Below are 58,369 nucleotides of genomic sequence, written 5' to 3'. Positions count from 1 at the left end.
CTGAGTAAGCGGAGAGGTACACCAGACCCGAAAACCCAAGCCGGGAGGATTAGAGGTAGCTGTGTAGGGGAGGATAAGGAGGAGGAGGTGAGACAGGTGTCCCCCCCTTTGGTTAGGTATGAAGCTTCAAGGATACAGAACCGGAGTTGGAGCACTGAGAACCCACTCATCATAGCACAAAGGAACATCAGGTAGGGGAACATAAACACACACGAATCCCAATATGAGTGAGTCAATTTAATGTTAATGCACTCTTTAGAAAGAGGTGTTTGGTTTTTGCTTCTCCTCCCACCCACATCAACATCAAAACGAGGTACTAAATCACATATTAAAAAAACAAAACAAATACAAATCAGTAAACTGAAGTTTTTTCCCCTCATGTGGAAGGGTATTTTTTTTGTGCAACGTACAATGTCTTCAAGACAATCAAAACAGAAAAAGCTAACAAAACAAACAATCCAATTACAGACTGAATTAAGTATTGAACACCTTCGCACGTTAGCCCTCCTAAACAAATAAATATTGTCCAACCTCCTGAAGTAGTTGGAAGGTTTACAAAAACACAAACAAGAAAAATAGATGCTCTTTAACCTCATAAGACACACACACACACACACACAGGGATAAATGCTCGGGGCTTATAAGCAAATTCTGTCAGGCAATATCTCTAAATAGAATTTCTCAACGAGTGCAGCAATAGGTATTCTTTAATTATGAACTATATGTGGGGGTAGGGACTTCTGGTTTTAGCTCAATTCCAAAAATAAAGGAGTGGATTGGAGTTTGAAGAGGATCCGACCGGTGATGAAAATCCTGTAATATGTTTTGTGTTCGCTCACAAGGGTTCGCAAACAGAAAAGATTGTGTTAGTTGTATCGCAGAACACATGCATTATTAAACTGGGCAGTGTTTGTGTGGGTGGGTTGGGGGTAAACTTGTTAAGGGGAAGGGGGGAGGAAAACGGAATCTTGTTGGGATTTACATAAGCGACTGTACTCCTTTATTTGTACTAATGATACAATTTTTGAAGCAGTAATTCTGTATCTAGCATTTTGTCCTCTGGAACTGGTGGATTGTTGATGTTGGCGGTCCCTGTTCATGATCAGCGCCTCCCCAGGTCCTTCGGGCAGCTAGCCCTCTCTCTCCAGTGCGTCTGTGGTGACGGCACATCTCATCCTTCGTAAGGATGAGGAGGAACTCTGCCTGCGTGTGCTCTGTCCTCCCGGACTAGGGGAGGAGAAGTCCAACCTCCTTAGCTTGCGTCCCACAGCGCCCTCTCCCCCCGGTCCTCACTCGTCCTCCTCCTCCTCGTCTTCCTCGCCGTCGGAGAGTGAGGCACAGGGGCGGATCTGCCGGTATCCATCCAGCCACTTCTCAACCATTTGAGTGACCAGGGGGTGGTTGCGGCGGCGGGAGCTCTTCTGCATGGCGGCCAGCACTCCTCCCTCTGTCACGCAGCAATCCAGCCACTCTCTCAGCAGCCTCTCCTGCTGCTCCTCGTTGCCCATCTGGCAGGAGGGAGGAGAAGAGGGTGAGAGGGAGGAAGAGAGGGTGAGGGGCTCACAATAATGGATAGAATCCCCACAGCCCCACAGAAAAGACAAAGAACGAGCTCAGTCACACTCAAAGAACACACCTCCAGCACCTCATATTAATAAAATAAAAACACCCCACCCAAAAAAACTGTCAAACCTGAGTGCTATACACCAAAACAGTTAGGCTTAGACACCAGCGGCCAAACGTACCTCTTGCGCGGACAGGAAGTGGATGTGCAGCAGCTTCCTCTCACTGTCCACCAGCGGCAGAAAAGTGACGGTGACGTCGTCATCGGTGTTCAGGTTTGCGCCAGCGCCACGATTGTCATAGCCGTCGTTCTCCATGGCAACCAGGGCAGAGAAGTGGCCCCGTGTGTAACCCAGGGCGATGGGGCTCTTCCAGCAGAAACTCTGCTCCCAAAGGAGGGGCAGGTACACACCTGCGGACACACACATGGGTCAGTCCAGCAAGAAAGACAACTAAATAGGCCTAAAAATGTTTTAATCCACATCCCACAAGCCCCGCAAGGAACACAGCCCAGACCTCAGATTACACCGGGGGGGGGGGGGGGGCGCGCGCGCATGTGGAGAACTGGCCCATTGTGAATGGGCCAGTTACATGGTGGCGGAGGCGGTGGAGAGCTGCTGTGTGTTCTCTCCGTCTGGCGCAGCCTGGTGCCCTGGTTAATATGGCCTCCCTCCCTCCTGCCTATTCCAGGGGGTTGCTGGATGATTCTGGGCCTAAATTCCTGCCTGCTCTGTTAGGATAAGTGGATAGGAAGCTCATTTCCGAACATAGCACACACTGCCTTCCAAAACGTTGCAAATGATTGCGGTATTAACCCCTCACATTTGAAACAACTTCGACTCAATGGCTGAGGGTTTAGGTCTCTGTTCTACCTCCCATACAAATTTGGATAGATGGGTTTGGTCACAGCATTTCTGGATGCTCTGCCTCCCACTTGAAACTCCAGAACATACCTAGGATGAGTCCATCAAACTGTCCCACTAATCCACCCTGTGCCTGCTTCTAGACTCAAAACCACATGCTGTGGACAAGCAGACTGAACAAGCTCTTTTCAGGCCCTGAGCCCAATACTACTTAGCGAGGTAACTTCAGATTTAACTCTGGATTTTCAGTGCCACAACAGTGGTTCACTTCTTACCAGGATAGATCACCATGGTAACTCATGCTGCACACCTAACCTGCTCCATAGCAGGTTGTTTGAGATAACAGATAAACATCAGTGTTTCCAACACAGACTTATTTGTGGCGGTGCGCAGCAGAATCAACACCGGCTGACACATATTGCGTTTAGTTATTTTTAAGCTATTTAAAACACGCAGCGTATTCGTTCAGCTGCATTTCCTTTCCCTGCTCTTCCTCCGTCTCTCTGTCACTCACGCATCTCTCTCACATACATACAGTACCAGTCAAAAGTTTGGACAATGTGTCCAAACTTTTGACTGGTACTGTACACACACACACAAACACAGATACACATACACACACGCACACATACAGGTACACACACACACACATATACACACACACAGATACACACACACACACATTCACATACACACACACACACAAGCAAAACATAGGTTGGCATAGTATCACGTTCACATCACGCACAGTACCAGTCAAAAGTTTGGACACACCTTCCCATTCCATGTGTCCAATCTTGACTGGTACTGTACATACACACACATCCCCTCCCCTCCGTGCACACCGTGTCTGTCCATGAAAACGAGATCATCCCTGGAAGCGTGAAAGCTTGGCCTATTTGGTGCAGAGAAGACGGCTGGCGAAATTCACAAGTTCACGAAAGGTTGGTATCTCATGAACACCTTTACACAATCACATTAAAAAGTGCTATTAAAAATATTTTATATTCTGAATACAATATTGTCAGTGTGTTAATGTTGGACACCCGACCCAACCCTTAGTAAACAAGCGCTTTCTTTAGAAAGTTAACTAGTCGCAAGTTTGCGGTAAAATGCAGTTGGGTTGTCGAGGTCAAAAAACGATATGCTCTGAACTATTAACTGTGCTAAACTGTGAGTCAAATAAACATATAAATATTAATGTTAAATGTTAATAAATAATGTTATGTCAATTTTTTCACTTTTACACTGAATGTTTGCTGCTTCAATCCAGAGTATTGCAAAGTATTTTTTGCGACTGAAAAAAGCACATGTTGAGGATGAGGACCATGTCTCCCTCTCTTATAGGGTGTTAAATGTGTGGATTTTGGGTTGGGCCTGTGATAGGCAGATTTTCTGTGTACAGAGAAGCTTGAGTCTCTTGCTGTGGTCAAGAGGTCACGCAGCAGGTCTCGGACAATACACATATAGATAGGAGAATGTGCACTTTAACCTTTGGACAGAGCAACATGCAGAAAAATAGTATAAACAATGAGTGATTGCTGCACCACCTGTGCGTTGTTCTTCCTATGCCTTAAGTTGTGGAATGTCTACCATTTAAGGACATGTTTTGGTGGTTACTATATTTGTATGGTCCAGCTCATATATAATGTCTATCTGAGAGACATGTTTCTCACTCATGCCTATCACTCTGTTGTGGACTGATGGTGTGATCCGAGCAGCTCGATTAATAAACGAAGTCAACTCTTTTTCATTGTGGTGCGTTCCTTGGCCCATCCTCCGACAGAATATCATCATAACAGCCTGTGGATTTTTTGGTAAGCTGTAAATCATTTTTGATTAATATTTAATATAATAAAGTTCTGTGTAACGAATTCTTAACAAGTACATTATTTTGACCCCCCCCCCCCCACCACCACCACCACAAATTGCTTTCTAATCTGTGGGAAATACTGAACATATAAAAAAGAACCGCCGACTGACCAACCAAAATCATCTTGGAAAATGGCACTACCATTTGTCGAAGATCATGTGGATCTAATATTGAGAAAGCCATTAATTTACACATTCACAGTCGTAAATTTTCTCCCAACATTCCTTTTTGGAAGCAGCAACAGTGTTGCTTTTCGCTTGAATTATGCTCTTAAAATCTTCATACTTGTTGAATGAATGTTCTCTTCTTGTGTGAAGTACGGCGAGCTAACTTGCCCATGTTTGTAATTGGTCATATTTGGCAAACACACCCCTTTTTATGTGAACGCGCTCATCGCTCAATTGTAATCCTGGGTTGAATTAAGGACGTGATAACCACCGCTGTGATACTACTTAGCGTGATTGCGGTTGTTAAGCTTAGTGAAGCAAGATAACGAGAATTTATCCCGGGCGTGTTGAACTTGCTTCGTAGTACAGGGCCCTGATTTCTGGGAATCCAAAGCTCTGTTTTTAGATTTGTACTCGGCCTGCAGACAGCGCGGAGTCCTAGAGGGAACACAGAGTGTTTTGGACACTTGCATTTGGGAGTGAACCTGTGGTTCATGGTGTTTATATGTGCAAGGTTAAGATTCACTGTCCAGACTACTCTTGTATAGGTGCAGTATTGTTCTATGACAGGGGAATAAGGGTGAACAAGCTGTTATAAGGTGCCACAATGGATTTATGAGCTTTTACAGGTCTAGGTGTTGCAACGTTGCCAAGCCGTATAGAAATATCTATTATTGCTCCAATTACAAAGCCTTGGCATATGTCCAGCATATCCAGCCCTCTATATTTACTGCCCGCTGGCGTCAAACTATAACCTTTTCATTTAGGTGGTATTTTTGAATAGAGCTTACCTTGAAAACGAGTGTAGCCTAACGTTTCTCCTCGGAAACTCTTGTAGTATTTCACTCCATAGACGATGATTGGTCTGCGAAGGATGTGTGCAAGGACGAATATATGGGTCTGCTCCAGGCTGGCTCCTGGCTGTTGGGGGAGGGGGAGGTAGCCAGGGGTCAATGGAAAACACACCATACCCATCAGATCCACTAATAAGCAAATAACGTGTTCAAAAGGGGAGGAGAGCCAATAATGAACAGAGTTCTCGTATTGTGGATACTCAACCTAAACACTGGGTGAATTGAGTGACAACATTTCAGTTATTTGATGAGAAGAGACGAGCCCCTTGTGGCAATCCAAACAGGACGGGAGGGTTGGATTGAGCCCTGGCTCAGTGTGGCAGTTGCAGACAGTCTAGAGACTGCTGTGGGGGAGGGAGAGCTCCGGAATAGACACTAGTGTCTAAAGTCATCTTGTGATGTAATAACATAAGAGCAGTACAGTGTGGTCTAGTGTATATTATAGCGCAATACAATGACATTTAGTTTAGTGTTCAGTGTGGCCTAGTATAGTGTAATACAGTACAATGTAGTGTAATGTGGAACAGCGTAGTCTATTGGTCTACAGTACAGTTCTGTGTGGTCTAGTGCAAAATAAGACTGTGTAGTACAATGTAGTCAAATAAAGGGTACAGTACAGAATAGTCTTCCGTAGTGTGTCACCCAACTGGCTAGTGAGAGGGTGCGTGTGTGTTCCTGACTGGCCAGTGAGAGGATGTGTGTGTGTGTACACCTTACTGGCCAGTGAGAGGATGTGTGTGTGTACACCTTACTGGCCAGTGAGAGGATGTGTGTGTACCTGACTGGCCAGTGAGAGGATGTGTGTGTACCTGACTGGCCAGTGAGAGGATGAAGGCCCAGTCCTCCTGCCACTGCTCCTCCCTCAGGGAGAAGTGTAGACCAAAGCTCTGAGAGTACCATGACTCCCACTCCTTCCAACGAGAGTAGAACCTGCGCACACAGATTTTAGATGGGTTGTGGAGGTCATCACTAAGGTTGGGTACCAAAACCCGGTGCTAATATGGCACCGGTACCTATATGACCAGTATGTACTGGACCAAATCAGAATGCAGATTTTGGTGCCTCATTTCAGTGCCACTGCCACTTAAATACCTGAGCTGTCGATTGAAATATTAGCCTTGTGTGCTCCGAAACGGATGTAATAAGCATCATAACAGCACGTCATCCACTGTCATTTTGTGGCAAAACCTATTTTTTTAAAGTATCGGTTCAGGTACCATTTAGGCAGTCTTAAAAGTATCAATTTGGCACGGGAATTGTAAAAACCCAAACGATACCCAACCCTAGTCATCACTGAACAGGATATTTCTGAATCTCCTGTGAGACTGCTCACCAGTGGGAGCAGTCGTGCAGGCTGTCGTGGAGCGTCTTGCGCAGAACCGAGTCCTTGTCATAGATCCCCCATGTGGCCTGGAGGACTGAGTCCAGCAGACAGTCCCCGGCCGTACGGTTCCACAACGCGTACAGCCGGCTGTCCAGACGAGTCCCTAGCTCCAAGGACCAGTTGATGACCGGGGACTCCTCCTCCAGCTCTGCTCACGTCAGGTAGACAGAGGGAGAAGAGGAGAGAGGACAATGGGAGGAAAAGAGGAAACAGCGTTAGGAGGGAGAATGGCGTGAGTGTGTGTATGCGGGTGGGGGGGCGAGGGGTGCAAAGGACACAGTCGAGTTCACTTAATGACTACTCTCTGGTTCTGCAGCAACCGACTGGAGCATCTGTCCTGTAAACCAATTACAGTAGATTAAATAGGTCACAAGACACCTCAGAGAGCTGCACCAGTAATGACCAGTCCAGGCAGGCACGTAGCGTTCAAGGGACCAGCCATTGGGTAAGTGCATGGAAGGGGAAATGAGAAAGCTCAATTAGCGTAATTAGAGGGGGGATTGAGGAGATGGGAGGGGCTGGTAAGGTTGGTAGCTGGCCAGTGAATGGCAGATTTAAGCCCTGTAGCTCTCCCTTCTCCTCACCAGCCCACCTAATGATTGCGTGAGAAATCTTTACCTTTCTGTACATCTCGGTCCAAAATTTCATCAAACAGCTTTTCCTGGACAGCTGGGGGCAGGTCTTCGATGTCTGCAAAACAAAACAAAACTCAGAAAGCAGTCAAACAAATAACATTTAAAGCAGTGCCAATCTGAAACTGAGGCAAAATATTATCAACTGGTCAACTGTAAACATGAACTTTGCTGTGGTAGGGTCATTTGACTGTGCGGTACTGAACTACGCGCATACACACATCAGAACACAGGTGGCCTTTTTCTGACTTGACAGTGAATGCTTTGACATTGTCATGGGCCTCGTGGTGTTCCAGGGCCAAGTCTTGCCTCCTGAAATACTTGTCATGATAAAAAGATTTTTTTACTACATAATCTGTCACCCCACAGTGGCCATAAACAGAGTACCACCAGGGACTCACTGAGGCACAAATGCTGTCATGGTTACACCACAGGGCAAGACACGCCCTCCTGAGACGAGCTGACCTACTGCGCTCCCCACCCGGGGGAGACTCGCGTTTTGGTGAGAACACACATATGTATTAATTTCTTGTCTCTCAAAATATTATAGCTGCACAATGTTCAATTCAATAGATGTGTGTGTGTTTGCGTGCGTGCAGACCGGCAGGCAACGTGAAGGTGACTAGGTCAGTTAGGAAGTAGCAGGCAAAATCTCCCTTGCGCTGGTGCAGCGAGGCGGCAATTTCCCTGCGGATCTGCTCCGTCAGCTCAGGGCATGCCATGGCCGGGATGCACTTGGCTGCCTGCTGGCTCACCTGGGGGGAACAGAGACAACCAGGTTACCAGAAGAGCACTCGCAAGTCAGCACGTAATGCTGGGGCATAGCCCAACAACTGGGCCTCAACTCTGACCCTATATGATTACACACAAAAACACATTCTGAATTGCGTTTCCTGTGGAACTTGTTGTGCATACAAAAGACCTTTATCATACAATATCCCTTAAAAAAAAGACATGCGGAAAATGGCTTTGGCTAGCGCGTCAGCATAACACCCCATTGTCCCCATTTACCATCCTCCCATCACATCCCATCCTTTCGGCTTCACTCCTGTCATTGGGTGTGTGGCCTTTCTGGGCATCAGTTAATAAGGGCTCTGTATGGCACCACCTCACAGCAGCTTTGTGGCATCAGTGGACCAATGACAGGGTAGCATTCTGGGCTAATCCTCAACGTAATCCTGAGGGAGCGTTTCTCCCACATTTAGTCATCATTCTGTCTGTCAAGTCTCTAAAGCACAGCATCTAAAAACTTAAACGATTGAAGCAAGACTTAATGTCTATGAGATCAGTTTTAGAAAGTCTCACTTGGGAGACCACTTATTTGCATGTAAGTAACAAGGATAACATGAAAGACTGCGTTAGTTTCTCTATTCTACCGAGCAAACATTAGTCAACTTTATTTTAAGTCTGGTGGGTCTTAATTTCCTTACAGCGTCGTTCTGCTGATCTGGGGTCTTATTTATAAACGTTGCATACGCACAAAACGGGGCTGAAAATGTGTGTACGCCACTTCCCACGCAAAGGTTGTGATTTACACACCACACCTGGAGGGAGAGAGAGAGAGGGCAGAGAGAGAGAGAGAGGGCAGAGAGAGAGAGAGAGAGGGCAGAGAGAGAGAGGGCAGAGAGAGAGAGAGAGAGGGCAGAGAGAGAGAGAGAGGGCAGAGAGAGAGAGAGAGAGAGAGAGAGAGAGAGAGAGAGAGAGAGAGAGAGAGAGAGAGAGAGAGAGAGAGAGAGAGAGAGAGATATTAGAGTGATAGGGGGTGGCCTGCTTCAAGGACTGTGTTTGGAATTCTTGCATGCATAGAACACAGGGTATCTGTTTAATATGACTAAGTTAGACAAATCCAATAACAATCTTCTCAGTACTATATTCATGGGCTTCAGTACCTCAGAGGAGATGGTATTACCGGATATTATATGGGGCCCTGCGCATTCGAGATTTGACGCCACTTAATCCCCTCTCAGTCTAGTGCTGAGAGCCCTACTCTGCTCCAGTCCCCCCTCCTCCCTCCCTGCCTGATGGAGAACACTCGCCTCTGTCAGCAAGATGGCCAGCATGTCCTGCCTCTGGAAGCGGATGGCCAGATGGACCAGGGTGAAGCTGTCGTCGAAGGCTGAGGGTCGGTTGAGGAGGCGCACCTCATCGGCGTTGAGCTGGCGGGCAATGTCGCCACCAGACGACTTGTAGGCCTCCACCGCTGTCAGGTCTCCCTCCACCACACCTGGAGGGCAGAGAGAGAGTGTGCATAGAGAGAGAGAGAGTGTGCATAGAGAGAGAGAGAGAGAGAGAGAGAGAGAGAGAGAGAGAGAGAGAGCGCCAGCAAGTTTGGATAAGAGCCTTAGTGTTTGGAAAAGCTCCAGAGAAAAATCCTAGTCAGTAATTAAATGCAAGATATAATTGACAGCCTGTCATGTTCATTAAAGCCACTCAATGAATCTGAATTTGGCGACAGAGGCAGAGTAAAATATCTAAACATGGCAGGTGCATGAAGCCAGTGGATTCTCCTCAGGCCCCTGACATCAAAGAGTAATTCAAATATGACCTCTAGTCCACACAGCCCCTCTTGTGGACTTAGATGCAAGTGCGCTTCCACTTAGCTTCTTCTACAATGCAGAACATGATCTGGGGAGAGGCATAACACAAGCTCCAGTTTAGGAGCTAACTCCTGCTGTTAACCAGTCTCATTTTCTGTTGTTGTGGAAATGAGAGCCAAGATAGTACTTCAGCGACCACCGGAAAAATTGGGATCATTTTAACAGGCTGACTCCATGACGGAGGAAGAACATGCTTTTGTGGGGAAGAAGCCACGAGTTACTTCTTCAGAGTGCTGGGATGTCTCAGGACATCCTATCATGCCCTAGACCAGGGGTAGGCAACCCTGGTCCTCAAGGCATGTTTTAGATGTTTTCCCTGCTCCAACACACCTGATTCTAATGAATGGTCATTACCCGGCTTCCACAGAGCTTGTTGTTGAATGTTTTGCAGCACAACAAATCACTGAAACACAAGCGCGCGAGTGAGTCAGCTAGGCACACAACATCTTTCTCACTCCTACCCCCAACATTAAGCTAAAACACGTTGTAGCAAATGAGTAAGTAATGTTTACTTTGTTCATAAATAAAGCACTTTAAACATATCCATTGGTCTGTCATTCTTTAATATATATTGTGTAGTTATAAACTCTTTAGATTGTTAATGATTAGTGCTTTGGGGGGGGGGGGGGGGGGGGTAATAATCATGTAAAAAAAATAAAAATAATCTCACTTATTTTCAGTGTTCAATGTTGACAATCAGAATCAGAATTGGTGTTTATTCGCCATGAAAGTTTGCACAGACAAATAATTTACTTTGGCAGGAGAGCCTACCTAGGCAGCCATTTTTTTTTTCAGAATCAGAATTGGTGTTTATTCGAACTATGCTCTTTAGCCGGCTCCAAGCCCAAACAAGTGTTCGGCGTGCTTGTTGTTTTGTTTCCGGTCTAGCTAGATCCGGTGTGGTGTTGTAGTTTTCCCCACGTCAGTAGTTGTTGCAACAGCATGTGAAAAAAACGACAACGTTTGCTAGGCCAAGAAGAATGTTAATCTTGCGATAAAAAAATTGACGCCGTTAAAATGGTTTGCGTTAATGCCTTTAGGAACGCGTTAAACTGACAGCACTAATTAAGGCGACACGCCCCCCTAGTCTCAAGCAGAGAAGGTTGCTGATTCTCACAATTTCAAAGCCCCAATTTAACATACTTGTCTATTTTTTTCCATTCGAACTTGGATGGGTAGTTAAGAACACTTTTATTTTTCTGTGGTGTGATGAACTTAAAACTCATTTTCAAATCCACCTTACAGCAGCTTTAATAGGCTGCTTGGCTCACATATATACTCCATGGACAAACACTAATGTCATTAAGGAAGACTCCAATGGGCGGTTTATCACACAACCAACAGGATCTCAAGACCCCATATTGGAATTCAGTGTCAAGGTTAGAAGGTTTTATATGCTGCAAGTAAAGCTTTCTAATAATCGTTGAAGGGTTGAAATGTCGGCTAATTTAACACACTGGCAATAGCAATTCTAACTGTAGCATCAAGTTACACTCACTGCTGGTGTCACAAGGCCTATTCTGTTACTCAACCAGTGTACAAACTCTCCATGGTCAGACAGACACACCAGACGCTGGGAGGGTAGTCCGTACGAAGGTCAGGTTTGTGGTCATGTGTTGTTGTTTTTTGCCTGTTGCTTCCATGAGTTGTCAAGTCTATTTTTACAGCTGTGTGCTGCCTGGCTTAAACTCACTCTAAGCAGCAGTGTTTACAGGCCCTTTTGACTGGGAGCCAGTCAGGGGAGTATTCGCAGCTTTGTCCCTCTCTGCTGAGTCTTGCCAGGCCCATGCATATTCAAGGTCTATGTGCTCCCATTAGTCCCATCTACTTGGCAAAGCTTTTTACACAAAAAACACCAAAACTACTTCTAGTAGTTTCCCAAGTCTCAAAGGAACTTGATTCCAATATGGTAGTCTGGGCCACAAATTCCATCTCACTGATTTGTCCTTATATTGCAATCCATCTATCGTGTCAAAATAAAATATCATGCCATTAGTGCACTCTAGTCTTGTAATAAACTCTGTGCATAACACATTTCTCGAGAATGCTCCATTGCCCAGACTATGCCACAAGCTCGGCCCATTTATTTAGCTTACAGATCAAGCGCACTATTCCGTTTGTGCATTCAGCGACAGCAAAGAGAACTGGAAAACGCTGGCAGGGCACAGAAATGCTCTCTTTCAATACCAAAACATGGCTTAGAAAAGCCAGGCTACAGTAGGCCAGGGACACTGACAGGAGTGAGGTCATCCTCAATGTAACAAAAGCACTGAGGGGAAATTGAACCCAGTGCTATCAGGACAATGACCATAGAAATTATTGCCTCTGGAGCCTCCCTTCTCCGTCACCACTGAGCATGACATCACAGAGGGCCAGAAAAGGCAACGTTACTATACCACTGTTGTTGTTGTTGTTATGTTGAGGAAGGGACAAGGGATGTGGGGGCTGTAACTACAGTTCAACTATTCAGGTGAAGGGCTAACGGAGAGTAATTATAGTGAAGTATCCAAACACAATCAGATCTCAAACTCTCAATCATGTACTATTCTAGAATATCTGTGTTGGCAGAATCAGGGTCATGAACTAACAGCTGATATGGTGCTTGAGAGTTTTTGGTGGCAGAGCGAAAGGGAACATGCAAGAGTCCCTCCTGTCCTCCCAAAACCAACTCACCAGCACAAGCATTTAGGAACAACCAATCCGTTTTCCTCATGCGGTTTTTAATCTGCTTCATCTTTTTGAAATCCACCTCCTGATCCTCTCTGCTGCTCATGGCTCCAGCTGCAAGCTCAATCCTCTGGAAGTCCATTTTCACATCTGATTCTCTTTTGGAGGTAGGGGGGGACCTTCTCTGGCCCTGGTCCCCACTACAGCCTCCCCGCCACCTGGCCCGGTCCTGCTCATTGACAATGGAGGTGATGGAAGAGGGATTCTCAGATTCAGCCAGTTCTATAGCCTCCAAGTTGTTGGGCTTTGGGTGGTCGCACACCACACACTTCTTGGTCTTAGGCCAGTTCTGATAAGTGCAGGCTGAGCATGTCCAGTGCTGTGTGTGGGTGTTGAGTCTGTTCCTGTCATTGTACTCCTCACAGGGGTCTACGGGGGAGGAGGGTGCAAGACGGCAGCCGCCATTGGAGCCTGAAGTCTGAGGGGACTCTGTGGACCTATGGGTCCTCTGGCGCTGACATAGGCACTGTGTGCAACGGATGGCACGGGGCCAATTCAGGTAAGTGCAAATCTGACAAGACCACTTACTGCTGGTTTCAGCAGTGGTGACTGGCCTGACGCGGGGTCTGGCACTGGAATCTGGGCAGATGAGGAGGCTGCTGCTGCCCTCAGTCCTTGAAGGGTCCCACTCTGGACCTGGTTCTAGAGTAGGACTGCTCTTATAGGGCTCCTCCGTGATGATGGGTCCACTGGGTTTCTGGGCACGGCACATGGTGCACTTGACGGCAGATGGCCAGTTCTCAAAGGTGCAGTAGTCACAGGCCCATTTTACACCTTGTTCCGTCATCATGGATGAGGCTGCACAGGCTGACAGGCTGTTGAAATACAGAGACAAATGTCAGGGCTCCAAACAGTATATATATATACACCATATAACACTACTTACTGATTGGAAAACTCATTGGGATTGGTCAAATAAACAATGCCCTTTGTCCGCTGTCATACTACCACACACCACTAGGCTAGGAAGTGAATGACTAAATGTATCCTACCAACATTTCCATTTGAATAAATATGTCCCGTATCCCAATTTCTGACAATTTCTGACTACATGTAGAAATAAAAGCTTAACAGTTCTAACAACTAGTAAACACCTTTAAAAAGGTAAGCAGATCAGAAGTTGATGCGAACATTGAGTATGGCTCAGACTACTCCCTGAAAAAGATAGAACGAAGACAACAAATTGACTTCTGGGTCGAATGTAGCCTACGATAACAGTTGATTAACCTAATAAGGAAACCAATTCAATTCAGATGGTATAATTTGGCAACCAAAAAAAGTACCTATGGGACATCTGTATTACACCCCTGGTAAAGGTTAGGCTCTATTCCTGCAAATGGACTGAGCTTTTGCTAGTTAGCTGTTGCTAGCTAACAATCAAAATAGAAAAGTAACAGGAATAGTCCTGCGGTTTATTGTATGTGTAGACCCATGCCGGTACACTAGCTAACAGTTTCTTTCATTTTTTTTTATCAGTTGCGGTCTTACCGTTCGTTAGTGCGTTTTCCGAAAGCTGAAACCACAACAAACAGGGCTGTCAGTCCACTCGGGTCCAGTTCCTCCGCGTTCTACCGAATTTGCTTTTGTCGATACTTTATCTTTCACATGTTTTCCGTTTTGCATACGATTAGATGTACAATTACCCACGTAATGATATCCACCTTTTTATTTGAGTCATGTTAGTTGCTCCATGGTTTACATTGCCTCGGTTGTTAATGGCGGCGACAGGGACAGTAGCCTACTGTGGCTGAGCCAAAATAAACCTGCAGTTAGAAAAGGCAGGCAACGTCATGAACCATCTGGTAGGCTACTGAACACAATGTTGATTGGGTAGTAGGCTACTGCTTGTTAAATTGAATCTTTGACATGCACTTGACATTTTTTATAGTAAGTTTTTCATATGCACCTACTGTTGTAAATGTATACACAATTATTTCAACTGTCTAACACCCTGTGTTATGGAATATTAAAGGCCTAGTTATTTTTTCAGATGTATTTATCTTAATGTCAATCAAAACACTTGGCATTAAGTAAAATGTAACGACAACACTGAACAGAAGATATTTTCGGATCAGAATATTATGAAACACCTGTCAAAACTCCATTTGACGTCACCGACAAAATGGCAGCCCACTTGAGTCGGTTGCACCACATTTCACTTCATGTAACAAGCGTGGATAAAATAGCTTATGATCTAGTTTCTAAATTTAAATTTAATTTATTTGCAGCAAGACTAACTGACAAGTCAAGACAGCTTGCTTTCAGGAAAGGAGCGGCGGTTTTCGTCGTAAACGAGAGATCGAATCAGACACTTCACACATTGAATGAAGGAGCGTCTCCCACGACAAGCAATTCTTCTTCACACAAAATATGGAACGACTCGATAAAGCGCAACAGAAAAATCATTGATGACAAGTGTCTTTATGATGTCCATCCTCAGTACACCGTGGATACCGCATGCAATGTGTGCTTCGAAGTCGAGGATGTGGAAAGGTCATTCAACTCTCTTTGCGATCAGGGTTGTGAGTTTCTGGTGCCCCCCACTGTGGTGCATGACGAGAGAGGGCTTGTCACGTTCTCGGTTGTAAAGTCGATCGTAGGAAATGTGTGCCATACGCTCATTGACAGGACTAAATACGAAGGGATCTTTTTGCCCGGGTTCCATGACGTCGATAATGTGATCAGTAGTGACATGGACCAAATTCCAGATTGTCCGATTACCCATTTTGATCATATAACGTATGCATGCCCAAGAAAAAGTACAGCCGAAGTTATGCGGTGGTATGAGAGGCACTTCGGTTTTCAAAGATTCTTCATCGATAGGTAATATACACGACTACTGAATCTACTGTAGGTATTGACTAGTCACATACCCATTCTATAACTATTTCCTGTTTTTTTGGTTGTTTTTTCCTCTTAGTGAAGAGGATGTTGATGAGGGTTATGTGCTAAATCAGGATGGCATCGGATTACGTCTTACTGCAATGGAGTTTTGGAAATGCAGTGAAGAAGGAATTCAGCTTCCTTTCAAAGATGTGACAGAACCGGATTGCAAGTTTGTAATTGCAGAGTCTCTACCTGAACAAAGTAATTATACTTCCTCAATAAGTTCAATATATGTGAATATTTTGGACTATAGCCTACAACAACATTGCATGTATCAAATTGTCAGAATCAGAAAGGGTTTTAATCGCCATGAAAGTTTGCACAGAAAAGGAATTTACTTTGGCAAGAAGGTGCATACATTAAACATATAGGAATCTTAAAACTGAAATACGTGGTCTAACTATACTAAAGGTACTAAGTCTAACTAATATTAAGGGGATTTATAATTAAAAAACTAAATATATATATAGAGTAGCCATCATTTATTGTGCCACTATTATGCCATAATGTACATCCACACTTACAAATATGTGTGCATTATTATGTGTGTCTGTCAGGTAGCAACCAGGTGGATACCTTCTTGGAGCAACACAAAGGTCCAGGGATCCAGCACATTGGTCTGTACACACAAGACATAGTCTGCACTACGCAGACAATGGCCACTGCTGGCGTGCATTTCTTCTCCCCTCCTCCTGCCTACTACACTGAGGTTGGCCTCCTTTTCTAATAAATAGACTTTCTGCCATTGTGATAGTTGTTCCTGCTCCTGGGGTCAGTGGCCACTTTATATATATCCTCTGTACTTGGCAGGTGGGCAAACAGCAGGAGATGGAGGATGCAGGTTACGACCCCCAGATGCTGTCCCAGCATGGGATCCTCCTGGACACAGACCTGCGCCAAGACTCCTCCCCCTCTCACACAACAACTAATCAGAACAAACGGTGAGAGATCAAGAAGTGTGTTTCAATGTACATAAAGCTAAACATACTCCTTTGTTCTCTCATTCTCATCACCCAATCATCAATCAGTATTTAGTTTAAATGTGTGTAAATATATATATATATATTCAAATACAAGTAATTGAAATACTGCCCATAGATGGGCAGTATTTCAATTACTTGTATTTGAAATACACATTTCAAGACTTTTGAGTATTTTGTAATTTGTATTTGATAGGGCTGATAAAAAATCAAATGTAATTTGTAACATAATACTTTAGAGTGGAGTAATTCTGTATTTAAAATACTCGAAATACTTTCTCCACAAATCAAAAAAACGGTTTCAAGAGTTCAGTTTTCAGATCGAAGCTGAGTTAGAGACCCTTCGTTTTCTGGAGGACACCAGAAAAGACCTGCTTCCTCTTCAGCTCCGGTTGAGAGACTGTTCTCGTTTGCAGGAATAATATTCAATCCACACAGGAGGTGGTTAACCCCAGAAATATTGGAAAAGTTAGTTGTTCTTAAAGGCAACTAAACTGGCTACTCAGTGGTTGGGTCTCAACTCACTTGTTAAGTTACCTGTTCACTGAGTGAGTGAATGTGTGAGTGTGTGTGTAAGAGTGAGTGCCTACTCATCCTCTGAGGCCTCAGTGTGTGTGTGTTTGTGTGTGTGTGTGTGGGGGGGGGGGGGGGGGGGGGAGAGTCTGTGTGACTCGTCAGGTGGAGGGTCCTATCTCCAGGTGCAGTAGTGGACTTTATCAAGGACTTATGCAACACTGCTATTGTGTTAGCATCCCTGTGGAGGGGCAGGTAGTGTGGAATACACACACACTCCCCTATGCCTATAGGAAATCACACATGGATTTGTCAAAGCGTCACGAAAGCTTGAGAGAGAGAATTTTTATTATATATTATTATATATTTATTAAGAACTATTTATTATAAGCTTAAAAAAAACACACAAGAACATTATCAGATCATTTTTTGACAATATTGAATGAATAAATATATCAAGTTTATGGGCTGTTAAGTCCCATTAATAATAAAAAATATATATACACATAGATTATGTGTATGTATTGATTATGTTACATAATTAATCAAGCTGTTGTCTTTTAATAGCTTGGCTTAGTTACACTGACATTCTGTGACTGTTTTATCTTTTTTGGGGGTTCACCAGAGCTTTGTGTACAAACCTGAATGCTCTGCTATACCAAATAGTTAGAAAACTGACAAAATCCAGAAAAAGTATTTCCTATATTTTAAATACAAAATACATGTATTGTATTTTATTACATTTTCTGGAACCAGTATTTTGTATTTTATCTTAATAAATTTATTTGAGGGGTATTTTGCATCAAAATTCATTTTGATGTATTTTTGCCCATCCCTGTGTGTGTGTATGTATATATATATATATATTAGTGCTGTCAAACGATTAAAATATTTAATCGCGATTAATCGCATTAATGTCATAGTTAACTCGCGATTAATCAATTAATCGCACATTTTTATCTATTCTAAATGTCCCTTGATTTCTTTTTGTCCCATTCTTTTTTCAATTTTAAAGCTCTTATCAACATGGAAAAGTGGTTTGGATTGCTTCGTGCAAATATTTTTTTATTGAAAACAACATTGCAATCGCCTGGCTTTGACGAGGGGGCGGAGAATTCGCATGAATCGCATCAGCTGTGTGCTTGGCCATCAAGTGGTATTTCAGACTGGACGTGCTGCGATGATAACTCAGTTTACAACGACAAAACACACAGATCACTTTGGTCTTGTCAATGGAACCATTTGGCAACTTTTTAAAAGTAAACTTTCCATTCAGAATCTTATTGGCATCCATTTTGGCGTCTCGCACTCGCCATCCACTCAAAACGTAACGTTAGCCTACTACCAGAGAATGTCTAATATCCGTAAACGGGCTCTGCTACTACTCTTTAGCCGGCTCGCCAGCCAAACAAGTGTGTGTGGCGTGCCTGTTGTTTTATTTCCGGTCTAGCTAGATCCGGTGTGGTGTTGTAGTCTTTCTAACGTCGGTAATTGTTGCAACAGCATGTGAAAAAAACTACAAAGTTTGCTAGGCCAAAAAGAGCGTTAATCGCGCGATAAAAAAATTGACGCCGTTGATTTGGGTTTGCGTTAACGCCGTTAATAACGCGTTAAACTGACAGCACTAATATATATATATATATATATATATATATATACATACACACACAAGGCTAGTCAGTTTGTCTTTATTGTATTTGATTTTGTCCAAACAGGTACCTTCTTCAGGTTTTCACCAAGCCAATATTTGCAGAGGACACCTTCTTCCTTGAGCTGATAGAGAGAAGAGGGGCATCTGGATTTGGGGAGGGTAACATTCGGGCTTTGTGGAGGTCAGTGCAGGCCTATATGGAGAATGAAAGTGCAATGCCACAAAGACAAAACACTCATGACATCACTGTGCAAACTGGTCAACATTGACAGCCATTTGATTCTAAATATGAGAAATGTATACTGTTCCTTAAAGCACTTAAAAAAATCTTGCATGTACTGTAAATGTGTTAAATTATGATCTGATGGTACAAATACATTGGTGGGTTGCCTTGACCAGAGAGTTTGTCAGACTAAATAAAGTGATACCGCAAGAAGTCATCCAAAAGGTCTCAGTACTTTCTATAATTATATACCATGACTACTAAGCTGCCATACCCTTGACTCTCAAAGACATTTGTTCTTGTTTTAGAACTTGTCTGAACAATCATCTTGGTGTAACAGTGCCACACTGACACACATTGGCTTACTGTAGGGCGGAAAAACATTATCCACACCTTGAATCTTTAAGATTACGGTGCCCTTAAACCAAGACTAACCCTAACCTCTATTAAAACATTTACTCCAAATGGTAGCCGTCTATGAACCTGAGCTTCCATGGTAAAATGTAGATGCACTTCCGTGGCTGCACCTGCATTGGAAATTCATGAAGAGTTAGTGGTGGTATATACTGTACTGTGATGTATTGCTCCTGTGGACTGGAGTCTCCTTGTATTAATTACTGTAGACTTTGAATCTCAATTAGCTTGGAACTAAGTGGAAGTCTGACAGTGGCCTTGTCATCACGTCCGGGGTCCAGAAGCCAGATGTCCCTTTTATGCTTTATTCTAGATATTATTTGTAATTGGTCACTCCCAGTAATAAAGGACCTGATATTCAGCCTCTCAGTTTGGTCATTGTTCAGGTGCCATGAAGCCTAGATCAATGTATTCGCACATTTATACATATCACAATGTATGTAATTACATTGTACAATTAGTAAATTTGGTGTCATATTAACTGACCAGAAGTCAGTTGTTGATGTGAAAGATTTATTTATTTAACATTTATGACAATTATTAAACTGTGACAAAGTTTTCAGTTAATTCAGAAAATACACAATACACAAGCTCAATCAAACATTTAACACTTTTTGTCCTTTGTGGGCCAGGGTGGCCGGTTTATTAAAACCCTTTGGCATTTAGGATTATTTGGCACCTCCAGGCATCTAGCCATCTGCCCTGTGGTCATAAAGCCCCCCTAATTGCACCAGGGCCTAGGCTTATTCTGTTCAGTATGGTGTGCATGTATAATTGATTAATACTGCCCCCTTATGGTCTCATGAAACACAGCACAGAGAAAAATGTGTGACTAATATGAACAGATGAAAAAAAATAGGACGATGTCTCTGAGGAGATAGTATTAACATCTGAAGCCTACAGACACACACATTTGCGTTGTAAATGCTTCAAACAACCTAACTTTCGCTTCAAAATGAGAGGCTATATACCACCCTAAAATATTGCATTCAAGTGAGCAACAAAGAGGCACTGTATGACTAAGCAATATTGCTGCTTTAGCTGTCACATCACATAAGTTAATTCACTGTAATGGATTGACGTTAACATTGAGGCCTTGTAGGGGTGGGGTACCGAGGCTCACCCCTGGCAGACATCATTGTTAATCAGGGGGTAACATCTGCTGTGTGCCACTAATCTCTTTTAGCAGGGCAGACTGTCCGCCTGCAAGGTTCAGACTGTCTGCTACTTGTGTTAAAGGACATCAAGGATTTGTCTTCCTCAATACATAATGGAGGGAGAAAACTTGTAGGATACATAGCCAACCCCCTAACTTCATGTTTGAGTCATGCACCTCACACATTTTAAGATTTGAGAACTAATGTATTTTAAATATAAACGTAAAAAACTACTCATTATTTTGCTCACTCTTGTTAAGCTGCTTGAACGGACAAGTATTTCCGCAATTTGCCTTTGGAATTAATAAAATACCTACCTACCAATTATTAATGATTTAACATTTTATAGTATGAGTTATATTATTCATATGTACATCTAGATATTCAAAACCCATTAAAAAATCACACATAGCTGTATAATTATGACTACTTACATACAACTATACCCTCTAAGCATGGTTCTGTAGATGTCTCTGGCAAAAAACAACAAATTGTTGCTTTCGATTACTGCGAAGCAGACTAGACCATGACTTGGGTAGAGGAAGGTTCATTGGCTATCCACAGCTCTAATAAAATAAGTACGTTTTTAACTTTGCTTATAACAAATGTCATTAGTTTTACTATTTCATACAGTTGTACCCAGACGTGCGTGCTATCGAAAAACAATATGCTCATAATTATATCCAATAAACAATCACCCCTATGACAATGGTTTTTCCCTTGAGCTCGTGCTGTCACAGTTGCAAACTTCTCCTTCAGTCCCGTCGAGTGGATGTGGGAGTTAGTTTCAGCTGCCTTGGTTCAGGGATTCCATGACTTGTTTTTGCCATCTTTACGTGAAAACCTGAAAATGGTCTGGCAGGCTTAACCACCAGTTGTGGGAATCAGGGAAGCATTGGACTTTAAAGATGCACAGCCTGATAATTGTGAGTTCTCTAGTTAGCCACAGTTTTTTTTACTGGCAAATCATGATGATTTGCTAGTTAGATCACAGAGTTCATTGCCATGTACAAACGAAGTTATTTCATGTTCGATGACATGTGAGTATTATGATGCTACTCTGTATCTTGGCTTAGCTTCTGTCTTGAGCCATAAAACTAATGATTTGAAAAAGTTTTTCTTGTACCCCATTTCTTTGTCTGTCCGACAGAAGAACGTTAACGCTGGAAAATACTACTTTCACTACTTTTGTCTGGCAAAAGAAGGTTGTGTAGCTAACTTAACTAGTGGCAAGCTGGCTGCGCATAACAACTAGGGTAGCAGAGCGCTAGACTATTTACTAGGGTGACCATAGTTGGCTATCCACTAGTTATTACATAGTTAGTTGTCGAGAATGTTTTGCTTTGTTTTCGTCCTACACTCAACCCACAAACTTGGATTTGGACTTGCTTAGTATGCAACTAAGCCAGTTGGGTCTGGAGTTGGCTTTACCCAGGCTGCTGCATTGCAGTCCTAGCCAGTCTTAGTCCATTGCAGTCCTAGCCAGTCTTAGTCCAATGCAGTTCTAGTCAGTCTTAGTCCATTGAAGTCCTAGCCAGTCTTTGTCGATTGCAGTCCCACCCAGTCTTAGTCCATTGCAGTCTTATCCACCAATCCAAACAGTGTCAGAGTTGGGTTATAGCAAGTGGTTGTATTGATATGCTGTTACAGGCCTTTCCTTTGCATTTCATTCATGGTGTGGTAGGTTGAGACTTTACTAGAACAATTGGTTAGGCTAGCTAGTGCCTTTTATGTTACATTTCAGTTTCACTGGAATGTTGACAATCTTATCAGTATCACCTACCACTCAGGTTAGACTGTCATACTATTTAACAGAATCTTTCTCTATGGTGCAGAGCCCTAAGACAGAAGCTTTGAACTTGCTTGGGTTCAGTTGAACTGGACTGACCATATTTTCACTGCATGATTGCACTGGTATTTTAACACTGTCAAACTTACTTGCTTTTCTTTGTGATTGGAAAGATAGGCAGGACCAATGCATAAAACCATTACCGTGTTTTTCCGAAATAAAGCCACGGCCTGTACCCCAATTTTACAATTCTCCTCTGGTTGTAGGCTATACGGCTTTTATTTCGAAGCGGCTTTAGCCCGGTTTTAGAACAAAAAAAGATCCCAAAAGATCTCTACAGACCGTGCAGCTAATTTAAAGCTGAACACTTGAACGGGGGCTTATTATTTGAAAGAGGAATTATTTACTGTGTCGTCTCAGTTACACTTTCAGGGCTTGGAAATACAGTGACTTACTAAAGTAGGCAAGTGGCTAGTAGAACATAACATTTCATAATAATTTCAGTAAATAAGTAAATGACTAAATATAAATATAAATCAAACAACTGCAAGACCCAGTGAAATGTTATGTACAGCTAGCAAACTAACGTTGTAACTATCGTTAACGACATTGGCTAATTCAAATTCGGTAGGCTATCGTCAGGATTTGCAAACTAGATAAACTTATACAATATCGAAAATAATTTTATAGACATAACAATATATTTTGCCACTCAATGAGTGACTTGGCTTTATTTTTAGACATACTATCCACAACCGAAATGTGTTACACAATGCTTTAAGATCGCCTATACTCGTGCATTGCTCGGCCACTTGCAGGCATTCAGACTCCTCACCTTTAGGTGTGACTCACCTTTTTGAAACCAAAATGGGTCACCTACGGGCGGCCCGCCACGGCAACATTTCTCCCGCCGGTATCAGAAATAGGGCTGTACAAAATGTTACGCCGTCTGTCAGCAGTGATTGTTAGAGTGCATCGGAGAATAACACGTGCTTCACACCCCAGTTGAGATCGCATGTGTGCGTCCTTGAGAACTGTAAGTCGTATAACTTATGTTGTCAGTTCATTTAAGCCTGTTGTATTATTCTAGTTCTTGCAAATTTAAATTAAGTTAACTGGTGATTTTGGTTGTTTGTATTCTTCCACTACTAGCTAAATTGCACGTCTGTCGATTCGATAGCGATTGCTGCCCTCGCTCACGTTTGTATTTGCATCATTATGCTGAAGTAGTTTTAATTAATAAATATTGGGTTTATTGTTATTATTTGCTACAGAATGCTTAGCCTATCAAGATCAAATGAAACAGACAGTGTACATGCTTTCGAGTACCTTAATCGATAGGCTAGGCTACTGACCATTTACAATAAGTTGTCACGTCAATTATTAATTGGCAGCATTTATGCCTTTTAGAACATACTTTATGAGTGGAAGGGGGGGAGGGGGGTCCGGACAGACTTGCCCCCACTACAAAAAAAAATCCTAGAAGAAACACTGAATCCTGTTTGCTGTGTAAAATTCTGTGAGCTCCTGCCACATCAATTTGCTTGGAACAGGCTCTTACAGCTGGTTGTGCAAGTTACTGGGGTGTGACAGTGGTGCCCCCTACTTCTCTCATCAGAATCAGAATCAGAAAGGGATTTATTTGCCATGAAAGTTTGCACAAACAAGGAATTTGCTTTGGCAGGAAGGTGCATACAATAAACATATAGGAATCTTAAATTTAGATAAATGGTCTAACTATACTAAGGATACATAAACTAGCAATACTAAGTGGAATACAATTAAAATAAAATATACAATAAAATAAAATATAAGTTGCCATAAAATAAAATATAAGTTGCCAATTTACAGTATAAAATACAATATAAAATACAAATATTACACAAATTGTGAAGTAGTGCAAATAAAATTGTTTTAAGACATGAAGTCATTAAAGTCAGTGTGAACTCTTGTTCTTGTTGAGGAGGCCAACAGCGGAAGGGAAGAAACTGTGTGGCGTGAGGTTTTGGTCCTGATGGACCGCAGCCTTCTGCCGGAGGGGAGTGACTGAAACAGGGAGTGTCCAGGGTGGGAGGAGTCGGCCACAATCTTCTTCGCTCGCCTCAGGTTCCTCGAGGTGTGCAGGTCCTCGAGGGAAGGCAGATGGCAGCCAATCACCTTCTCTGCAGAGCGGATGATACGCTGCAGCCTGCTCTTGTCCTTGGCAGTGGCAGCAACGTACCAGATGGTGATGGAGGAGGTGAGGATGGACTCAATGATGGCTGTGTAGAAGTGCACCATCATCGACTTTGGCAAGTTGAATTTCTTCAGCTGCCGCAGGAAGTACATCCTTTGTTGTGTTTTCTTGGTGAGGGAGCTGATGTTCAGTTCCCACTTGAGGTCCTGGGAGAGGATAGTGCCCAGGAAGCGGAAGGACTCCACAGTGTTGACTGCGGAGTCACACAGGGTGATGGGGGTGAGTGGGGCTGTGTTCTTCCTGAAGTCCACAACCATCTCCACTGTCTTGAGAGCATTGACGTCTAGGTTGTTCTGGCTGCACCAGGTCACCAGGTTGTCCGCTTCCCACCTATAATCAGACTCGTCTCCACCATAGATGAGCCCAATGAGGGTGGTGTTGTCCGCAAACTTCAGGAGTTTGACGGACGGATGACTGGAGGTGCAGCTGTTGGTGTACAGGGAGAAGAGCAGAGGGGAAATGATGCAGCCCTGGGGAGATCCAGTGCTGATGGACCGGGAATCAGAGACTTGTGTTCCCAGCTTAACGCACTGCTTCCTGTCAGACAGGAAGTCTGTGATCCACCTGCAGGTGGAGTCAGGCACATTCAGCTGGGAGAGCTTGTCCTGAAGCAGAGCGGGGATGATGGTATTAAAGGCAGAGTTGAAGTCCACAAACAGGATCCTGGCGTAGGATGCGGAGTGGTCGGGGCAAGAGGAGCGAACCCTATTCTATGCGTTTATTAGAGCAGTGATTCTCAAATGGGGGTACGTTGCGGTACTGTAGGGCAGTGCTTCTCAATATTTTTTCAATAATGTACCCCTATTAAAGAAATCTCAGCCAAGTACCCCCTGACCGGCCCAAACACTTGACATAGAAAAAAAGCCTATGACTACGATATAGTGATGTGCCATAAGGATTTATTAAACATTGTAAATGAAAAACATTTGCAAAAAAGAAACATGTAATACACGATCATGCAGTTCAACTGGCCCCAAACATGTTTGATAAAAAAATCTATATAAATAATTTATATATATTTATACCATGGTCTGGGTGAATACTCGATTCTGATTGGCTGCAGGGGTGTTGGACACCTACTAAGTAGTTCCAGCGAAACTGTCTATTCACCTTTATTTACATTAGATTTACATTTAGTCATTTAGCAGACGCGCTTATCCAGAGCGACTTACAGTAAGTACAGGGACATTCCCCCGAAGCAAGTAGGGTGAAGTGCCTTGCCTAAGGACACAACGTCATTTGGCACAGCCGGGAATCGAACTGGCAACCGTCAGATTACTAGCCCGATTCCCTAACCGCTCAGCCACCTGACTCCCTATAAATTATTGCGCTTGCTTCACATAGTATATGAGCCTGTAAGAGTCTGAAATAAGTAACCATAACAACAGGGCCTCAAAGGCTCAGTTTACAATTTTGAAAGACTTTAACAAGCTAACATGTAACAATAAGTTATTTCAATATTTCTTTTAACCTGTTTCGAAAATGATACCCTGCCCAAATTCTATGATTTGCTTCTCAGTACATTATATACGTGTGAAATGAGTTCCTGAAAGCATGTGCAAAGCGCGAAAACGTTGTCACACTGAAATGTGGAGTTACAGTGCGTGTCCACTGCAGCGAAGCGAATCCCTTGCCATCGCTCTCCTTCCCACAGTTTACCCCGCTCAGGGGCGTGTCAGACAGATTCATGCAGAGTTGTAGTTCTCTAAAGTCACTGTTGTAGTTCGTATAACATCATGGCAAACTGTGCAGACTTGGGTTTAAGTACTCGCAAAATCAATCAAAATACAACTCAAAACTCAAAACTGTTTAATACATTTACATTTATTCATTTAGCAGACGCTTTTATCCAAAGCGACTTCCAAGAGAGAGCTTTACAAAGTGCGTAGGTCACTGATAATAACAACAAGATAGTCCCAAAAACACTGCAGGTAGCCAAAACATGAAGCACATATTGTGAAGAACCAAAATAAGTGCCAAAGGGAAGAAGCATAAGAGAATGTAGTGAAACAAGTTACAATTAAACAACATGAATTGCTATAAGTGCAAGTGTGCATGTAGAAAAGTGGGGTGCAAGTGATAAACTCGCCCTGGGCGCATAATGTGCCAGGACCGCCACTGATGGCCGGACTGCTGGTCTTGTTGTTAAACATACGGTCAAATTATAATTACTGTTTGGAGAAAATGTCAACTTTCATGCGATCATCTCACAATCCATTTGCTATTCAACCCGCTACCCAGGCTGTAGCCGATACTTTGTTCGTGAAAATCTTGATATTGATTTGGGGACAATGACATGGCTTGTTAGCTGCTCGTCTTCTTGTCAAACATATTGTAGTATAATTTTTGTAATCATGGATGATTTTGTATGTATTTTTTTAATAAATCTAATTTACCCCCTTAGCGCAGATGTGGATATGTGTATGGCTGCAGCCTGCAGCCTCCCGTGTCATGCCCTCCCGTTTCATGCCCTCCCGTCTCCTGCCGTCTCCCAGCTTCTACTTTTCAAAGTAAAAGCTTGCGCCTGGTCCGCTATGTCTCAGAACCTGAATCAGAATTGGTTTTATTCGCCTTGTAAGTTTACACAAACACGGAATTTACTGTGGCAGGAAGGTGCAAACAATAAACATGTACGGATGTTAAATCAGAACTAAAAAAGTACCGTATAAACCGAAGACCTAAACAATAAAAAAAAAAATCCCAAATCACAGAAAGCATATCTAAGTCTGCAACCATAAATTGCTCTAGGTAAAGTTGGCTAATATTCGCTAACAAATGTCAACATAAAATAATGATGCAGTTTTAAATGGAAGTCATCGGAGGTTTAATCAAATATAGGCTACGTTAACATCAGCTGGGACACAACAATAACATCCAGAAATCAGCAAACTATATGTATGGGTAACATTTTAAATTGAACAGTTTCAACGTTTTTCGTGACTCCATCTGGAAAACTAGAAAGTGCATTTCCTGCAAAAAATTTGTTGGAATAGTTAAAGATTATTATTAATTTTTTTATAGCTGAAAATTAGAAAATGCTCGCAAGCTTAAAGCTGAAATGAATTTACAAAAATTGTGAGTCACACAAAAGAAGCAGTGTGGAAACTGAACTGCATCATCTAACAAAGCTAAGTGCTTAAATACAATGCGGGAGAATCTGAAAGCTGAATTGGTAAACTGAAGTAGAAGTAGTAGAAGAAGTAGTCGTAACAAGACAAGTATATTAATTTTAATTGCTGAAATTATAGTTGGGATATTAATAGCAGTAGCAGATACAGTAGTATCAGTTGCGTAGAATAAAACAGTTCCATTAGCAATAGTAGTAAAAAAAAGAGATATTAGCAGCATCTGCAGAATTAGGCCCCGTCCACACTAGCCCGGGTAAATTTAGAAACGCATATACATATGTCTGCGTTTGCACCTCCCGTCCACACTAATACGGCGTATTCGGACACTGAAAACTGAGCTTTTCGAATACCCTAGCCGGAGACATTTGAAAACGCCGGGTTACTGTAGTAGTGTGGACGGGATCCACGGAGCTTTTCAGATACGATGAGTTCAGTTGCCATGGCACTGGGGGTAGCTTGTGCTCTATAGCTATAATGTCAAGATCAGTGTTGGGGTAGTTACTCGTTACTAGTTACTTCTGAAAATTGTAACTAGATTACTTTACTAGTTACTGCATTTGTAACAAGTAGGAAAAGTATATATAGTATGTAAAAGTAACTTCACTACTAGTTACTTTACTTTCAAATTTTTGAAGCAAATGTCCAAATTTACCGCAAAGATACATGGACAAACATCATGGCCCTTTCATCACTTTATTTTTCAATTTTCAATAAAGGGCATCTCTTAGCCTTTCCACATAGTGTATTGTAATTGTAAACATGTAAAACAAAATGGCATATAAAACTCAGCCATTCACTTGAACGAATATTAAGCCTGTCCACACTATCTGACCAAAGAAATATGCCTCACTTTAAAATCTCATTAAGTTGACAGCAGTTGAAAGACACCTCTCGCCTGGACACAAAGTGCATTTTACTGTAATATTTTTGTCCTTTCGAGCAACAAAGTTAGTGGTGTTGTTTCGCTCTGAAGGGGCTTATTTTCCCAATAATGACAACGGCGTTCTATACATTATCCCGCTTATTACACGGCTACTTGCCAACAAAATTACTTAACACAGTGTGTCTTTTTACAATTTATTTGTTACCATTCGTAGTGTTGATCAGCAGAGAAATAGTTCGCCAAAGACGTTGAACTTCATAAACTGAACATTCATTAGGCTTCAAATCAGCTGATGTCGCTAAGCAACGGAGTATGCTGGGGTTGAAAAGTTACCGGACTACTTGCGGAGTGCTACGAAAGATGTGAATCAGAAGCAAAAAGGCCACTTTCCGTGACAGCGGTCTGTTATTCATAGCAACGGTCTGTTAGACCGCAGAACGTTGGGAAGCCCCATTCAAGTGAATGGAGCTTTCTACAGCGTTAAGAACAGCCGTGTAATAACATGTGATACTGGGTTGTCAATAGGTGCGTTCGACTTCATGCAGCGCAGGCGTCGTCTGCAGCCGCCTGCAGCCCGGCTGACTTGAAGCAACCAATGGCATTCTCAGATTCAAGGCAGCCGGCTGCGGCGCTGCATGAAGTCAGCCCATGTCGAACGCGCCTAATGTCTACGCACCAGCAGCTACGTCACTCAAATCACTCAAATCGGTATCTGTGGCAACAGTGCCCAGACAAGCAAGCACACAGGCAAGCATGCAAGCGCCACTAAAAGAGAACTTTTCGGACCGGCAAAAATGGCTTGGGTAACGCAGGAAAGCGCGTTCCTGAGGTCTAGTAAAGTAGTGTAGTTACCAATATTTTGAGTGTAATACGTTACTTTACTTCGTTACCTATAATAGTAATATCGTTACTGTAATCCGTTACTTTGTAACTCGTTACCCCCAACACTGGTCAAGATGAACATGGAAGGTGAAAGAAATATGCTGCTCCATCTCTATAATTTATTTACCAGTTTAGTTAGTTAGTGTACTTCAGGTATCACTTAATAGATAAAAAGTCACCAATGATCTCCTCCTCTCTTCAGACTCCGGCCACCTAAACATCCTCATCCTTCTCGACCTCACTGCAGCCTTTGACACTGTTAACCACTATCCTCCTCTCCCTCTTTCAATCCACCATTCACCAACTGTCTCAGTGAAATTAAATCCAGGATGCAAATAAACTTTCTCAAACTCAACTGTGACAAAACAGACTTCATCATCATCGGTCCCTCACCAAAACCACCCACAACCTCACCATCAACATTGACAACTCCTCTGTTCCCCTCCCCTCACATCCGTAACCTTGGCATCATTTTTGATAGTCACCTCACCTTCGAACGTCACGTCAATAACATCACCAGGACTACATTCTTCCATCTCAAAAACATTGCACGCCTCCGTCGATCACTCACCTCCTCCACTGCCGAGATACTGATCCACTCATTTATCACTTCCAGACTCGATTACTGCAATAGCATCCTTTTACGGCTCACCATCCAAAATCCTCAATAAACTCCAGTACATCCAGAACTCTGCCGCACGTCTGCTCACTCACGCCCGCTCCTGTGACCACATTACCCCCGTCCTCCAGAACCTCCACTGGCTCCCCGTCCCACAACGCATTCACTTTAAAACCGTTCTTCTCACTCATAAAGCCCTTCACAACCAGGCCCCCCGCTACCTCATCGACCTGCTCCACCACCACACTCCCTCCCGCTCCCTCCGTTCCTCTGATGCCAACCTCCTATCCACCCCACTCAGGACCAAGCACCGAACCAGGCTTTCTCCATCACCGCTCCCTCCCTCTGGAACTCACTCCACAAACCCATCAGAGACAGCACCAACTTATCAACTTTTAAATCATTAGTCAAAATGCACCTTTTTAGATCAACTTTTAATGTGTAATTAATGCTGTGATTTTATGTGATGTCCTTATTTCATGATTATTTTAACCATATATAGTGACTTTGAAAAGCGCTATATATTTTTTTTTTTATTATTATTATTATTATTAGAAGGCGAGCGTTGTACTCGGTGTGCCTGAACAATAGGGGGACAAGGCAGAGGAGACGGTTGAAACAAAACATAGAGCGGCCATTCTGGTTGAGAGCTCCGTCTTGTGACTTGTCACTAATAAGCTAATACCAATCACCTGTGTTAGAGACTGAGTGGTGCGTGTCTGTTGTTGCCACGGTGATCGTGCAGCTATGATTGCTAATGCGCTGAGTGCAGAGAGAATCAGAGAAATTTACCTAGAATCCACACAAATCAAATCAAATGTATTTGTATAGCCCTTTTTACACGCAGGCATGTCACAGAGGGCTTCACATACGCCCATAGAACTGCCCCTCAACCAACCTAAACCCTCAAGGAAGACAAGGAAAACCTCCCAGAAAAATTCCAAACGGGAGAAAAAATTGAAGAAACCTTGGGAGGAGCAATTCAGAGAGGGATCCCCTCCTCCAGAGACGGTTGGTGAGAGAGAGTAGGAGAACACAGGCTAAACATAGTCATACAGTGTCAATGGGTTTTGAAACACCAAAATCCATTGTTCAAATTTATAGATGTAGGACAGGACCGGGAGACTCGTTATTGACCGTCATGGAGACTGGTTTCCGGTTGACGACGATCCCCACCGGTCAAGTGTGAACTAGTGCAGCAATTTAACAGAGCAAAAAGGAGTATTTGATGCAGCCCCACAAACTAAGACAGCGACAGCCTCCCTCGGTTGGAACATGAAATCTGTTCCAGGGGAAAGAACTCTAAAATAAGTTATACTTATATGAATAAGGATGAAAACAACCCGTCCCCTGTTGTCTCCAACTAGTAACAGAAACTATAACAGTAACGATATACAGCAACGGAAACTATAACAGTAACAATATACAGTAACAGGTTTACTGTATTTGTAACATCTAGATGTTGCATCTAGATGGGGCAATGTGAACATATAAGCTATAATTACAATAAAAAAATTACGTGTCATATACATAGGCAAAAACACACCCAAGGTTTACATATAAAGTAAATACACACATGCTTACCTTTAACAATCTTAGAATTGACTTAACAAGAAAGTTTTTAATCAAATTTTAAATGTCGAAACACCTCAAACAAGTTAACAAAGACACAAAACTTTATGTCCAATCTCGGATCTCGGTTATTTTCCGAGACCCAAGACTCTGCTGAAACCAGAGATGTCCTTTTTATGTCTGTGCGGTCAGAAATACGACTCTACCAGCAGTTTCAAAATCTTGTTCCTTCTGCTTTCTCTGACGAATTTGTCACCAGATTTGCATTGGTCTCTATGGGGCTAGAGTTGGACTTTGTCTCGCTTTTGTGGGGCTCTGAACCAATGTGTACGTCTGTTGGATTCCACAGACAACTGTCTACGACCAGCTCAAACTTAGCTAGCTATTGATCCAAAAATGAAGCATGAAGAGTGAAAATTGCGGCAACGCTGGCAAACTAGAAATATTTTCGAAGCTCCCCTCCACTCTGAGCGTTGCAGTCAGCACTCTAGGCTCTCACGTACACACCCATGTAAATCTCAGAAACTATTTGAAAAACTCATGAAACATAATCAGTGATATTTAAGAAAGTTGAATAGATATAGCTGAATTTTTTATTTTATTTTTGTTGAGGGTTTTGTCAACAATTTTAAGTTGAAATGGTGGCTGTAGCTGAAAGATTTAGGAAGAAGAAGAATTTGAAAGTTGAAGAAGTTTAAGAGGATTGAGAAGATTTGAAAAGAGACTCCATTGGAAAACCATGTAAAAAATATTATGAATATTAATTTCTATTAATTCAAACATAAGAGGTAGAAAGCTGAAAAGTGATAGCAGTCATAGCCTGAAACTGCTGAATTTTTGGATAGCTGAACGGTTTTAGTACCTGAAGATTTGAAGGAGCTGAAAGGTGTCAAGGAAGAAATAGAAGAATAAGAATATGAAGTTGAATAAAGATTCAAAGAACAATACTTGGAATGCTAAAGCAGCATTCCAACAATAAAGATTCAAAGAACAATACTTGGAATGCTGAAGCAGCATTCCAACAATAATTCGCGATTTCGTATGTTTGAACCTCTGAACTTACCGTCAGACACGCTGGCCATGAGACGGGAGGCTCCAGGCTTCAGCCAGCGAGCAACGTCAGTATGTTGACAGTCTACACAAAACTAGCTAGCATAGCACAGCTGGCATAGTTTATGCAAGGTAATAAATGCTATTCCCAGCACCACACGGAGCCACTGAGCGAATAGGCACATTTTCGTCTGTGGATCTAGTCGATTCATCGATAAGTAATCAGGTGTTTATAGACGGATGATAGGCCTACAACCAGGGGCGGTTTTAGGCACGGGCAGACCTGGCAGCCGCTCGGGGCGGCATTTTTTCATGTCACGTGGGGGGCGCACGAGCATAAAAAAATATATATATATCTGCGCGGTTTTCTCTTATCGATCATTTCAGTTAGTGGGGAAATGGCATATTGGCGCCCCCTTCAGGCAGCTGCAGGCACCCCTGCTTGCCGTGCAGCAGTTTCGTTTTCGTTTGTCGCAGCCAGGTTGTAGCGGTGCTCGTTCGGGGGGCGCTGTCGGTGGGCGGCCGACGGGGTAGGGGTTGATTTTCTACCGGCGAATCAGCGAACAGAGGGAGTGGCTGAAAAACGATGACGTTGATGTCGTGCGCTAGTTTGTGTTGTAGTTCCGAACAGCGGAGAAAGATGCGAGTGAAGCCATTCAGTCCGTTGTGGCAACACTGCCGAATATCTATAAACTAAAGCCAGAGCAAGAACAAGTTTTGCTGAGTTTTGTGGGTGGCCATGATGTTGTGGCCCTGCTCCCCACGGGGTTCGAGAACAGTTTGATTTTCCAGCTACGGAAGCTAGCTCTGTTACAGTAGTGGTGAAGGAATTGGCTAAGGCGAACGCTAGTGATTGGTTATGCCAGATCAGAGTGGCTCTGGGCAGATCCGATAGTTTTAACTTCAACAGAGTCCCGTGTAAAAGGAAGTAAACGCTTGTCAATGGAGCGAGGCTAGACTCTCTGTACAAATGACATGTACGAGAGTCTGGTTAGGACTAGGCTAGTCTACAGTGGCCCTGAAGTGCAAATCACTCACACATGCTCCCCCAAATGGGAAACAACATTACATTAACTCAAAAACCAATTACATTAACTCAAAATGGAAAGTTTTGATACTACACTTTGTCGCTGATTGGATGCAGTAGGCTAACTAACAAGAAATAAGAAATTGATCGACAGAAGTACAAAATGCAATAGCCTGACAGAGTTACATGCACCAGGACATGTTTGGCTATCGAAAAATTTTGCAAATAGTAGTCTATTTATGCAAAAGTAGAAAATGTGTGTTAAACGTAAAAATCGATAGCCAAACAACTATCCTGGTCCACGTAACTCTGTCATTGTGGCATTTCGTTCTTCTGACGTGGACTATTAGTTTTTTCTTCGTAAAAGTCCTGCTTCTTTCAACTGCGTTTTAGCGTGCGCATAGGCTACTTATTTTAATATTGTGAAACGTTAACAGCATATTTAAGATTATTTCATAGGAATGACCCTGATTAAAATAAAGAGTAGTGCAAGTCATGACTCTGAATTGTTAACACAAATGTTTCTTCTTTCCTTCCAACCAAAACGATGGGCCAGAATAGATATTTGGCTATCGATGTTTGTGTTTAACAAGCAATTGGGGGGGCACACATCACTTTTTTAATACACATTTTTTATACATTTGTATATACTGCTGCTTAGTTGTCCATCGAGGCTGATGATGACGTCCACTTCTGATTTCCCCGGTGGATTCTCTGATGACTGTACAGTCCTATTCTGGATCCACACATTTTGTCACATGTGGGACATGTGTATGTACTAGTGGTGGTACTGGTAACCTTGGCTGTGTTTCCTCTACGCCTTCTTTCCCGCCTGTCCTGTCTCCTGGCTGTCCTGTCCTCCTTCAGCGCTTCCGTCCCATTCCGGCACACCTGACACCAGGTGTTACGGTCAGCAGCCAAGTCATCCCGGTCCCCAGGTCTGATTTTACACCTCTTCAGCGCTGTTTTTATTTGATCTTTATAGCGTTTCCTCTGCCCTCGAGCAGAGCGTTGGCCATACAGCACTTTGTGAGGCAGCCGATTGAGGGGCATCCGTATAACATGCCCCAGCCATCGTAGCTGATGGTTGGTGATGGTGGCTTCAGTGCTCTTACAGCCTGCTCTCCTGAGTATCTCAGTGTGTGGCACTCGGTCACGCCAAGTGATTCCTTGCATGCGCTGGAGACAGCGGATGTGAAAATGATCCAGCAACTTCACATGGCGGCTGTAAGTGACCCAGGCTTCACAACTGTAGAGGAGGGTGGTGATGCAAACGGCTTGATTCACAGAGATTTTTGTATGGAGATATAAGTTCTTGTTTTGAAAGACCCGGCGCCTGAGTCTCCCAAAGGCAGCTGATGCTTGTTGGATTCTGTTCTGGACCTCAACGTTGATGTTATTGTCCTCAGAGAGGATGCTCCCCAGGTATTTGAATGATGGTACGACAGATGCTTATCAGTGATGCTGAAGATGGGTGAAATGGATGGGATGTTGTTGCTCCACTGACAGACTACCTCTGTTTTGGTGATGTTGATAGTCAGCCCCATCCTGCTGTAAGCCTTCACAGCTGTATCCAGGACAGCCTGGAGGTCTTGTGGAGTGTGAGCCATAAGAGCGCAGTCATCTGCATGCTGCAGCTCAAGGACCCTCACTCTGTGCCGCTTCGTGGTTGCTTGCAGCCTTCTGATGTTAAAGAGATTACCATTTAGTCTATAGACTACTGTCACCCCGCTGTTGTCCTCAACTTCCAAGTTGGGTGACACATAGGAGGAAGATGTTAAAGAGCACTGGTGCTAGTACACACCCCTGCCTGACCCCTGTGCACAGGAGGCAGACTCTTGTCCTGCTATTGTCACCCTAGCATTCATACTATCATGAAACTGACGGAGGATGTTGACAAACTTGCTAGGGCATCCAAACCGGAGCAAGATGTCCCTCAGTAGGTCTCTGCACAGTGTCGAAGGCTTTGGAGAGGTCGACAAAAGCCCAAAATGTTGCTCCCTGCACTTTTACTGAAGTTGCCTGGCTGTGAAGACCATGTCGACTGTATTCCTGTTCTTTCTAAAGCCACACTATGATTCTGGGAGCAGTGACTATGTGATGTTTTTGAGTAGCCTCTGCAGCAACACCTTGGCCAGGACCTTACCAACAACAGCAAGGAGTGATATTCCCCTGTGGTTGCCACATATGGTCTTGTCACCTTTGTTCTTGTATATGGTGACAATTTTGGCATCTCTCCATTGCTGTGGGATGTTTTCATCAGCCCACACTTTCATAATGTGTTGATGTAACGTCTTGTACAGAGGTAACCACTCTGTTTAAGCAGTTCTGCAGGGATATTGTCAATGCCCGGAGACTTGTTGTTCTTCAGGGAGCGGACGGCTGACAGAACCTCTAGGAAGGTCGGGGGCTGGTTAAGGTTGTCAATCGGTGCACAGCTCCGTGTGGTGGCGTACGCTCACGTGGACTTTGGCCATTACCATCCGGTGGTCTGTCCAGCATTCTGCACTTTCATGGCCCGGCACATGTGAACATCTTTGATGTTGCAACGTCTCATGATGACATAGTCAATCAGGTGCCAATGTTTAGAGCGAGGGTGCATCCATTATGTTTTATATTTGGTCTTTTGATTGTGTTGGTTATGGTCAGGTTGTGCTCAGAGCAGAGAGTAAGTAATCTCATGCCGTTTGAGTTGGCCTGACCAATACCATGCCTGCCAAGCACTCCTATCCATATCCTGTCACTCTGCCCCACCCGAGCATTGAAGTCCCCAAAGAGGAGGATATTGTCGGTCTTGGGGATCTGGTGGGGAGCCTCATCCAGTGACTGATGAGTCTTTAACCTCAGTGTCAGATGGCAGGGTTGGCGCATACACACTAAGGAGTGTAGCAAAGCGGTTCTTCGCCAGGGGGGGGATACGGAGGGTCATCAGTGTCACTGATGCCCACAGGTTTTTCAGTGAGTCTTGGTAGCAGTGTGTTCCTGATGGCCAGTCCCACACCGTGCAGATTTTTTCCACCGAGGGGGTGGCCTTTACAGAAGAAGGTGTAACCGGCCCCTTTCTCTATCAGCGAACCTTCATCAAGGAGCCTGGTCTCGCTAATCGCGGCAATATCAATGTTGTAACGTCTCAGCTCATCAGCAATCTTCTGTGAGGTATTTCGGTCCTGCCATAGGAGTCCAGGAGAGTTCCCACATTCCATGTTGCCAGTTTTAGGTTTTGGGATTTATTTCTTCTATTTCGACCGCAGAAGTGGAATGACCCGACAGGTGCGGTCTCCTGTCCAGGTGTGAGTTGATTTTTTAGGCCACCTTTTTTAGGCCCCTTCTCAGTTTGAGGTGAGCAGTGTGGTCCCTAAATAGGGGCTGCTCAGTCACACAGGGTGCTGCCGAGATCAGCTGCCACTCAGTCCCAGCTGAAAGCGACCATAACCCTGTGCCGTTGACGTGCAGGGTTCTGACTAGAAGCTCCCAGTCTATTCAAACCTGCTCCCGTTGCCAGTTGCCCCAACGCCGCCAGACTTCAACCAGATGTGGATCCAGAGAGTATACACCGTGGTCAGAGGTGGATACCTGCGCAAAGAGATTATTTAGAGTGCCTTTGGAGGCACGCTATCCCCAGTAGCACTATCTTTGCCATGGTTAGGTAAATCTGGTGGCATGGGTGAACCCAGGACGACGAAAGTTCCCCACCCAGGCTGCAGAGGCTGCCGGGTCCTGGCTCTGTTTAGGCCCGCCTATTGCGCATCGCCAGCGCATTGCTTTTCTGTAGGGGTCTGCTCCCTTACCCTTGCCTCGAGAGGCTAACCCACAAGGCAGTGGAGCTATTTACCCATAGCTGGGGCAGTGGTTGACGGGTGCCAGGGCGTGTTCACCTTATGGTGGGCCAACACACCACATCTCTGGGGTCCACTGCTGCTCCGAGATCCCCTGCAGGGTACCCAGTGCCGTAGCCTTCGGCAAGGGCACAACCATTGTTATCTCACATATATATTTATTATTTTTATTCTTGCCCCCCTAAGGCTCAGTCGATATTTGGACTACACTGACAACGGCTGTGTCAAAATGTTTGTCTTTGTCCCGATTGAGTTGCTTGTATTGGGATTTACGTTCCGTTGCACAGTTTAGGAGGTTACAACGTTTCTGTGGCGAAAAGTGCCTTTAGTCGATGAAGGGTATTCTGTGCTAGCTACGTCTCCACGTCACCACCACGATTCACGTCTTTCGTAGCACTCCGCAAGTAGTCCGGTAACTTTTCAACCCCAGCGAACTCTGTTGCTTAGCGACGTCAGCTGATTTGAAGCCTAAGGAATGTTCAAAGTCTATGAAGTTCAACGTCTTTGGCAAACTATTTCTCTGCTGATCAACAAAACGAATGGTAACAAATACATTGTAAAAAGACACACTGTGTTAAGTTATTCTTTTTGGCAAGTAGCCGTGTAATAAGCGGGATAATGTATAGAACGCCGGTCATTATTGGGAAAATAAGCCCCGACAGGGGGAACAGCACCCTGACGCGAAGCGGAGGGGTTTTGTTTCGCCCTGAAGGGGCTTATTTTCCCGATAATGACCGGCGTTCTATACATTATCCCTTACAAAAGAAACCTTCTCATTTCCGGCGCTTTGAAACCATCAGTGAAGTGTGGCTAGCAACTGCAGCTAGCTTGCCTCTGGCAAACTGCTTTTGAATTAGCCATGTCCCCTTAAATTAATATCAAACTTATTTACGTTTTGGGGGGCTTATTTTCAGTTAACAGACGGTACTATTTGAATCACAATTCCATCTGAAATACTGCCAGTGACTACGTTGTTACAGTAGCTTGTTTCAGGGGGTTCCTTGTTTCAAAGGGTGTTCTTAATGAATTATGCAATATGAGTAGGCTAAAGGCTTGAAAATATCACTAGGAGGGAAAACAGACCCACCTGCAACCGACGCAAGCAAGCACACCCTACACTTTCCCCAGAAATTGTACCCTCCCTAGTTTTTTATGTTATTCCACTATTGAAAGCCCCAGACCACAGAGGAAGAGTGCAGCTCTAAAAAATTACCACAAAATGTTTGTGTGGCAACCCTTAATAAATGGTCATGCCACTGCTGTTGTCAATCAGCCACAGTATAACACAACCATCCAGAGATGAGGAGCGCTGCTCTGCACCCCCCACACCCCTGTCCCTCCCTGAGAGATCAGGCCTCTCAGCTGTCATTATTGCTGATGCCCTGACCCTGATAGGGATTCTTAGTTGTCAGAAAGTTTTCACAGATTACAGATAAAGGATTATGGAGGAGGGAGAGGCACTGGGTTATCTACGATAGTAAACACCTCTTTTTTCTGCCATTTATTAAAAGCCCATTGAAGGACAGTAGGTGATTTGCGGTTTATCATCATCTCCAAATCACGAGACGTTGTTAGTGCGAATATCTGTGGAAACATGACAGAATGTCTCTGACCAGCTCATCGGAGAGAGTTTCTAGGTATGCCTTGCGCGTTTGTTTTACCTTCTCGTCCTTGCATGAGAAAACTCCAAGTGCTTGCCAATGCCTACTCTAGTCAAGGAAAGAATTTCTCAAGGTACGTTTTTTTTTCACCCTCTCCTCTTTTATTCTGTCTAGACACTTTTTAAATAACAAAGAAGTTTTCAAATCAACTGTATTGCCTTCCCTTCTCGCCTGTAGACCTTTTATTTTGAGAGTGTGTTCTGAGTCCCTGGATCTTCAGGGGATGGGATTTTTACTTGGTTTAACTTGTTCTTAATGTCATACATGCATAGAGCTATAAGATGAATATAAGATATCCTAAATCTAGATTAATACAATTTTTCTTGTTAGGCCACTTATTATGTGTCAGGTAGAGGTGTCGTCGAAAACCGTTTATACTCATTCTTGATCAGAGAACTTACTTGGTCTATTGGATGGTGTTTTAAAAAGCCATGTCTTCTAGGCGTTATCGTCATTATGGGTAATGTATTAATTGTGTGCGAGACTACAGAATATCTCTGGTTGTCTCCGGCTGGGAACATGTTGCTATTTAGCAGTCACATACGTGATAAACTTGCTGCTCTATCTTATCTGTCCAATCTTTGTGCCTTAATGAAGCATATTCACACATGTCAATTCAGTCAAGAACATTGCATTGCTTTAATATATTTTTCACTCTAGGGTTAAAAGGAACATTTGTGTTTTAAAAGGGGACTTGGTTTCTTAAGTTGTTGTTGTGATGTTATAAGTGTTTGATAATGAAAATCATATGCAGGGTGCAAACACAGCCTGGCCCAGCGTAGTCATCCACAGTGTCTTGTGATAACGTTTTCTTTTCTATATTTTCTTTTTTCTGTCCCTGAATCTCTGATGTCATCTCTTTGTTTTCCCACGTTTCTCATCAACGGGACAACACGCTTTTGTCTCACGGACAACACCACTCTCTTTCTCTCTCCCTCTCTTTCTCTCTCTTTCTCTCTCTTTCTCTCTCTCTCTTTCTCTCTCTCTTTCTCTGTTGTGTCATTTAATTGACACTTTCAGTCCACCATCACTCTACAATTATCCATCCACCCCTTTCTATCTCTGAAGTGTTACTTTAATCAAACTCTGATTACGCTCCATAAATCCACATCTGGCACTAATCAGCTGGTTTGCATCCATTGATGCAGCGCTAATGTGCAAAGGGTTGTTTTGATAACCACAGGGTCACAGCAGTGCTATTCCGAGCCCCCGAGGATTCAATTACACAACTCTGACATTGCTCTGCTACAATCCCCTATTCCTGTGGAACACTCGCGACTTGCGGTCTCTCCCTTTCTCATATGACCAATGATCACTAATGGACATTCAGTACAATAACATGGTTCAGATTACCAACTGTGATGGCATGTTGAAGAAATTGCATAGAAAGTTGTGAGGGAGGGCAGATAAAATCAAAAGTCCCAACTGTGAAAACAATCCTGTACAGGCCTAATGCCGACGCTACGCCTAGAATTCCTTAAGTACGAGAAGTACAATACTTGCTGACCCCAGAATTAAAGGAAAGTGTTAAATCACACTGACTTTCCACTGTGCTTTGCCCCAACTCTTGTAGCTAGCTGCAAGATACTTTTGCATGGTGGTGACCATGCAGCAGGCTCAACCACCTCCAGTGCTCAGAGTTCTCTTTCTGAGCTGCCAGACACCTCACCAGAGTGGGTCGGGTCAATCTGGGGGCCGGCTCCCTCACAGTTCAGCTGTGTCCTGATCTACTCAGATGAGTTAACAGAACTTACAAATGTGTATAATTCTAATCCTTGCGTGTTTGTGTCTGCACAGGATTGGTTTGAGCTGTAAAGACATGCGTTCCTGGAGGAGCCTGAGGTGGTTCTACAGATGAGGATCCGGCTGACTCTCACCATGCCCACCAAGATGGCCTCCAACCATGTTTGCATGCACTGGATCAAGTTGTGGCAGAGATGTGTGTTGTCATGGTGATCATTTACAAGAAAACACTGGAAAAGAAGGGCGCTGATGATGTAAGGGCAGATTTGGGTCTGTAAGATGATTTCTCAGCAATCGTACTATCGGTTCATTAACTAGTGTTGAGTTTTACTGCAGTTTGAGCCAGGTTAATCAGCAGCCAAATTAACCTGTGTTTAAAGTTTGTGCATTTCCCAGTAATCGACTTAATTTCCTCAAAGTTGAGTTTGCTGAAAAACTTCAAGTATTGGTATAGCAAATCCCAAGGAATTTTGGCAAAAGCTTTTGCATTATTTCAACATTAATCATTTGAGTGGGAAACACTGAATACCCCCCTCCCCCAATTAGCAGTGATTGCATAATAATAAAAGCTTAAATTATTGCTGCAAGGGTGCATCATCTGGTTTGAATTTGGGCTGTGTGCCGTATACCGTCTCTGGCACAAGTCTGTCTACAGAGTCTTGCCATCTGTGGCTGCTACACATTTCCATACCGCACATACACTCCTTGTCCTGCATGCTTTTACAGACCCGTCTCTGTTGACTGCTTTTCTTGCGAAAAGGGCTGGAGGGAGGGGATACTGACAACTTCCTCTTTTGTTTTTTTGCTACACTTTTGAGCTTCTGTGTTGAGGGGACTTTTTGGTACTTGCAACTTTCAAGGATGTTTCTAACGTGTTTGTGTATTCTCTCTCCATAGTGCCAGGCGCAGACCATGAGCCAGGGAACAACACTTTTCTCTTGCGGACTCATGGGTGAGTTAGTGCAGCCAAAGCTTCCTGTGACCTCCCTGTGTTGATTAGCAGTCCCGACCCAGTGACTTACCTCAGCCCCACTCCTTATGTTCTTATCTGCTCATAGTTGCCACTCTTTGGGCTTTATTCAACATTGCAAACTGGGGAGACGAACTACAAGTATGTGCTTATGGCACCTTTCAGCAGCTTGTTAGGAATGATACGTTTGGTGACATGTACAGGTGGTGGGGGTGAGGGAATTGTCACTTCACAGTAAGGTAACAGGGTCCAATGGTTGATGCTGTTATGCCTAACAAGTGTTTCTTTTATGATGGCAATTAGTTTGTGTTTGAACATTTTGTAAAGGCTTTCTTTTCTTGCCACATTGGACACTGCACCATACGCCTGCGGCCCTTTACACCATTTCAGAATCTGCCGAGTTGAACAGACTTTTTCACTTCATAAAATGTACTACAGAGTTGTTATTATCAGTGACCTATGCACTTTGTAAAGCTCTCTCTTGGAAGTCGCTTTGGATAAAAGCGTCTGCTAAATGAATACATGTAAATGTACAGAGGGGTCAAATGGATTTCAAAGAGAAGGAGAAAGAGCTTTAGGTGTGTGCCTGTCTTCTGTACTGGGAAAACAGACCAAAGCCCAATCTTGATTAGTATCCCCGTAAGCCCAGTGCCCATTCCCCAGCCGATTCGTAGATCAATAGGGAGTTTGTGCAAGCCTCAGCCTGGTGCTGGGTGCATGGGTCCCCATGCCTGACAGAGCGCACCCACTGCAGCATGTCAGCTGTCTTGCACAGTGCCTTTTGTTCTTCCCTCAGCTCCTCCGACCAAAGGCATTTTTGGGATTTTTTGTTTTCTGACCTCCAATAGGAAAAATAATTTCTCCTCCTCCGTACCAGGCGTCAGCCCAGCTCAGCCCGGAATGTGTCGTTTGTATGAAAAAGGTCCCCCTCTCTCTGTGAATCTAGTCTAAAAGAGAGAGTAATCCTTCTAGTGTGATCACTGAACCTGTAGCACAGCATAGGAACGGGGGGGAATGTGGGGGGTGCTGGATGATAGCTGTACCTCTGTGCCGTTGCAATGTTACAGTTGTGTGTGGCAGCTTGCAGCCAGGTTACCGATTTGGAACTTTGCCTGTTTTCTCTGATATAAAGCCTGTAGGCTGTCTGCCATCAACACCCTCCCCAGCCTAGATAAAGGCTCTTCCCAGGAACGTTTATCAGGGGCGATTGTCAAGAGGCCAAGTATGTCTTTGGTTGTTTGGAACAGCTTGGGGAAGTCAGACATTTAGCTGTGTTCCCCCCATCTGCTGACAGATCCCGCTTCTTCTCCAAAAAGTGCTTCAGGACTTCAGAAGAAATCTGTTGTAGTCTCCTCCTCCTTCTCCTCCAGGTGTAACGCATACAGTACAATGGAGTACCAGCACCAAAATCAACACACTTGTAAAGCAGGGTAGCCCTGAGCTCTCTCCTGCTCTCAGTGTCTTTGTCTCACTCTGTTTCTCAGAGCAGGGTGCTGTGTGCGCTGGATGTTTCCACACCACAGCTTCCACAGATGTTGGGGGGCTCGAGTGAAGTAGGCCTCCCCAGGTCATGGCAGAGAGCCATTCACCAGGAACTGCTGTTCCTGTGGCTTATGTCTTGCTCCCAGCCTCTCTATTCTTAGAAGAGAATGGTTCTCAGGGCACGTCTGCTGGAACTTCATGCCTGAAGGGTTCTTCTGATATTTTACAGATAAAAGGGGAAAGCTTAAATACATAGAGAGGGAGCCCTGTTTGTTTTAAGTGTTTCACAGTTTTTTTCTAATGGCGGCTACCGGTGGTGTTTGCAGAGACGGGAAGGTGGCGAGACGTGGGCAGGGGCTGCGCCATGCAGCAGAAGGCTGTGGGCTCCAGTCTGGAGAGCCTGTGGGACGCGCTGCCCGAGGCCCACCAGAGACACACTCACTGGGGGCTGGAAGTGGGTGACACCTCGGGCGCCATCAGCAGCCTCCTGCAGGACTTGAGCCTGACCAAGGCCGCCGCCTCCTCTTCCTCCACCACAGCTCCACCCAGCAAGCGCCAGTGCCGCTCCCTGTCCTGCTCGGACGAGCTGGGGGGCTGGCGCTCCAGCTGGCGTCCTCAGGGATCGCGGGTGTGGACGACGGTGGAGAAGAGGCGCTGCCACAGCGGGGGCAGCGTCCAGCGTGGCCTGGCCGGGGGGCTGCACCAGGCTGACTTTCCAGCCATGCAGCGCAGCTCCAGCTTCAGCCTCCCCGCCCGCTCCAACACCCTGGAGCTGCCCTGCTTCGCCCAGGCTGGCTGCCCCCCTTCCTCCTCCTCCTCCGTCAGTCTCGGACCCTCCTCCTCCCTCTCCCCATCCTCCTTGGAACCCCAAACCCAGGCTTTTTACCTCTCCTATGAACAGATATTCCCCCAAGAACCCCCCGGGCCCTCGCCGCCCAGCTCCCCAGACTCCACCCCCGAGCTGGAGCGCCATGCGGGGCAAGGGGGACTGGCACGGAGCCACTCGCAGCCCTGCGTCCTCAACCACAAAAAAATTGGCATGAAGCGGCGGAGACCAGCCGACACACACAAGCAGAGGCCTTCCCTGGATCTGGCCAAGATGACCCAGGTCAGTACAACAGGGTTGGAGATCATGGTTCATTAGCACCGGGGTAAAAGAGTTTTGTTCTATCTAACAAACATGAGCCTGTTAGTCATGTTTCATATACAAAGGATATGAAAAACCCTTGCATTGACATGAAACACACTTTAAAATGCAGACAGTAAAGCCTTTGTTCTCCAATTTAGCCATAGGAGAAAGACATCATCTGGTACAAACTTTGTCTGTTTAAAGATAACCATCCAACAACTCACCCTCATCTCCCAAAGCATTGCAGTTGAGTCAGTGAGTGTACAGATTATGTACACTGTGTGTAAACGATTCTGTTCATATCAAGTCCAGGGTCACGCCTTTCTCAGCAATTGTTTCCTTTCATTGAAGAAGTCCTTAGCTAGATGGTCTAACGAGACCAAGAAAAGTGTCTTACCAGAGACACAGGCACACACCTCAGTGTTTCCTCTAGGATTTTTTTTTGCAGTGGTGCTGACCGACATGACAGCTGTCAACAGTTTGAGACTACAACTCTTTGGCTTCCATTACTATGATGATGCCTCAACCCTGAGACGCCATATCTCTGAGACTTTTCTCTTCTCAGAAGGGTTTGTCCACACAAGCACTCATACACACATCCTCACTGTCACACAAACACACAAGGCCGCAAACGCTTTGGCCTGTATGAAAGAGTCACTCAGAGTTCAACTGTGCGCCGACCCACAACCACCACGACAGACACGTACTCACACTCAGCCCTGGTTAGCGGGAAGAAAGGAGTATTCCACTCAGGGAAACAAAACAGTTTTCATTGCGAGTCATCCTTCTGGGATTCAAGTCACTCTTAACCCTTACCTCCTCCTGGACAAGGTTTATATAGTATCTACACAGGAAATAATGCACTTTGACAGCATCAATATGATTCTGTAAAGAAATCTTTATTGACATTTACATTTATTTATTTAGCAGAAGCTTTTATCCAAAGCGACTTCCAAGAGAGAGCTTTACAAAAATGCATAAGTCACTGATCATAACAACGAGCTAGCCCCAAAATTGCGGGTAGCCAAAACATGAAGCATACATTGTGAAAAACCAAATAAGTGCAAAAGGCCAGAACCACAAGAGCATGTAGTTAAACAAGTACAATTAAACAACCACCAGGACCACCAGGCGGTTGTCTGAAGAAGACCGTAGGTGGCGGGTGGGGGTGTAAGGCTGCAGGAGAGACTTGATGTAGTCGGGTGCAGTCCCGTTCACTGCTCGGAAGGTCAGTACCAGGGTCTTGAATCTGATGCGGGCCGTTATGGGTAGCCAGTGGAGGGAGATGAGGAGAGGGGTAACGTGGGAGCGTCTGGGTAGATTGTAGACCAGGCGGGCCGCTGCGTTCTGAATCCTCTGAAGAGGGCGGGTTGCGCATGCTGGGAGACCGGCGAGCAGCGAGTTGCAGTAGTCCAACTTGGAGAGGACAAGTGCTTGGACAAGCAGCTGGGTGGAGTGCTTTGACAGGTATCTCCTGATCTTCCGGATGTTGTAGAGGGTGAATCTACACGACCGGGAGACCGCAGCAATGTGGGCTGTGAGGGAGAGCTCGTCATCCATGGTAACCCCAAGGTTCCTGGCAGAGGATGAGGGGGTCACCGTCGCAGATCCCAGGGTGATTGAGAGGTTGTGGGAGATGGAGGGCTTGGCCGGGATGATGAGAAGTTCCGTTTTGGCAAGGTTCAGCTGGAGGTGGTGCTCGATCATCCAGGCGGAGATGTCTGCGAGGCAGGCCTCAATCCTAGCTGAGATCGCTGGATCGGTCGGGGGGAACGACAGGTACAGCTGCGTGTCGTCAGCGTAGCAGTGGTAGGAGGAGCCATGGGAGGTGATGATTGGTCCAAGTGAGGTGGTGTACAGAGAGAAGAGGAGGGGTCCAAGGACGGAGCCCTGTGGGACCCCAGTGGAGAGCTGGCGGGGGTCTGACAGTTTGCCTCCCCAGGAGACCTGGTAGGATCTTCCCGACAGGTAGGATGAGATCCATTGGAGTGCAGTGCAAGTGATGCCCATCTCAGAAAGTCTGGATAGCAGGATCTGGTGGTTAACCGTATCAAACGCCGCAGAAAGGTCCAGCAGAATGATGACGGATGACCTCGAAGCCGCTCTGGCAGACTGGAGGGCAGTGGTGACTGAAAGGAGGGCAGTCTCTGTGGAGTGGCCGGTCTTGAAGCCCGATTGGTTGGGGTCAAGCAAGTTGTTCTGAGAAAGAAAGTTAGACAGTTGGTTAGATACAGCACGTTCAATTGTTTTAGAGAAGAAGGGTAACAGTGATACCGGTCTGTAGTTCTGGAGGACGGCAGGGTTAAGGGAGGGTTTTTTGAGTAGAGGGGTAACTCTGGCCTGTTTGAAGGCAGAGGGGAAGGTGCCAGAGGTAAGAGAGGAGTTTAGAACATGGAGCAGAAAAGTTATGATAGAGGGGGAGATGGTTTGAAAGAGAGGGGAGGGGACAGGATCAAGGGGACAGGAGGTGGGGCGATGAGAGAGAATGAGGTCAGAGAGCTCTGCCTCGGACAGGGGAGAGAAAGAGTTTAGACATTTAGCTGGGTCAGTCATGGAGGGTGAGGGGGTAGGAAAGGTGGGTTTAGGGAACCGACTGCTAATGTCGGCAACTTTTTTCTCAAAGAAGGAGGAGAAGTCGTCTGCTGTCAGGGTGGAGGGAGGGGATGGGGGAGGTGGGTTAAGAAGGGTGGAGAAGGTAGAGAAAAGTTTGTGGGGGTTTGAAGCAGAGTTAATTTTGTTAAGAAAGTAGAGGGTTTTAGCACCAGTTATGTGAGAAGAGAAGGATTTAAGGAGGGAGTGATACTTATCAAGGTCCAGGCCGTCTTTGGACTTGCGCCATCTCCTCTCAGCTGCTCAAAGGGTGGATCGTTCTTCACGAATAACATCCGTAAGCCACGGGCAGGAGGGAGAAGATCGTGCAGGCCTGGTTGACAGGGGACAGAGAGTCAAGTGATGCAGTTAAAGTGGTTAACAAGGTGTCGGTGGCAGTGTTAGTGGGGTGGGACGAGAACTCGCCAATGGGAGGGAGGGAGGATGTTACAGTAGAGGAGAAAAGGGAGGGGGATAGGGAGCGGAGGTTGCGCCGGAAAGTTACGAGGGGAGGGGAGGTGGGAGGGGTCGGAGGGAGAGAGACAGAGAATTGGATAAAGTAGTGATCAGAAATGTGCAGTGGGGTTACAGAGGTTAAGTCAGTGATACAGTTACGTGTCAGGACGAGGTCTAGCTGTTTGCCTGCCTTGTGGGTCGCCGGTGTGCTCAGCAGCGTCAGGTCGAAGGAGGTCAGGAGAGACAAGAAGTCGACAGCCTGCGTTCCTTGGAGGTGGATGTTGAAGTCCCCAAGGACTATCAGGGGGTTCCATCATCCGGGAGGACGCTGAGGAGCATGTCCAGCTCCTCCACAAAGTCGGCTAGCGGTCCTGGTGGGCAACCAACGAGAACAACAAGTCTCTCAATAAGAGTTATTTGTGATCCTGGAGGAAACTAACATCAGGTCCAGCAGATAATTCCTAAGTACCGTTGTACTCCCGGAACAAGTGCGTCTTAAGCCTTTTCTTAAAGGTGGGGAGACAGTCAGTGTCTCTGATGGAGGTGGGGAGTTGATTCGACCATTGGGAGGCCAGACAGGAGAAGAGCTTGTGTTGGGCAATCTTGAGCGGTGGGACCACCAGACGGTTGTCAGAAGAAGACCGTAGGTGGCGGGTGGGGGTGTAAGGCTGGGAAGAGACTTGATGTAGTTGGGTGCAGTCCCGTTCACCTCTCGGAAGGTCAGTACCAGGGTGTTGAATCTGATACGGGCCGTGATGGGAAGCCAGTGGAGGGAGATGAGGCTCAAAACTTTATATCAGCACAAAATGTCCAAATGTTTGTTGACAATTTCCATCTTGTATCCAGTGGCTTTGTTTTTGAACCGAGACTCAGAGGAAAATCTCTTCCAGAACTCACGAGTGTGGTGGATGGGAGGAAGGGGGGAATGTGAATGTCAGGAAGTGGAGCAGAGATTATAGATCGGCTGGGGGGGTGGTTGAGTGTAGAGTAAAGAGTTATTGATCTCTGTAAATTCTGCTCATGAGCTATTGATAAGCCACCATCAACCCGAGGGACTTATTATGGATGAGATCTGTGCGTTTGCTCTTGGGCTCTATTTCACTCCACTTCACCTCCCTGGATCCCCAGGCAGTACAGAAGCCGAAGAGGGAGGGTGGGGGGGGGGCTAAGCCTGATAACTAGTAAACTCCTTCCACTTATCTCCTGTTTTTTCACATTTACATTTATTCATTTAGCAGACGCTTTTATCCAAAGCGACTTCCAACAGAGAGCTTTACAAAAGTGCATAGGTCACTGATCATAACGAGATGAAGCATACATTGTGAAAAACCAAATTGCCAAAGGGAAGAACCATAAGAGCATGTAGTTAAACAAGTTACAATTAAATAACATGAACCTCAAAAAGTGCAAGAGTGTACCTGTAGAAAAACAATCAACGGTAAAATATTTCACAGCGAGTACAATAATTTAAATCCGTTACAACTAACCAACAACAGCAACAAGTCTCTCAATAAGAGTCATTGTGATCCTGGAGAAAACTAGCATCAAGTCCAGCAAATTATTCCTAAGTACCGTTGTACTCCCGGAACAAGTGAGTCTTAAGCCTTTTCTTGAAGGTGGGGAGACAGTCAGTGTCTCTGATGGAGGTGGGGAGTTGATTCCACCATTGGGGGGCCAGACAGGAGAAGAGCTTGTGTTGGGACCGGGCGCTCTTGAGCGGTGGGACCACCAGACGGTTGTCAGAAGAAGACCGTAGGTGGCGGGTGGGGTGTAAGGCTGGAGGAGAGACTTGATGGTCGGTTGCAGTCCCGTTCACCGCTCGGAAGGACAGTACCAGGGTCTTGAATCTGATACGGGCCAACATGGGAAGCCAGTAAAGGGAGATGAGGAGGGGGATAACATGGGAGCATCTGGTTAGGTTGAAGACCAGGCGGGCTGCTGCATTCTGAATCCTCTGGAGAGGGCGGGTTGTGCATTCTGGGAGACCAGCGAGCAGCGAGTTGCAGTAGTCCAACTTGGAGAGGACAAGTGCTTTGACTAGCAGCTGGGTGGAATTCTCAGACAGGTATCTCCTGATCTTCCGGATGTTGTAGAGGGTAAATCTACACGACCGGGAGACTGCAGCAATGCGGTCTGTGAGGGAGAGCTCGTCAATGGTAACCCCGAGGTTCCTGGCAGAGGATGAAGGGGTCACCTTCGCAGATCCCAGGGTGATTCAACCACTAAGACTAAGTTCAAATAGTCAGTATCCTATTTGTCAACAAACACTTGGAGATTTTGTGTTGATATAGAGTTTGAGCAAGACCAGCGAGGATTTTTAGTTTGTAACACACTTTGTCTCAGGGCCTGTTACCCAGAGTGAAGCAGTAATGAAAGGGCCAGACTGGGCTAGACAGTACTGGGGCACAGGTCATACTGGTGTTTGAGTAGTGGGCCTGGAGACTGGAAGCTGAGGAACAGCAGAAAGATCTGCTTTGATCTCCAGCAGATCTGACATGGGCCTTTCTCTGCTGTCGGGGCTGCTAGAAGAGAGAAAATCAGCTTCAAGTCAGCATTTCCTTTTCTCTTCCAGACTGTGTCCATCTTCTGCATACTGTTCCCAGCTCAGTTGTATCCTGGGCGGGCTTTTCCGTCCGCTCAAGATATGAGCGCGTGTGTGGTTAAATACCCAACCGTGCGTGTAACCCCAATACGTAATAAGGCATGGTAGCACAGGTGAGGTCGAGGGTGGGGGTGAGATGTGGAGGGGCCCCCTGTTCTGTAAAGATCTTCTGGCTCCCCTCCAGAGGTCTAACATCAGGGACAGCTGCCCTGGCCACCTGTCCAGAAAGCAGGGGGGCGTCGGTGATCCAGGCTCCAGCGAACGGCACCAGCTGTCGAGAGGCCCGACACGCCTTTTGTGCCGCTGGCACGTGGATTTACCAGAGGAATTCACATGGCGCCCCAGATGTATGCGCTCATTGTGCACCGCCAGTGGCAGGGCTGTGCAGTCCAGGGGCCAGCGTGACATGAATGATGGTCCCTACCCCCCACTCACTGCCTAAGTCTCTCTTTCTCTCTCTCTCGCTGTCTTTCTTAATATCTCTCTTTCTCTCTCATTATTTCTCCCTCCATTTCCCTTCTTGCAACCAGTTGCTCTCCTATGTTAAACATTTTAATTAATTAATTCCTCTTTCTGTCATTTTTTTTGTTTGTATGGTTTTTATCTCAGAGCAGCAATGTACTGTAACTCAGTTGGTCTTCCATACTGTTCACAAAACATAGTGGCCTGATGTATTAGCAGGATATGTGGTTAGCAGAAGGCCTGTGTTCAGCTCAGGAGTCTGACAGGGAGAGGATTGATGACCAAATATTCCATCACCACGGGCATCGATTGGCGTAAGCTGCCAGTACTACAATATTTGTTAGGTTTCCATTCCTGTTTTCGACTCATTCCAGTCCATTGATTACACTTGTTGACTTGGGTCTGGGATTGTGTTTCTGTTTGGTACATGAAAAGTCTAAACCAGATCTATTTACATCTATCCACAGAAACTCCAGAATTTCCATAGCCTTAGCTGCCCTGGGATCACGGGGGAAGACTGCTGCCAGTCAAGCCAGGTCACACCCATCGCCAGGAGCTCCACCCAGTACCAGACAGACTCCCAACCTCCAAGCCACCAGGGGTCAGACCTACCTCCAGACACCATAGAGGATGGTGTCATGCTGAGCACCAAGTCATGCCCCACCATCGAGGACCTGGACCCGGACCCCCCAGGCCACCATGACGTGACAGAGGGGACGACCAATGGCAAGGAGCGCGAGCCAGTATGGACGGGCTTATGCTGCACCAGAAGAGATCAGTTGGGGGGCGAGCTTGACATTGAGCAGATTGAGAGGAACTGAACCCCTACCTAGTGCCCTCAGGGTGAGGGGGGGGGGTATAGGAGGAAGAAAAAACACGGAAATAGTCATACAGGACGAAGCAAGTGGAAAGCTATTGGGGCTTGTGCCTAGACACCTGCTTTGATTGAACACTGTGGAGACGATGGAGAGCATTAAGAAGGAGCCTAGAGAGGCCCTCGCTGGGACTGTGTGCGCCCTCCTACCCGCCTTTGTCAAATATCATGTGTCTGTATCTCAAGAGCACAAGGTGGAGACACACACGTGCTCTGGAGGGGTGACGGTAGGGTACAGAAGAGCTGAAGAAGCTCTGTTGATTTGACTTCTTAAAGCATTTCTCTGTTCGCCCTGATTACCTGTACTTGGATATGGAGATGATACACAGCAGGCTTGTACAAATTCTCTACACCTAGGGATAGCAGATGTTTCTGGTGACGTTCTTCAATAGTACACAATGGGTACATGACAATGTGCATGGAGACTACTTTGAGAGCTGCTGTAGATTCCTTTGTCTAATTGTAAATGCACACACACACAAACCTGTAGCCTGAAGAATGCCACTAGGGCTTAACATCAACAGACTATACAATTTGGGCTACCAACATCTTTCTCCTCTCCGTTTGAGAGAACATTAGTGATGGTAATAGTGTTTATATTCTTTCTCTTTACAGTTTGTAAATGCAAAAGTATGTAAAACATGAACATATTTCTTTACAAATAAACACAGCTTTAATTGTGCCTTTTGTCAGATCCTGTCATTTTTGTTCCTGGTTCCGAATAGTAAATAACTTTTTCTCAGCAAGTCATAGATGTTTGTGAGCAGATACAGTATTGCCCTTGGAGGGCTTAGGATAACAAACACAATGTTCTCTTGAAAGTTATTGTTTGACTAGAAGTTAAGACAGTACTGCAGTGTGACCCAGTTCAGTAGCAGGAAGCAGCAGTCTACCAGAGGAGCCTTGGTGGATACACTTTGATGACCCTGCGTTTGTGTGCCGAGACAGTGGTGGAGTCAACAGTCAGGCAAGGGACAACAACCTGGGTTAGGAAGTTCTGTTCCTGTTAAATGGCGGCTGGGGTGAGGTGGTGGAGCGATGGTTCACCCAGAGACCTCTCTCACAGCCTCCCTCCCTCTGCTGGGAAACAAAGGGGCTTTTTCTCTGAGGAGCGATGGGAGAGGTGGCTGTGAATGTGGGCCATGGGTCAGGGCTACTGACGCTGCTTTCTGCTGCTCTCTTTGCTTCCCCCCCCTTTGTGAATCTCTCTGCTCTGTCTTCTATATTTGTCATCTCTGCTTTCTTGTTTCCTTGCTCTCTTTCTCTCTCCTCGACAGCTGCATGTCGCCAGGGCTTAAGGGGCCTGGCTTCGTAGTTCAGACTTGCCATAATGTCAGTCATTCCTCAAATGTGTGAGCTACAGTACATCTCCGCCTCAATGAAACAGACAAGAGACAATTTAACGAGGGGCTGACATGCTATTGACATGCCCTAGGCTTGAATTCACACAGAACAACTGTTGGCTTGATCTTTATGTAAAAACATTTGTTTGTAATGAATTGGATTATATTGTCATCCATATTTTTTAGGACCAGTGCACAGGTCTTTCAATTCAATTCCATTCAAGTTTATTTCTCATGTACAGGATATACAAATATACAGGTACAATGAAAAGCTTTGTGCCGCTGAGCTACCTACAATAGTGCAGTTTTAAATAGTCAAATAGATAGTATGGACCAAAACAACAATAAAAATAATAATAAATGAAAAAGTCATGATGTGTAGGAATCCAAAGGTAGGTCTGTTCAGGAGCCTGATGGCCTGGAGATAGAAGTTTACCTCCTGTGATGCGCTGCGCTGACTGTACCACCCTCCCAAGTTCTTTGCGGAGCAGCTCAGTGCAGTTTTTCAAACCAGGCAGGGATGCAACCAGTCAGGACGCTCTCTATGGTGCAGCTGTAGAAGGACTTTAGGATGGGCGGACTCAGGCCGAACTTCCTCAGTCGCCTGAGGTGGAAGAGGCGCTGTTGGGCCTTTTTCACCACATGTTTGGTGTGTGTGGCCCATGTCAGGTCCTCAGCGATGTGAACACCGAGGAACTTGAAGCTGGTGACCCTCTCCACTGCCGCTCCGTCGATGGTTATGGGGGGAGTGCTCCCCCCTCTGCTTCCTGAAGTCCACGGTCAGCTCCTTGGTTTTGCTGACATTTAGGGAAAGGTTGTTCTCCTGGCACCAGTGTGTCAGGGTGTTGACCTCCCCTCTGTAGGCTGTCTCGTTGTCACTGGAGATGAGGACTATCACCGTCGTATCGTCAGCAAACTTGATGACCATGTTGTTGGAGTGTTGTGTGGCCGTGCAGTCGTGGGTGTACAGGGAGTACAGGAGGGGACTCAGCACACAGCCTTGTGGGGCTCCCGTATTTAGAGTCAGTGTCGTAGAGGTGGTGTTGCCCATTCTCACTGACTGACGGCGGTCCGACAGGAAGTTGAGGATCCAGCTGCACAGGGGATGAGTATAAGCCAAGGGCCCTGAGTTTGGTGTCTGGTCTGGCAGGGATTATGGTGTTAAAAGCTGAGCTCTAGTCCACAAACAGCATTCTCACATAGGAGTCCTTTTTGTCAAAATGGGAGAGGGCAGTGTGCAGTGCCATGGCAACTGCATCGTCAGTGGATCTATTCTGAGGGTATGCAAATAGCAATGGGTCAAGAGCAGCAGGTAACATGGAGGCGATAAAGTTCCTTACTAGCCCTTGCTGATGATGGGGGTGAGGGCAACACACTGTGGAAAGAGACAGACAGTCCACCTCGACCCTTCAATCAGCAGTAAGAGAAATGAGAGCCGTCTGTGTTCTGCACTGGAAATATGAACAGGAGGGGAAGGTTCTCTGCCTGTCCTGAACCCTCAGAACCTGCATTGACATAACATGACATCTGACCCCATCTGTGTCTGTGGACCTGTTAAGTCTAGTTGGCAACCATGTGTTGCTGTGCTTTTCACTTAAAGTCTCACCGCAAGGAAACTAACACGGAAACTACCCAGCATGCATTTTTTGTGTGCGCTTATGTCCCTGGTTACAGTCTCAGTCTCTCTCTTCTCCCTCTCTCTTCTCTCTCCCTATCTCTCTCACACGCTTTCTCTCTGCGACAGTTTGTGCATATCTACCTTGGTGGCAGTTAAGCCCCTTTTTCATGTGGTCACAGTAACACTCATCTACTGCAATTCATGCAGCCACAGAACATTTCCAGCCCTATACATGCCATTTCAGGGCTCTTTTCTTTTTTCTCAAGTCAAACATTACTCGGCTGCGTTTTGCTACGTTTCCTGGGTTACTGGGATGTGGCACACACACTACCTGGTCTAAACCTACAAAGAACTGGGTATGCCACAGGAGGTGTTGTGGGTGGCATAACACATTGCTTATGTAGTCAGGCATTATGTATAGTGCATTAACTGCCTGGTGGCCAATCTATCTCTAGTTGTGATCCCCTTTCACAATAGTTTACCATGTGGATGTTTGAGGTTAATCAACATAATATTTCTGTCAATGCTTTTCTACAGTGTTATTATTCAAAGTTCTGTTAGTTCAGAACATACACTGTCAGCCAACCATGCCTCCATTACTAAAAACTTCCTTGTAATTGCTGAATACCCTAGCCTCTCACTTAGGGCGAGAAACATGTAAAGGTCATACAAGCCAGCTCACGTCAAAGCAGGGTTAACAGACAGGCGCAGTTAAGTTTTGATTTGATGAGTCAGGTTGAGTCCCGGAGGCGTCCCGTCAGTGCTGGGATTATAAGATGTGGGGTGTGTGTCAATGGCTGGCCTTTTACAAAAGGCAATTGGACATCTCCACCAATACAGCCCAGCTCTGCTGGAGTAAATACAGCCTCAGATCTCTAGCCAGCTCTGCTCAGGTGATAAGCCATCCAACCTGCTGGCTACAGAGAGACACGTGACCACCCAGTCACCCCCCCCCCCCCCACCACCACCATTCCATACACACATCTCAGGCTTCAGTGGACTGTCCGCTTGGGGGCGACGGAAGAGTTGCATCCCTGGAGAGGCATGTGACGCCAGTGTCCATGTAAGCGGCAGTACAGAGCTTTCTCTGTATGAACCCAGACTCCTCTCAAATTGCTTGGAAAAGACACAGAGGGCAAGGGAGGGAAAAAGAGAGGAGTGGTGCGAATTCTGAACTCGGTTCCATGGGCCCTCCTACACTATAAAGTCAAAGTGCTACTGGCATAGCTGCCCCTGGGGTTGAGACAGTGATGAAATAAGGGGAAAACAAGCGGCTTTAGCCAACGTTGTGGGCCTTCCCGTGGACCATTGCTCCACACACAAAAGAGAGTAGGTGGTATCGGGTGGGTACAATAACGAGCTGGTATCAAAACAAAGACTGTTTCCACCGGTTACAGTGGAATCTGAGATGCAGGTGTACAAGCACCGTCTGGTCAGCTGACCTACCATTTCCTGTTAAACAGGAAGAGTTTAACGAGTGCAGATGAAAGCTCAAGGTAACACAGCTGGCAGTTGAGTAGATGGTAAAACGCAGGTGTGTACAAGAGCAGCGGTGTGTGCGCTCTGATTAAAAGGAGAGTCTTATGCAAACATGACATAGAAACCTATACCTATGGAGCTGAGTGTGTGTGCGTGTGTGCACCATGAAGATTCAATGCCTCCTGGATAGAGCAGTGTGTTGGTGTGGCTGGGGAGTTATGAGGCCAGTAGAAACAAACTATAGTAGGCTGTGTTTCCACAACGTGTCAATCAACCTAATATGGAAATTAGATAATCAGCTTTGTGACCCAAGGTTTTAGCAGACTGGAAGTCATAATGATGAAACATTTCATGGAATGTTGGTGACATTGGATAATAAGGTCAATTACATCTGGCTAACAATATGAAATCAATGTCTGGCACGTTTGGCCTATCTATAGAAATATGTCAAGGATCTGAATGAACATCTGTGCCTCGCCGCAGGGCCAGTGTTGTACAGAAATCGATGACCTATCAAAAACTGTGACCTAGGGTCGCTGTTTTAATTACTTGCCAATGTTAGGGTTAGAACATTTGCTGAACAGTACGGCAAGCCATTAGAACAGCGTCCCCTGGGCCAGTTGCATACAAACAGACCTAGTCTTAGGCCGAATCCCAATACTCCCCCTTACCCCTTACCCCTAGCCCTTGGTCCTCGAAACTGAGGGGTAAGGGCTACATACAGTGCCCTCCAAAAGTATTGGAACAGTGAGGCGAATTCCTTTATTTTTGCTGTAGACTGAAAACATTTGGGCTTGACATCAAATAATGAACGTGAGACCAGAGATCAACGTTTCAGCTTTTATTTCCAGGTATTTACATCAGGATCTGATGCACAACTAAGAAAATATCACATTTTGTTTGAATCCACCCATTTGTCATGTGATCAAAAGTATTGGAACAGATATACTTAAAACATATTTAAGTGAATAAGACTTAATATTTAGTTGCAAATCCTTTGCTTTCAATAACTGCAGCAAGTCTGTGACCCATTGACGTCACCAAACTTTTGCATTCTTCCTTTTTGATGCTTTCCCAGGCTTTCACTGCAGCCTCTTTCAGTTGTTGTTTGTTTTGTGGGGTTCCTCCCTTCAGTCTCCTCTTAAGCAGGTAAAATGCATGCTCTATAGGGTTTAAGTCTGGAGATTGACTTGGCCAGTCTAATACCTTCCATTTCTTGCCCCTGATGAACTCCTTTGTTGTTTTGGCAGTGTGTTTTGGGTCGTTATCTTGCTGCATGATGAAGGCTCTGCCAATCAGTTTGGTTGCATCTTTCCTTAAATTGGCAGACAAAATGTTTCTGTAGACTTCAGAGTTCATTTTGCTGCTGCCATCATGTGTTACATCCTCAATGAATATTAATGAGCCCGTCCCAGAAGAAGCCATGCAAGCCCAAGCCATGACATTACCTCCACCGTGTTTCACAGATGAGCTTGTGTGTTTGGGATCATGAGCAGTTCCTTTCTTTCTCCAAACTTTAGCCTTTCCATCACTTTGGTAAAAGTTAATCTTTGTCTCATCAGTCCATAAAACTTTGTCCCAGAATTTTTGAGGTTCATCTCTGTACTTTTTGGCAAATTCCAGCCTGGCCTTCCTATTCTTCTTGCTAATGAGTGGTTTGCATCTTCTGGTGTAGCCCTTGTACTTTTGTTCATGAAGTCTTCTGCGAACAGTAGATAGTGATACCTTCACTCCTGCCATCTGGAGGTGGTTGCTGATCTCACTAACAGTTGTTTTAGGGTCTTTCTTTACAGCTCTCACAATGTTTCTGTCATCAACTTGCTGATGTTTTCCTTGGTCTACCTGTTCGACGTCTGTTACTTAGTACACCAGTAGTTTTCTTCTTCTTCAGGACATTCCAAATGGTTGTACTGGCTATGGCCAATGTTTCTGCAATGGCTCTGATTGATTTTCCATCTTCTCTAAGACTCACAATTGCTTGTTTTTCACCCAAAGACAGCGCTCTGGTTTTCATGTTGTTTTCACCTCTGAATACAGTCTGCATAGACAAAACCTATCTTACCCAATCTGAACCTGAGTGTAGACATTCAGTGGTATTTATTGATTGAATAATGTATGTAATAGGACACACCTGGGCAACAAAACACACCTGTCAGTCACATGTTCCAATACTTTTGCTCACGTGACAAATGGGTGGGTTCGAACAAAAAGGTGATATTTTCTAATTTGTGCATCAGATCCTGATGTAAATACCTGGAAATAAAAGCTGAAACGTTGATCTCTGGTTTCACATTCATCGTTTGATGTCAAGCCCAAATGTTTTCAGTCTACAGCAAAAATAAAGGAATTGGCCTCACTGTTCCAATACTTTTGGAGGGCACTGTATGCCTAAGAAATGGGACGCCACTTGGTTACAGGTACGTCATCTAGCACGTATCGATATATCCAAAGCAAG

General features: G+C 45.0%; 3 protein-coding genes across 7 annotated transcripts; 2 read left to right on the top strand and 1 right to left on the bottom strand.

The window, feature by feature from the left end:
• Window positions 1-222: 222 nt before the first annotated feature.
• On the bottom strand, window positions 223-14,422 carry zranb1a (zinc finger, RAN-binding domain containing 1a). Its single transcript, XM_047032439.1, has 10 exons — window positions 14,149-14,422; window positions 12,607-13,475; window positions 9,373-9,560; window positions 7,938-8,091; window positions 7,323-7,394; window positions 6,654-6,852; window positions 6,130-6,250; window positions 5,258-5,387; window positions 1,746-1,975; window positions 223-1,508 (listed from the first exon to the last, which is right to left on the bottom strand). Exons 2-10 carry the CDS (start codon window positions 13,448-13,450, stop codon window positions 1,290-1,292), a joined length of 2,157 nt encoding a protein of 718 aa, XP_046888395.1. The 5' UTR covers window positions 13,451-13,475; window positions 14,149-14,422; the 3' UTR covers window positions 223-1,289.
• Window positions 14,423-14,436: 14 nt separating this feature from the next.
• On the top strand, window positions 14,437-19,689 carry hpdl (4-hydroxyphenylpyruvate dioxygenase-like). Of its 2 annotated transcripts, none has more exons than XM_047032441.1 (5): window positions 14,437-15,153; window positions 15,581-15,747; window positions 16,104-16,255; window positions 16,357-16,487; window positions 18,755-19,689. In XM_047032441.1, the coding sequence occupies exons 1-5, from the start codon at window positions 14,783-14,785 to the stop codon at window positions 18,957-18,959; spliced, it is 1,026 nt and encodes a 341-aa protein (XP_046888397.1). In that variant the 5' UTR covers window positions 14,437-14,782; the 3' UTR covers window positions 18,960-19,689. The 2 variants fall into 2 exon arrangements, with proteins under 2 accessions (XP_046888397.1, XP_046888396.1); XM_047032440.1 differs by having other exon boundaries at window positions 14,437-15,483.
• Window positions 19,690-21,241: 1,552 nt separating this feature from the next.
• Window positions 21,242-52,156, top strand: fam53b (family with sequence similarity 53 member B). Of its 4 annotated transcripts, none has more exons than XM_047032117.1 (5): window positions 21,242-21,524; window positions 40,965-41,164; window positions 41,808-41,862; window positions 43,689-44,470; window positions 51,068-52,156. In XM_047032117.1, the coding sequence occupies exons 2-5, from the start codon at window positions 41,105-41,107 to the stop codon at window positions 51,419-51,421; spliced, it is 1,251 nt and encodes a 416-aa protein (XP_046888073.1). In that variant the 5' UTR covers window positions 21,242-21,524; window positions 40,965-41,104; the 3' UTR covers window positions 51,422-52,156. The 4 variants fall into 4 exon arrangements, with proteins under 4 accessions (XP_046888073.1, XP_046888074.1, XP_046888075.1 ...); XM_047032118.1 differs by having other exon boundaries at window positions 21,248-21,410; XM_047032119.1 differs by lacking the exon at window positions 21,242-21,524 and adding an exon at window positions 24,483-24,512.
• Window positions 52,157-58,369: the final 6,213 nt, after the last annotated feature.

The sequence above is a fragment of the Hypomesus transpacificus genome, chromosome 13, assembly GCF_021917145.1.
Source record: "Hypomesus transpacificus isolate Combined female chromosome 13, fHypTra1, whole genome shotgun sequence".
In the NCBI taxonomy this organism is placed as follows: Eukaryota; Metazoa; Chordata; class Actinopteri; order Osmeriformes; family Osmeridae; genus Hypomesus; species Hypomesus transpacificus.
This window is presented reverse-complemented; position numbering and strand designations above follow the sequence as displayed.

Coding starts and splice junctions, on each gene's coding strand:
- zranb1a (XM_047032439.1), bottom strand. CDS start 13,450: ATGATGACGGAACAAGGTGTAAAATGGGCCTGTGACTACTGCACCTTT. Junction 5,388..6,129: donor TCCTCTCACTGGCCAGTCAG/GTACACACACAT, acceptor CTCCCCCAACAG/CCAGGAGCCAGCCTGGAGCA. Junction 1,509..1,745: donor ACTTCCTGTCCGCGCAAGAG/GTACGTTTGGCC, acceptor CCCTCCTGCCAG/ATGGGCAACGAGGAGCAGCA.
- hpdl (XM_047032440.1), top strand. CDS start 14,783: ATGGCAGCCCACTTGAGTCGGTTGCACCACATTTCACTTCATGTAACA. Junction 15,484..15,580: donor CAAAGATTCTTCATCGATAG/GTAATATACACG, acceptor TTTTCCTCTTAG/TGAAGAGGATGTTGATGAGG. Junction 15,748..16,103: donor AGAGTCTCTACCTGAACAAA/GTAATTATACTT, acceptor TGTGTCTGTCAG/GTAGCAACCAGGTGGATACC.
- fam53b (XM_047032117.1), top strand. CDS start 41,105: ATGTGTGTTGTCATGGTGATCATTTACAAGAAAACACTGGAAAAGAAG. Junction 41,165..41,807: donor AAAAGAAGGGCGCTGATGAT/GTAAGGGCAGAT, acceptor CTCTCTCCATAG/TGCCAGGCGCAGACCATGAG. Junction 41,863..43,688: donor TTTCTCTTGCGGACTCATGG/GTGAGTTAGTGC, acceptor TGGTGTTTGCAG/AGACGGGAAGGTGGCGAGAC.